The sequence below is a fragment of the Vigna unguiculata genome, chromosome 3 (genome assembly GCF_004118075.2).
Source record: "Vigna unguiculata cultivar IT97K-499-35 chromosome 3, ASM411807v1, whole genome shotgun sequence".
Lineage (NCBI taxonomy): Eukaryota > Viridiplantae > Streptophyta > Magnoliopsida > Fabales > Fabaceae > Vigna > Vigna unguiculata.
In genome coordinates, this window is record NC_040281.1 from 11,102,016 (window position 1) to 11,170,160 (window position 68,145).

The 68,145-nt window shown below is 27.5% G+C and overlaps 3 protein-coding genes and 2 long non-coding RNA genes across 5 annotated transcripts; 2 read left to right on the top strand and 3 right to left on the bottom strand.

Annotated features, from left to right (window-relative positions):
- The first annotated feature begins 27,346 nt into the window (after positions 1-27,346).
- LOC114175609 lies at positions 27,347-28,361 on the top strand. Its single transcript, XR_003602865.1, has 2 exons — positions 27,347-27,524; positions 28,123-28,361. It is a non-coding gene; the product is annotated as an uncharacterized LOC114175609 (long non-coding RNA).
- A 15,013-nt stretch (positions 28,362-43,374) lies between these two features.
- LOC114177241 lies at positions 43,375-45,172 on the bottom strand. The gene is made up of 3 exons (XM_028062513.1): positions 44,997-45,172; positions 44,785-44,903; positions 43,375-43,752 (listed from the first exon to the last, which is right to left on the bottom strand). The coding sequence occupies exons 1-3, from the start codon at positions 45,088-45,090 to the stop codon at positions 43,630-43,632; spliced, it is 336 nt and encodes a 111-aa protein (XP_027918314.1). The 5' UTR covers positions 45,091-45,172; the 3' UTR covers positions 43,375-43,629.
- Positions 45,173-46,688: 1,516 nt separating this feature from the next.
- LOC114177197 lies at positions 46,689-49,457 on the bottom strand. The gene is made up of 4 exons (XR_003603106.1): positions 49,274-49,457; positions 49,056-49,150; positions 48,070-48,215; positions 46,689-47,313 (listed from the first exon to the last, which is right to left on the bottom strand). It is a non-coding gene; the product is annotated as an uncharacterized LOC114177197 (long non-coding RNA).
- A 1,710-nt stretch (positions 49,458-51,167) lies between these two features.
- LOC114177231 (protein HEAT-STRESS-ASSOCIATED 32) lies at positions 51,168-53,721 on the bottom strand. The gene is made up of 5 exons (XM_028062500.1): positions 53,437-53,721; positions 53,071-53,262; positions 52,739-52,949; positions 51,574-51,797; positions 51,168-51,475 (listed from the first exon to the last, which is right to left on the bottom strand). The coding sequence occupies exons 1-5, from the start codon at positions 53,560-53,562 to the stop codon at positions 51,359-51,361; spliced, it is 870 nt and encodes a 289-aa protein (XP_027918301.1). The 5' UTR covers positions 53,563-53,721; the 3' UTR covers positions 51,168-51,358.
- A 5,941-nt stretch (positions 53,722-59,662) lies between these two features.
- On the top strand, positions 59,663-60,737 carry LOC114179463. Its single transcript, XM_028065812.1, has 3 exons — positions 59,663-59,851; positions 59,957-60,162; positions 60,332-60,737. Exons 1-3 carry the CDS (start codon positions 59,753-59,755, stop codon positions 60,546-60,548), a joined length of 522 nt encoding a protein of 173 aa, XP_027921613.1. The 5' UTR covers positions 59,663-59,752; the 3' UTR covers positions 60,549-60,737.
- Positions 60,738-68,145: the final 7,408 nt, after the last annotated feature.

Consider the following 68,145-nt stretch of genomic DNA (forward strand, 5'->3'; position numbering starts at 1 on the left):
CTTTCCTTAATGGAATACATTTTTACTAAAATTACTGGTTATTAAAATAGTCATTATCATGAATATAAAATTATAATACCAAGATTTTGGCTACTAAAGAAATTAATTTATAAATTGATCACCATTGGAATGGCAACAGGGTAGGTGGGGATGAGTTTCGCTATCCTATACTCATCACCAAAGAAAAAATTCATCCTCATCCCTATACTCAAACCAAAAGGGTATCAAAATTTTGACCCATCTTCATCTTCCACCGAATAATAAGTATATACTCGTACCCGTACCCGTACTCACTTTCTTACTATTTCAATATCAATTAATTTCTATGAAATGGTAAAAGATTATGTTAAAGAAAACATAATATTATCCAATATTCAATATTAAAAGGAGAGTATTCTTGTTTCTTCAATATCAAATATTTAGAAAGAAATTATAATTGTATACATTTGTAATTGGAATATCAAATTAATTTCATAATAATAAAAAAAACATTATTAAATTTGCAAACACAAATAAAATCTCGTAGATAAAATTTTCAAAATATTAAAAAAAATGGAAAACAAATATTCAAATTAAGAAATGTTTTAAATGTTTGTTTACTTCAATGTTTTAAATGTTAATGAATAATACATCATTTGATTAAAATCACACAAAGAACAAAGATTAAATTAATAATAATTGAAATTTAACATAGATCTTTTATTTTTTGAATTTTCAATATATATCAAATGGTGATTAAAATGATTCATGGCAATTACATTAAATTATTACATTATAATAAATAAAATTTGTTTATACAAGTATATATATAAAATTACACGTATGATAATGAGTTAGAAATATAAATAATTATATAAAAATATAAAAACAGTATTCTACTTGATAAAAATAAACAATAAATAAAAATATTAAAAAATGATCAAATGAAAAATATTTGATAAATTATTGAATGAAATCGCACAAGGAAAAATAAATGTATAATTAAGGGTATGATAAGACGAAAAATATGTTAGAGCTTTAAGAAAACTTTTCAACTATGAACCTAGTCGAATGATTGAGATGTAACGAAAATCATTTTTAACAAGACAAAAAAGTTGTTCAAATGAAACAAAAATTAATAATAATAGAATAAAGAAGATAAATTTTTTATATTAAAGATTTATGCTATTGAACACTTCACTTGATAGTGTTAAATATTCTCATGTAAAAAGAAAATATACAATAAATAAAAATATTAAAAAAAGTATAAATATTTAAATGTAAGACATAAAAATATTTAATTGACATACATTAATTAAACATAACTGCATAAATGTTGTGGTGAGAAGAAAAAATATATGGGAGGTGTGAATAAATTTTATAACAAGACAAACAATTAAAAAAGAAAAGAAAAAAGATAGGAAGTGTGTAGTATAAAAATAGAAAGTGTGTAGTATAGTATATAGATGAGTATTAATATAAGGTTACTTAATACACTATAAATATTTTAATGGGGATGGGTTTAGTGCGGAAATGAGTATTATGGCAGGTACAGGGATGGAGACGGAAGAAATATGTACATCCCCATCTGCATCCCATACCCTATTAAAAAAGTTGGGTATTCTCCATTCCCATATTTATACTCAGTCAATGCGAGAATTCACCATCAAAACAGGGATGAGTTCGGACTATTCTTACATGGACGAGTTTAACAATCAATTACATACCAAGGTTTTGGCTTCAAAGGAATCAATTTAATTACTAAAAAACGTTTAATTTAAAATTTATTAAAAAACGTAAATTACATTTAATTATCAATAGTCTTTAATTTTTTAAAAATCATCATAAATCATAAATGACATTTAATCAATAAATAAACTTAATTAAGCACCATGATAATTCTTTGGTGACAATGAATAATACTTGACTTAAAAATATTACATTTAAATAGAAACCGAAGGAGTAAAGTTATTTGAATTTATACCAAATAATGTCAACCATCAATCACAAACATAACTTATTATTTTTTTTATAGTATCAATTAAGAACATTAAGAACATATTATACGTTAATGTGGAACAGACTCATATTACAGTTACATGTTTGATCACTTAACCTTCCTAACATACGTGGGACCATTGCATTAAGGGTAATGAGTTTTATTTGACGAACTTTAACAAACAATTATTTTAGATAAAAAAATGTTAAAACTTTATTATTTTATTTTTGTAACTTCCATGCAAAAGTAAAAAATTATTCTATTTAGTAAATTTGTCAACTTTGTCAACAAAATTTGTCAAAAAGATATGTTTGTTGCATTAAACAATCTTTGCATGAGTCAAACTCTCGTATTATATAAAGAAGTAGCGTGAAAGAAATAGCCACAAAACAAAGAGAAATAGAAAGAGAAAGATAAGCATTTCATCACTCTGAACTCTGAATTAGCGAGAGCATCAACAATTTGCGTGCAATGGAGACCAAAACCCTAGCGATTATGTTTTTTTTCGTCCTTGTCTTAAGTGCTGGTAAGATGCATATACATATGTATTATGATATGATTAATAGTGTAAGTAATTATAATAATAATATTGTGTTAACGAAATGATGTGAAATGAGAAATGAATCAGATGTGGGTGTGAAGATAGCAGAGGCAGATTGTTATAAACCAAGTGCTCATTTCAAAGGTCCATGCTTTCAGAGTGACAACTGCAATGGTCAGTGCACCAGCGAAGGTCATCCCGGTGGCGAATGTCAAGGCTTCATCCCTCGTCGCTGCATGTGCATCTGTTAATTTAATTCGATCATTAATAATGTTTCATTAATAAATGTATCGGATCAATTAGTATAACCTATCACACATACTTTTCCTTAATGGAATACATTTTTGCTATTAATAATTTGTCTCTCTTTCTAATTTTCTGATCTTAATTTTTGATAGTAGAAGTTGTGCCAAGAGTTGGAAGGAAGTAAGAGAGATTATAGGTTCTTTCTCTGCTAATGTTTAGAAGATATATAAAATTGGTTGAAAGAGATAAAAGAGGCTGTGAATTCAATTTGTTTTATTAACAAAAAAAACTAACGATTAATATTTGACGACAAAAAATAATAACGTAGAATATGTTTACTATTTATGGGATTTCTATCACTGATTATGATAAAGTGAGACATGGATAAGTATCCGTATTGGAATAAATCATTTCACTATTTTACATTTAAAGCAAATGTAAAAAGTTTTGTAGCTAATTTAAATCTAATTGCACTACTAAAAAATTGTATATTTCCTACCAATTTTACCGAAAAAGTTGCCTAAGAAACACCTTCAAATTTTGTTATAAATATTAATTTGCAGAAAATTATTACAAATAATTTTGCAAAAGTATTTTGTAGAAAATTCTTGACAGTTTTACTGTAATTTTACTAATTATTTATTTATTTTATTTTATTTATCAAATTAAAAAAATGCAAGAAAAGTTGCAGGTTTTTCATGTATATTTTTTTTTGGAAAATATTTTTGCAAAATAAACATTATAATTTAAATTGGCAGGAAATATATATAGTATTTTTATATGCAGTTTTCTTATGGATATTTTTCCCCAGAAAATATATTACTAGAAGTATATTTTAAAGGAAATGTTTATAATTTTTTTTTTTGCATGAAATACTTTTAGAAGTTTTTTATATAAGATTATTTGTTATGCAGTTGTTAACACTCGATTGAACAAATAAAATACTTTTTTAAAAATAAAAAATAATAATAAATATAAAAATAATATTAAAAAGGTAAAAAATAAGTGAAATAAAGTTTATAAAAATAATAAAAAATTTAAAAGAAATTTAATTGAAAATTTTAATTAAGAATTAAAAAGAGAAAACGATCATTTTGTTTATTAAATATTTGAGCTTGTTCGATTAATGCATGTTTACGAAGTTTCCTCCAACATAATGTGCAAGATATGTCTTATAGTCATTTGACTAGAACTAACTTAGGAGGAGTTGGTGTTTGAGTTAGGAGGAGAAGATGTGAAAAGATTTCATTGGTCTAGTTATCTGACTAGAATGAGTGAATTTCTCAACAAAGTTGGGAAAAAAGCAATTCAAAAAAAAATATCTTAGTTTGAGAAGTATCTTAGAATTGATAGGCATGAATCACACGAGAAATTTCCAGTCAAGAAAAGACATGGTTCTAAGGCTTTTGAGGAAGGATGATTATGAGTTAGTAAATCAGAAATGAAGGTGAGATGCCGAAATGAATTCGGTGGTTGTGACAAGGAAAAGTTTAATTTGGAAATTGAATGACTTGGTTGTGGACTTGTTACCATTGAGTGAAGTCAGTAAAGAAGGCTAGATGTATGAGTGTCGTTATGCATAAAAGTGGTCAAGAGTGTTGATGGTGAGACACTAGGCCAAAACTCAATCGTTATCAAGTCAGTGGAGTGATGCATAAAGGAGTGGACAAAGTGACGGGAAGTGGTAACGAACGTGCTTTAGTTTGAGACTTAAAGTGATATGAGACCTTGATAAACACCTACAAGAGGTAGTGGAGAGCATATAGTGGATGGATTAGTATATCAGATACAAGTTAGTTGGACAAGCATGAAGGAGCATTCCAATGTTAAGGTCCCAAGTGTTGGCAAAAGCAATACAAGTCTAAATGCTGAAGCAAGATTTTGATGATGATAAAAGAAGCCTGAAAGCCATCTGGAAGTCAATATGAAGAACATGCGTTGTAAAGTGTAATTAGAATAGTTAGAATCAATATTGTACAAGGAAATTCTGGTATTTCTCAAAAAATCAAAGTGATAATCGATTATCACTTAGGATAATCGATTATCCTGAGCTGAACCATTTTTTTTTCAAGAAAGCACTGGAATAATCGATTATCACCTCTGATAATCGATTATCTGTTCAAAAGTTTGTTTTTCATAAAACACACTGGAATAATCGATTATCACTAGTGATAATCGATTATCCTGGTCAGTTGGGCGTGACTATTCAGCTTTTTGACCTAATTTCTGGAACCCATATTTAAGGAACCTCAGAGTTACTTCTCACTTACCTTTTTGAGAAACTAGAGTGCTAGTGCTGTGACTGCAAAAGAGTTCTCTGAGTGTTCTCAAAAGAAGCTTTGAAAAACCTAGTGTGGGTAGAGCGATAACTTTTCCTGAGAGGTGTTCTAGGAGATTGAGTGTTGCTGTTGTTGCTAGGAAAGCTAAGGTCAAGGTTCTCTGTGTGATTCAGAGAAAGGTGTTCATCTCTTGTGTGTTCAAGAGAGGTGTTTTCTTTCCTTACTCTTTTACTATCTAATTGTAAATCTGTTATTTGTTAGTGATTTAGTTAATCTCGTTTTTGAGAGATTAACAACTGGACGTAGGGTCTTTTTTGATCCGAACCAGCATAAATACTTGTGTTCAATCTTCTTCTCTATCTCTTTATTTCATCTATTATTGTGTTTGATAAAATTAATATTTGATTTAATCGATAAATTTTGGAAAAATTTTAAAGTACTAATTTTATTACTTAAAACCAATTCACCCTCCCCTCTTGGTTTTTGTCCAAACGCATAAACATTTCGTTGCGCGATACCAACACCAAGTTGAAAGTTAGTTCGAGCGTAGTGAATAACCCAATCTACATTATTGAACATATATCGCATAACATAAAGGCAAAGTTTTCAATGGCTATAGTTGTTGGAGTCATCAAAATTGTCATGTCTAGGTGGTGGTTGTCGTAGGGTGTGAGGAAAACGTAGTTTTTCTTCCTATCCCATTGGTGAATTTTCGAGGACGAAAAATTTTGTTGTTGGGGAGAATGTAAAACCCTCTTTTATTCTGTCCTAATTTTTAGAGGGTTGTCCCTAATCTAATGGGTCTAAGGGCTAGCCCATAGGTGTCCAAGGCCCATAAGGCAGCCAAACCCCTCTCACTTCTGTCATTCTTGCAGAAACAATGCTCTCACACTCTCCTTTTCCCCCACAGAGGCTCTGCTAGGGTTTAGCCCCAATCTTGGTCAAGCTAGCTCTAAGCTCAGCTCGTCTTCACGTAAGATAAACCCCAACCCCTACTGGTTCCTTTCAAAGTTCTTTTTGGTATTTCTCCACTAGAGGTCCATTTTAGTAACCTCGTTCCTGTTCTGTGCTACTGGTTTCAGTTCTTAGATCTGCTCTTGGAGCTATCGGTCCCGTTGGTTTAAGAGTCGAAGCCCGATATTAGCCCTTTTCTAGGTAAAGGAAGCTAGGGATCTTTGTTAAAGTCTGTTTCTTGCACATTTTGCCTCTGTTTTTATGCTTTGTATGTTTGTGGTGCCATTGTGAAATATTAAATGGATGTATGCTGCTGTTTGGAGTGTGTTTGGATGGCTGTGCAGGATGAACAGTGGCGAGACTCGACGTTCTCGCCCAAGCGACCAGGCCTCGCCCAGGCGAGACTTGCAGAAACAGGCGCAAACTCGCGCTTGAGCTCTCTCTCAGGCGGAGAGCTTTCGTTTGAGCGAGACACTATCTCGCCCTAGCGAGAGAGGCTCGCCTAAGCGAGGACGCGTGGAGGTTTGAGGTATGTGTTGTAGGCGTAGCTCAGGCGAGGAAGCTCTTTTTGGGCGAGGGATATGCTCACCCAGGTGAGTAGCGGCTCGGGAAGCGAGAATCTGCGAGTCTCACAGGGTTTCCCTGATGACAGTCTCGCCTAAGCGAGACCCTGTGGCTTGAGCGAGACTGGCACGAGACTTCTTTATATAACTGTACCTTTCATGTTTTTGGGCCCTTAATTGTATGTTTGGCTTGGCATACTTTACCTTGAGTATGAACTATATAAATTGAGTGACCTTGTATGAATAAGATGGGATTATGATTCATGAGTTTTAACATGAGGTGAGCATTATATTTGTATGGGGTGATTCATGGAATTAAAATGATGGGTTTAGTATAGATTTGGCATGAGACATGAGTGGAGGTGGATTAATGATTGTGGCATGGTGTCGGTAGGAATACACTTCTACATTGTGATTTGTGAAGGATGAGTGGAATGGATTCGATATGAAATATAAGTGAGGACGGATTGTAAAGGTTGACATGATATATATACACTTGTGCATGTTAAATATTACTGGTTTGATTATAATTGGTCCATGGTCAGTGCATAATTCCTTGAAATCTCTAGGTGGGATTTCAGGGTCGTGCTTCAGTGGTCGGGACGTAATTCCATGGCCCCTGTTAGTGGGTGTCCATGGTGGTGCCCCATCTATATAACTTGGTAAGGATTCAATGTAAGGATTGCATCCTAACACTCTAAGGAGTCAGTTAGTCTCACTTAGAGCGGACTGACTCTTGTGGTGAGAGTAGCAGGAGGCCTGAAACTCATTAAGGATTAACCTTGTGTGTAAGGGAATTGATTTATTGTAACACTTGTAACACATAGCTCGGGGTGAGCAGAGATATCCACCACAAGTGCAAGCATCCGCTGAATCCGACCAGGTTATATGTATCCGGATGAGTCGAGTCGAGTCTCAGTGTATTGATTGAAAGGTCATAACATGCTTGGATGATATATGTATATTGGACTATGAAGGCATATTTAATTGCATGAGAAAAATTTTTTTGGCTCTAACTTACCCTTTGTTTGTTTGATTGCTTTGTATGTTGTTCTTTTACCTTTGCGACGATCATCAATTTATTGATGGGAGCAGATGCGAGAGGTCCTCGTGGTCAACAGAAGAGGAGGGATGATTCCGCTGCATAGTCTATCCAGATTGGAGTTCTTTTATTTGGGCTTTCCTTTAGGGCCACGACCCATGTTCTGTTTTAGCTTTTGGGTGTATCATCAACTATTGTCGTTTACCTTTGTACCTGTTTGGCATCGTGGTGTGCTTTTTATGTTTGAACTTCCTTGGATACTTGTAAGGGGTAGGGTTTAAACTCCGGAGCTACTTTTCTTTTATTAATCAATGTAATGCTTTCTTTAATTATATTTATTAATTAAATGGGATATTATAATTAGAACTTGTAATTTTGTAGCTTAGTGGTTGTTGTAACCTGAGTTTACAAACTGTTACGAAGAGCAAATTTGCGGGTATAAATTTACCAATATATGTCATTAAGACCGCAATTGATTTTGCAATGAACGTTCTCTTTGCTTCTATATAACAACATTTACGGCATGCGTGATGTGGAGTCTTCAATGCAAAGATCAATGGAAAATCGAGTTTATTAGGAGTTTTCTACACAATTGTCATGTTAAAAATTTATCTTTTTATTATCTATATGACTTCGAGTATTTGAATATAATAAAATTTCACATATTTTTTAAAAATATAAGTTATATTTTTTATTCATCATTATATTTATTTAAATGCATTTTATAAGATACAAAATAATTATGGATAAAAATAGTTAGATCAACTAGGGATTAGTAAAGGAAAAAAATGTTAGGGATCGGTTAGTGATTAGTTATGGGAAAAATTTGTTAGAGATAAGTTAGAAACTAGCAAGAGAAAAAATTTGTTACAGATCAACTAGAGATATAATTTTTTAAGGATCAACTAAGGATTAGTTATGGAAACAAATGGCTAAGGATAAGTTAGGAAAAAAATTTGCTAATGATCAATTAAGAATTAACTAGAGATGAATTAGGGATAGTAAGGGAAAAACATTGCTACAGATCAGTTATGGATAAAATTTGATATAAATCAACTAAAGATTAATTAAGGATAAAATTAGGTAGCGATCAACTAGGAATTAATTAGGAAAAAATTTGTTAGGAATTAACTAAGTATTAGCTAGAGAAAAAGTTTTCTAAAGATGAATTAGGAATTAGCTAAGGATAAAATTTGATATAGTTAAAGATTAACTAGGGATAAAATTTGAAACAGTTAAGGATTAGATAGAAATAAAATTTGTTACGAATAAGCTAGGGATATGAGTGACACAAAATAGTTTCCTCGCCATTTAACTTCCTATAAATCTCTCTAATCCCTCGTAGAATGATTATTGCATGGGATTATGGATGAATTAATTAGGAATGTTTCCATCACAAAGATCAAAGAATGCAAGTTGAATCTAACAATACTCCTTTCTTTTATATAACATCTATTTCCTTTATATAACATCATGTATATAAATAGATTTTTCTATAATTTTTTTTTAATTTTATTCTTTAAATACCTTTTTTAAATTAAAATAATTATTTTATCAAGTTTAATCTTTAAGTGGTACTTTTTAAAATTTAACCATTTTTTATTTGACATTTTTTTAAACTTAACTATTTGTTAATTATAGAATTATCTACAAATTAAAAATATTTATAATAAAGTATTAAAACTATTTATATTTAATTTTACAATAATAATAATAATAATAATAATAATAATAATAATATTTGACAAAATACAATGAGATTGAATAAAATTTTTATATGATAATAAATTATTAATAAATTTTGGAGTGTCAACATATTTGAGATGTCAAACTTTATATTAATGTCTGATATAATCTTATTTGGAAATCAAGTTGGATTGGGTAAGCAGTTTTTATTTAATATAATTTATGAAATGTGTTATTTTACCTAACAAATCAAAAAGAGAAAGGGAAAGTGAGTTAATTTTGCACAAAAAATTTACTACTTGGGTAATTTATGTATCCTTTTTTGAAATCTAATAAAATTAATACTTTCAAGTCAAATGTGTAATTATTTTTACCAAGTAATTTTGAAATTCAACTTAACTTATTTGGTTTGTTGGGTCAGATTAAATTGTCTTGGCTTTATTTATTCTATAATTTTCAAGGTCCAACCTTTTAAGTTATGAAGTCAGTATCTCAACTACATATATTTTTTACAATTTTGGTTCGACAATAAAATTCAATAACTTATTGCTTTGCATATGGTGACAGTGTATTCAAGAATTAAAGTCGTTTAGTCGAGGTATCAAAACAAAAATTGTGTGTCAACCAATTAAAAATTATACTTTTAGCCTTTTGTATATTTAATGAAACATAATATATAAAAAAATCGTAACTAAAGATTAAAGATTTAATGTAAAACAGTAATAAAATATCAATATTTATAGTTAATGATGAAAAAAAATCTTACATTACAATTAAGAAAGAAAATTTAGAATGAATATTTTTCTATAATTAAAATTATTGTCATCAATAAATTTAAATAAATTAAATGATTAATTAACACAAAAATTAAAAGAGTAATAAAATATTATTAATTAATGATAAAAAAATTTACACTATTAAAAAGAAAGGAAATTTAGAATAAATAATTTTCTATAATTAAAATTAGTTTTATAAAAAAACTATAAATAAATTAGTTAATTAATTAAAATAAAATAAAATAACGATGAAATATCAATAATTAATGATATAACAATCTTATAATAAAAAAAGGAAATTTAGATTAAAAGAATAATTAATTAACGGTAAAAAAAATCCTACCCTATAAAAAAAAGAAGATTTGAGATAACTGTTTTCTATAATTAATTTTTTTTTATGAATAAAATTTAACTGAATTAATTAATTAATTAACACAAAATTATTTTAAAAAATATCAATAGTTAACAGTAAAAAAATAACAGATAAATTAATTAAAATAAATATGTCTCTAGAATTAAAACTATTTATATAAATTCAATTCAAATGGATGAATTAATTAATTAACACAATAAGTTAAAAGAATAAAAAAATATCATTAATTAATGGTGACAAAAATCCTACACTATAAAGAAAGAAAATTTGAGATAACTGTTTTCTATAATTAAATTTTTATAGAAGAACAAAAAAAATTGAGATAACTGTTTTCCATAATTAAAGTTTTTTAGGAATAAAATTTAACTGAAATAATTAATTAATTAACACAAAATTTAAAAAATATATGTATAGTTAATGGTGAAAAAAATAAAAGAAAACAAATTAAAATAAATATTTCTCTATAATTAAAATTATTTTAATCAATAAAATTTAAATGGATAAATTAATTAATTAACACAACAGTTAAAAGAATAATAAAGATCAACTAATAATGGCAAAAAAATCCTATACCATAAAAGAAAGAAATTTTAGATAAATGTTTTCTGTAATTAATTTTTTTATGAATACAATTTAAATAATTAATTAATGAAGATAAATATTTAAAAAACAATATCAATAATAAATGGTGAAAAAAGTTAAAATAAATATTTCTCTATAATTAACAGTATTTTAATAAAAAAAATAGATGGATGAATTAATTAATTAATATAAAAGTTAAAAAAATCAAAAAAGTATCATTAATTAATGGTAAAAAAAATCATATACTATAAAAAAATAGATAAATGTTTTCTATAATTAAATTTTTTTATGAATAAAATTTAAATAAATTAATTAATTCTTTAACACAAATTTTTTTAAAAAATATCAATGGTTAATGGTTAATGACGAAATTTTTTTAAAATACATATTTTTTTATAATTATAACTATTTTTATCAATAAAATTTAAATTGATGAATTAATTAATTAATACAAAAGTTAAAATAATAAAACAATATTGTTAATTAATTATGATAAAATTCAATAATATAAAAGAAACTTTGAGATAAATGTTTTTTATAATTAATTTTTTTTATGAATCAAATTTAATAATTAAATTAATTAATTAAAACAAAATTTAAAAGAGTGATTCATTTACGGATTATCAACGAAAACTTTTGTCAGTATTTTAAATTTGTATTACCAATGAATTTATTGTCTAATTTTACTAACGAAAAGAAATATTTTTATGAATAATGGCTATATACTTGTATGGTACCTGTATCTACTCGTATTCTGCTTTCTTTTTTTTCAGTTTCAATATCAATTAATTAATTTTTATGAAATACTAAATAATTATGTTAAAAAAAAACATAATATTATCAAATATTCAATATTAAAAGCAGAGTACTCTTGTTTCTTTAGTATCAAATATTTAGAAAAAAATTATAATTGTATACATTTTAAATTAGAATATCAAATAAAATTTCATAAAAATAAAAAATATTTATTACATTTACAAACATAAATAAAACCTAGTTGATAAAATTTTCAAAATATTAAAAAAATAAAAGGAAAATAAATATTTAAATTAAAAAATGTTTTAAATGTTTGTTTACTTCCAATTTTTTAATTGCGAATGAAATATCTTTTTTTTATACTTATGAAAGTTATAATATATCATTTGATCAAAATCACACAAAAAATAAAGATTAAATTAATAATAATTGAAATTTAACATAGATCTTTCATCCTTTGAACTTCAATATATATCTAATGATGATTAAAAAGATTCATGGCAATTACATTAAATTTTTATATTATAATAAATAAATTTTATTTACAATTATAGAGATAAACTTACATGTATGATAATGAATTAGAAAATTAAAATAATTATATAAAAAATATCAAAACAATGTTCTACATGATACAAATAAACAATAAATAGAAAATGGTCAAATGAAAAACATTTGATAAACCATTGAATAAAATCGCACAAAGAAAAATAAATGTATAAATAAGGATATGATAAGATATCTTAAAGGTCTAAGAAAACTTTTCAACTATAAACCTAATCAAATGATTGAAAGATAATAAAAATTATTTTAGCGAGACAAAAGAAGAATTAATAGAATAAGAAATATACATTTTTTATATTAAAGGTTTATGCTATTAAACACTTAAATTGACAATAGTAAATATTTTCATGTAAAAAGAAAATATACAATAAACAAAAATATTAAAAAAAGATGACATATATTCAAATTTGAGACATAAGAAATATTTAATTGACATGCATCATTTGAACATACTTTTAATGACCGGCCAAACAATTAGAAAAAATAGAAAATAGAAAGTACGTAGTATAAAAAAATAGAAGTGTGTAGTATATAAATGAATATTAATATTAGTATATTTTAATAATTTAAACGACGACGAAGGATAATGCGATGATAGATAGGTATTACAACGGGTATAAGGATAAGGACGGAGGCAGATATGTATATCCTCATCTCCATCATCATCTCATACCCAATTAAAAAAGTTAGATATTCCTCATTAGTCAAGAGTTTCCTTATAGTGTAATTTTAAAATCATCATAAATATTAAGTGCATTTAGTAAATAAATAATTTTAAATTAAAAAATTATCACAAATATTGAGTGACATTTAATTATCAATAGTCTTTAATTTAAAAAAAATTATCATAAATCATAAATGACATTTAATCAATAAATAATACTTAATTAAGCACAATGATAATTCTTAGGTGACCAAATAAATTGGTCAACTTTGTCAATAAATATTTGTCAAAAGATATTTTTGTTGCATTAAACAACTTCTGCATGAGTCAAATTCTCGTATTATATAAAGAAGTAACTTGAAAGAAATAACTACAAAACAAAGAGAAATAGAAAGAGAAAGATAAGCATTTCATCACTCTGAACTTTGAATTAGCGAGAGCATCAACAATTTGCGTGCAATGGAGACCAAAACCCTAGCGATTATGTTTTTTTTCGTCCTTGTCTTAAGTGCTGGTAAGATGCATATTCATATGTATTATGATATGATTAATAGTGTAAGTAATTATAATAATAAGATTGTGTTAATGAAATGATATGAAATGAATCAGATGTGGGTGTGAAGATGGCAGAGGCAGATTGTTTCATACCAAGTGCACATTTCAAAGGTCCATGCTTTCTGAGTGACAACTGCAATGCTCAGTGTGCTAGAGAAGGTCATCCCGGTGGTGAATGTCATGGCTTCATTCCTGCTCACTGCATGTGCTATTGTTAACTTCATTCCACCATTAATCATCTTTCATTAATAAATGTATCAGATCAATTACTATAATCTATCACACATACTTTTCTTCAATATTTTTACTCTTAAAAAGTTTCAAATACCCGAAGCACTAATATATCATGATATTACTGGTTGAATTGAAAATTAAATCATGATTTTAGTTCGAATATCAATTGAATTGTTGGATCGGATCTTTAGTTTAAGATTAAAACTTATATGTTGACAAATATTACAATGATATTTTATTTAAAATAAGTAATTTATTTCATCACGTTAAATTTTTTAATTTAACAATTAAATATTAATTTCTATCTCTTTAACAAAGATTAAAGAATGCAAGTTGAATGTAACAATACTCTTTTCCTTTAATTAACATATATTTTCTTGATATAACATCATGTATATAAATAGATTTCCTTTCTTTTTCTATATTTTTTTTTTCAATTTTATTCTTTAAAGCCATTTTTTATTTGACTTTATATTTTAAACTTAACTATTTTTTAAATTATAAAATTACCTACAAAATAAATAAAAAATATTTATAATAAATTTATAAAAATATTTATATTTAATTTTATAAGAATAATAATAATAATAATAATAATAATAATAAATTGAAATAATGAAATGTGATTGAAAAAAATATTATATGATCATGAATGATTGATAAACTTTAAAATATCAAACATATCAAATTCATTGTGATGCCTAATATAACCTTACTTGGAAATGAAGTTGAATTGGATAAGAAGTTTTTATTTAATATAAATTTGACATAATTTATTAAATGTGTTACTTTGACCTAACAAATCAAAAAGAGAAAGTGAGTTAATTTTTCACAAAAAATTTACTACTTTGGTAATTTATGATTTTTTTAAATCCTAAACAAATAAATACTTTGAAGTCAAATGTGTAATTATTTTTACCAAAGTAATTTTCAAATTCCACTTAGCTTATTTGGTTGGGTCAGATTAAATTGTGTTAAAAACAGTTCTGTCTAATACTCTTAACCACAAAGGGATCTGAATTGATTAATGAGTTTTTCACTTACTTAATGTGAATCTTGAAGGAGTCTTTAAGGTTTAAAACTCAATTAATCAATTTCGCAGTTCTGGGTTAATGGACTGTTTAAATCAATCAAGAAAGATTATGAGAGGGAAGAAGGAAGCAAGACACACAATTTATACTGGTTCGATTCAAAAAGAATCTACATCCAGTCTTCTCCTAAGTAACACACTTAGGAGGATTCCACTAAACAGAAAGGTTCCAAGAATTACAAGCACACCTATGTAATTCTAACCCCCAAAACCCAAGAACTTGATTCAACAATCAAGAACTCCCCCTAGGAGCAATGCATCCACACAATTGCACCTAGGTCCACACTTCAAACACTGAAGCTACTGTAATCAAAAGTACAGAAAACAAAACAAGAAACGAATACACCTATACTGTGCAGATTTGACTAGATGCTCCTTGATTCAAGCAAGACCCTTCATAGTAGTATCAACTCTCAATCTTCTTGGATCTACACTTGAGTGATCTTCCAGAATATTCAGAAACTCTGTGACTCTCAGACGGCTCTGTCTCAGATGAAAACTGCGTGATCTTTCTAATTTCTCCCCCGCCAAAACAGATTCCAAAAACAGCTTTTATACAAAGGTTTTGCTGTCACTAATTTGATTAGCAAATTACCTAATCGATTATCGTGAGTACATTTTCACTCACTTTGTGCCAGACTTCACAGCTAATCCATTAGTTCAGAAACTAATCATGTGCAGGATTACACAGCAGGCCTGAAATACAATTGATAAAGAGAAGCTAATTGCCTAATGCATATCCTAACTGGACCAAGCTATATTTTATCCTAGATCAGTAGACATCATCAAAACTGTTCTTCATTTATGGATGAAAGGCTCCCCCTTCCAACAATCTCCCCCTTTTTGATGATGTCCAAAACATGGACTGTGATAAGCCTACCTGCAGCACATTAAGCAAACAACAACAGCAGTACCAACATAGGCATAAACCAGACAACAGAAAACAGCATAGGCATTTAACAAATATCATTTTAATTCCATACTCCCCCTACCAATATAAACTATCAATATACCAAATCTCCCCCTTTTTGGACATTAGCAAAAAAAAATCAAACAGATTTAGGATGCAATACAGAACAGCAGGAAAATTGTATCTAAACAGCGCAGCAATGTAAGAGATGCAGCAGGAGATAATGCATAACAACCAGGATAACAACCAAAATGCATAACAATTTCGCATAATGGATTAGCGGGCTCCTTTTGAGAAATTAAGTAGCCACTATGTGATGCAGAACTTAACACAGACTAGGCTTCAGATAGAACACGATAATGGATTAAGGCCAAGGTTAGGCAAGCAGCTACACAGTTTGAACACAATAGGCATACAATGTATGACAATACTAACAACGCAGCAGGTGAAATCAGTAGCGCAGGTTAACATCAGAGTGCAGACAACCATAAATCAAATCAGCAATTAAGTATTGCAATATCAGTTTAAATCAGTAGCAATATCACAATAGAAGAGGAACTTTTCACCTTGGCAATGCCTAAAATTTGACCTTTGTTATTAACACCTCTTGTAACATGACCAATAATTGGCTTTGTAAGATATCTTGCAGAACTTCTTCACATCTCCTTTCATGTGTCTTGAGCATCCATTATATAAAAGCTACATTGTTTTCCTTGCATCAAGACACACCTGAAACAAAGATTAAAGAGAAGATGCAGGTACCCAATTGAACTTGGGTCCTTTCATGTTAGTGGTTTGAGGTGTTCCTTTAGGTACCCATTTGTACTCTCCTTTAGGAACCCCACAATTTTTAAAGTAGCAGGAATTAGAAAAATGGCCAGGTTCAGAACAGTAAGTGCAGATAATAGAGGATGGTTTACTGATGTTGAGGAAATTTCTACACGATAATCGATTAGAGTTGCCACTGTAACCAATTCCCTCTTTATTCAGCACAATCCTTTGAGATCCTAGTACAGCATCTAGGTTGGATCTTCCTAGGATAAATTTTGAGAGAGTTTTCATCAAATACTCTATCTTTTCTAGCTGTCCTGGGCAGTGCTCACATCTGGACCTAGGATGCTTTTCAGATTTTTCTAATTTCTCCAAGCAAGTTATTAGATTCTCATTTTCCTCTTCTAACTGTTTTATCCTACCCTCAAGCCATTTAATCTCTCCTTTACGCTTGCTATTTGACTTTTGCAGTTTTGTAGCTTCCTTATGCAGTTCATTAAATGCATCAAGCAATTCATAGTAATTATTTTCCTCATGTTCAGATGTGAAACTACTCACACTGCTTTTGGATGATTCTGCTTTAGCCATCAGACACAGATTATTTTCCTCTTCAGTGCTGTCATTAGATTCACTGGATGTGCTGGAATCATTTTCTTCCCAAGCAATGTAGGCTTTCTTTTTCTTCAGGTGCTTCTCTGCCTCATTTTTCTCTTCCAGTTTCTGCTTCATCTTCAGCACTGGACAATCAGCTTTGATGTGTCCTGTCTTACCACATTCATAGCAGGTTTGAGTTCCAGATCTGGACTGCTTCTTGTTTCCTGCATGACTGTTATTAGTTTTATTCTTATACTTCAGAAATTTTGAGAACTTTTTCACCATTAGTCTCAAGGCTTCACTGTCAGAGTTGTGGTCATTGGAGTCATCTACAGAATCTGCCTTTTTCTGTTTTACTGCAGATTTCACTGCACTCTTCAAGGCTATAGTGTGCCTCTTTTCTCCATCCTCTTCTTCCTTGAGTCTTCCAAGCTCTAATTCATGTTCCCTCAATTTTCCAAAGAGAGTGGCTATGCTCATGCTAGTGAGGTCTCTAGATTCAGAAATTGTTGTCACTTTGGGCTGCCATGTCCTATTTAAGCTCTTCAAGATTTTGATATTGAGTTCCTCTTTGTCAAAGGTCTTGCCAAGAGCTAGGAGGTGATTTACTATATGTGTAAATCTTTTCTGCACATCACAAATGCTTTCTCCAGTCTTCATTCTGAACATCTCATACTCTTGAATGAGAGTATTCTTTCTTGCCCTTTTTACTTCATTTGTGCCCTTATGGGTTACTTCCAAGACATCCCACATTTCTTTGGCTGATTCACACACGGATACCCTATAAAATTCATCCAAGGTTAGTGCAGAAGATATAATATTTTTGGCTCTAACATCATAATGTGCCCTCTTATTCTCATCAGGGGTCCATTGTGAGAATTCTTTAGGAAAAGTCTCTCCATCCACTATTTTAATTGGTTTAAAAGGTCCATTCACCACTGCATCCCATACCCCTTTGTCTACTGATTCAAGAAAGATTTTCATTCGAATTTTCCAGAAGGGATAGTTTTCCCCAGCAAACAGAGGAGGCCTGTTAATGGATGCCCCTTCAGCAAAGGTTTGAGATGTATTAGACATAACAGGATCTTTCTAATCGATTATCGTGCGATTAGCCAGCTCTGGTGCCAATTGTTAAAAATAGTTCTGTCTAATACTCTTAACCACAAAGGGATCTGAATTGATTAATGAGTTTTTCACTTACTTAATGTGAATCTTGAAGGAGTCTTTAAGGTTTAAAACTCAATTAATCAATTTCGCAGTTCTGGGTTAATGGACTGTTTAAATCAATCAAGAAAGATTATGAGAGGGAAGAAGGAAGCAAGACACACAATTTATACTGGTTCGATTCAAAAAGAATCTACATCCAGTCTTCTCCTAAGTAACACACTTAGGAGGATTCCACTAAACAGAAAGGTTCCAAGAATTACAAGCACACCTATGTAATTCTAACCCCCAAAACCCAAGAACTTGATTCAACAATCAAGAACTCCCCCTAGGAGCAATGCATCCACACAATTGCACCTAGGTCCACACTTCAAACACTGAAGCTACTGTAATCAAAAGTACAGAAAACAAAACAAGAAACGAATACACCTATACTGTGCAGATTTGACTAGATGCTCCTTGATTCAAGCAAGACCCTTCATAGTAGTATCAACTCTCAATCTTCTTGGATCTACACTTGAGTGATCTTCCAGAATATTCAGAAACTCTGTGACTCTCAGACGGCTCTGTCTCAGATGAAAACTGCGTGATCTTTCTAATTTCTCCCCCGCCAAAACAGATTCCAAAAACAGCTTTTATACAAAGGTTTTTGCTGTCACTAATTTGATTAGCAAATTACCTAATTGATTATCGTGAGTACATTTTCACTCACTTTGTGCCAGACTTCACAGCTAATCCATTAGTTCAGAAACTAATCATGTGCAGGATTACACAGCAGGCCTGAAATACAATTGATAAAGAGAAGTTAATTGTCTAATGCATATCCTAACTGGACCAAGCTATATTTTATCCTAGATCAGTAGACATCATCAAAACTGTTCTTCATTTATGGATGAAAGACTCCCTCTTCCAACAAATTATCTTGGCTTTATTTATTCTATAATTTCAAGGTTTGACCTTTTAAGTTATTAAGTCAGTATCTCAAATAAATAAATAAATATATATATATATATATATATATATATATATTATTAAACTAAAATGTAGACATAATATTGATTTAAATAATAATAACAAAAATAATAGTAATTATAATAGTATTACCTATTACCAATAAAAACTCCATTCATAATTAAAGGAATTTAAAATAATTAATGAAATTAACTAATTGATAAAAAATATTTAAAATTTAATCATTGCAGATATATAAAATTAAAAGATTTCAAAATCTATGAAAGAGAAACAATTCTTTCATAATTAAAAAATTAAAACAATTATTGAAAGGAATTAGTAAATTAATAAAATAATTTTAGAAATAATATTCTAAAAATAAATATTTTAATTCCTTAAATATATGACAAATAAACCTACTTTGTTTTGAATGGTAATAATAATAATAATATAATTAAATAGCACTAATGCTAATACTAATATTAAGACTAATTTTATTATTACTACTAATATCAATACTACTAATACTATTAATAATAATAATAATAATAATAATTTAATTAGTTTCAACATCTTTTCAAAGTTTAATTAAGTAATGTAATATTTTAATTAGATATATGGTTCAAACAAACAAATGCTAAGATCTTTTTAAAGATCACATTAGTGTCAACTTAAAATAAATATATGCTAATGATAAACTAACCTTCTCGATGAAAATAATATAGTGTAATAAATCTTTCTAATTATCAATGAATAAAAATTCAACCACCATTGAATATTAAAATAGTAGCATTAATAAATTAATAAATAAAAAAATAAATTAGAATCAAATATAACCGTTGATTATAATTATAGTAAAAATAACACTAATAATTGAAGAAAAATATTAAAATGAAAGATAATTATTGAATAAATTATAATATTAATAATAGTAATGATAAATATATAGCAGATTAAAGAAGAAAATGTGAATTGTTTTCTGAAATGTTTTTCTCAAAATCAAATATAATCACATGATTAGAACAGTTGATCTCCAACTTAATTATAAAAATAAATTAATATTGAAATTGGCTTTGTAACGAAAGATGATAAAATGTAATAAATATTAATTCAAAATTTGTTGAGTATTAAAGGAAAGAATAATTTTAAAAAATGTCTTTATTTATTCAAATAATAATAAAAAAAGATAATGGTAATTATTATCAATTATCAATCAAAAACTCCAATCATAAAGAAATTAAAATAATTAATAAAATCAACTAATTCATAAAAAATCTTTAAAAATTAATCATATAATTATTAATTATAAATATATAAATTTAGAAGATTTCAAAAATACAAATATTTTATAAAATTCAAAACAATTAATGAAATTAATACAAAATTATTTAGAAATAAATATCATTATTCATCATATAAATCAATTCCGTTTTGTACAGGTATAAGTATAAAATAAGTACAAGTCATTGAATTATTTATTTATTTATTTGAATTTATAAGACTATTATTTAAAGTAATATTATTTTGTATATTTATCTATATTATTTTAAAAATAATCATGATATTTTGTTATTTAAATTCGATTATTGTTTAAATAAATAATTGTGATACCATTAAGAAAATTAATTTTAATCATATTTAAATGAATAATTTATTTATATAATTATATTTAAATATTTTTATTACTATTATTTTATGTATAGTTATAAATATTATATTTAAATAAAGAATTTGAATAATACTTACTTAAAAATACATTTAATAGAAACGGAAGGAGTAAATTTATTTGAATTTATATCAAATAATGTCAACCATCAATCACAAACATAACTTTTTTTTTATTGTATCAATTAAGAAACATATTACACATTATTGTGGAACAGAAGAATTTTCTCTCTCATATTATAGTTACATGTTTGATTAATTAACTTCCCAACATAGGGCCTCCGTTGAATGTTAAGCAATCTCTGCACAAGCCAAACTCTCACTATATAAAGAAGTAGCTTGAAAGGAATAGAGAAATACAAAGAGAAAGATAACCATTTCATCACTCTAAACTCTGAATTAGCGAGAACATCAACAATTTGCGTGCAATGAAAAGCAAATCCCTAGCGATTATGTTATTTTTCCTCCTTGTCTTAACTGTGGGTAAGAAGTGCAATAAGAACTTTTGACTTTGATTATTTTTAATATTCTGTCTCGATTTCAGAATCGAACATATTGAGACGAGACAAAAAATTTTGGTTTCGGAAGTCAACCGAAATTAAAATAAAATATTAACTTAAGTTAGTACATAGAAAGACAATATTGCAAAGTATTAGTTTTAATTCAAATATATATTATCATTTTTCAATTAGTTGTAATATGAGCATGTACAATGGTTGTAATCCATTGTATTATATAGTAACCACACTCATATGAGTCGGTTTGTCTATTACACTACATTATATCAACAACATTACAACATTACAATTGATTAAGGAAGAAAATCAAATCAAACAATTATAAATATATGGATAGAAATATCAAACCTGGAGAGAACATCATACAAGACATTTTACCTTAGTTGTTGAAACAGTTGGAAAGTCTATTAATTCGCCGTACCATGTCCATATTGTATAATTTCTAAGGAAACCATCACAAATAAGATGTTCCCTAACTAGTTGTATTCAACTTTCTTCCATTCAAACAGTTGACACAAGGACATCTGAACTTCACCTCATCATCACTTATACCCTCATAACGTTGCACGCAAATTTTATTTGAATCATCGTAATCAAAGTGTGACCCTATCCCATTCAAGAAGATTCACTTTCTTTATTTTATTGGTACATATCCTCTTTTAAAATACATATCTTAAATTTCACGAAATTTTGCCGACATTTCGCATTGGCCTTCATGATACACGAAATGAAAGTGATTATCAACTACAATCAAATATAATATGCACCTGAAGATAATACAAAACACAGTTGACAAGAATTCATAAATTTTAAAATATGTATTTTAAAATATATATGCACAAATAAACTACTACAAAGTGATTAATCTTCTTAAATTGTCCAATCAGACAATTCAAGATTCAATACATTTAAATTATTAGTATTGTATCCCCTTGTATTAATTTTATATTAATTTTTAAAAAAAAAACGTAGCTTCTTCAAAATGAAAACTCGGGGACAATATATAATTTTTCGTATTGAATCTCAAACGGGAAACTAAGACTAACTCACACTAAAAGACAAACAAACAACATATTTAAATAAATAATTAATCACATATATAAAATATAAAACTACTACATAAAAAACTATAAAATCATAGGAAAATATTAGAATTAAGAACTTGGGAGCGTAAAGAGCGAATGACAATGGAAAATGATGCAATGCAACACGTTCGAGAGCGACAGGAGACAATAAAAAATACAAGAGAAGGTCATAAGTAACCAAAAAAAAAAAGAAGAAAAAACAACAAAAAACCTTAACAAAATATATTAACTAGTTAATTATAGTGTTGTTACAATTCTCTTAAATTTAGATTCAATGCTCTAAATTTCAGACGCAATGCTCTTAGATTCATACCCAATTCTCTTACAAAATTACTCAAAACACTCCACACAATTTCAATCCCAATGCAAATCAATTCTCGCAATAACTAAAATTGAAAATTAATATATACAAAACGGAAAACAAAATGAAAACGCATTGGAAACTTACCTTGGAGGAACGACGGCGCGATGGTAGCTGGAAAATGGAGAAGGAGGTGCACGAAATGGCCATACACGCAATGAAGGTGCAGCAAACCAACGGAGGCGATGCAACGGTGGTTGGAGCAGCATGGTGACAGCAACAATGGAGGTGCAGGTTGCAGAGAGCGAGAAATGGAGGCACAACCAATGGAATGCAATAGTCTTTAATTTTAAAAAAATCATCATAAATCATAAATGACATTTAATCAATAAATAAACTTAATTAAGCACCATGTTAATTCTTTGGTGACAATGAATAATACTTTACTTAAAAATATTACATTTAAATAGAAACCGAAGAAGTAAAGTTATTTGAATTTATACCCAATAATGTCCACCATCAATCACAAACATAACTTATTATTTTTTTATAGTATCAATTAAGAACATTAAGAACATATTATACGTTAATGTGGAACAGACTCATACTACAGTTACATGTTTGATCACTTAACCTTCCTAACATACGTGGGACCATTGCATTACGGGTAATGAGTTTTATTTGACAAACTTCAATAAACAATTATTTTAGATAAAAAAAAATGTTAAAACTTTATTAGTTTATTTTTGTAACTTTCATACAAAAGTAAAAAATTATTGACTTAAATACCGTTTTGGTCCTATTTTCGTAATGTTTATTGCAAATGGTCCTCATTTTGACAGAAGGTTTAAAATGGTCCTCATTTTTACCGAATGTTTAAAATGGTCCTCATTTTCGCAATTTGTGTTTTATTTGGTCTTTTTCTGTAATGTCGTTTAAATCATTAACGAAGCATTGTACATGTGACATGGTTTGTATTAGGGTGCGTTATGTGTACTGTACATACAAACCGTGCCACATGTACAATGTTCCGTTAATGATTTAAACGGCGTTACAGAAAAGGACCAAATAAAACACAAATTACGAAAATGATGACCATTTTAAACATTCGGTAAAAATGAGGATCATCTTAAACATTATGTCAAAAATGAGGATCATCTGCAACAAACACTATGAAAATGAGTTTGTGAACTTTGTCAACAAAATTTGTCAAAAAGATATGTTTGTTGCATTAAACAATCTTTGCATGAGCCAAATTCTCGTATTATATAAAGAAGTAGCTTGAAAGAAATAGATACAAAACAAAGAGAAATAGAAAGAGAAAGATAAGCATTTCATCACTCTGAACTCTGAATTAGCGAGAGCATCAACAATTTGCGTGCAATGGAGACCAAAACCCTAGCGATTATGTTTTTTTTCGTCCTTGTCTTAAGTGCTGGTAAGATGCATATACATATGTATTATGATATGATTAATAGTGTAAGTAATTATAATAATAATATTGTGTTAACGAAATGATGTGAAATGAGAAATGAATCAGATGTGGGTGTGAAGATAGCAGAGGCAGATTGTTATAAACCAAGTGCTCATTTCAAAGGTCCATGCTTTCAGAGTGACAACTGCAATGGTCAGTGCACCAGCGAAGGTCATCCCGGTGGCGAATGTCAAGGCTTCATCCCTCGTCGCTGCATGTGCATCTGTTAATTTAATTCGATCATTAATAATGTTTCATTAATAAATGTATCAGATTAATTAGTATAATCTATCACACATACTATTCCTTAATGGAATACAGTTTTACTATTAATGATTTGTCTCTCTTTCTCATTTTCTGATCTTAACTTTTGATAGTAGAAGTTGTGCTAAGAGTTGGAAGGAAGCAAGAGCTTATATATATATATATATATATATATATATATATATATATATATATATATATATATATATATATATATATATATATATATATATATATATATGAAAATTTGGTATTTTATCGTAAATCTTAGTATTTTATTAATAATTAACATTTTATGTTAAAATTATCATAAATATTAAGAGATATTTAATAAATAAATAATTTTTAAATTAAAAATATTCACAAATATTAAGTGACATTTAATTAATAAATAAGGTTTATTTCAAAATTTATTAAAAAAGTTAAATTACATTTAATTATCAATGGCATTAATCAATAAATAATACTTAATTACGAATGATAACTCCACGGTTGCATTTAATTTGTGAATAATACTTTATTTAAAACTTGATTACATTTAAACTATGATGCACATATACGATACGTGTATTAGATATTATATGTATCTCGTCTCATGGTTGATATGTTTGATTTGAAAATAATAGTATACGACACGTGATATATGTATATTGAAAAAATGTAGAATAATTTTTAAAAGGGTTAAATATGTTTTTGGTCCCTCAAGTTTCGGTAAATTTTGGAATTAGTCTCTCTTCGAAATTTTATACCAATTTAGTCCTTCATCTTTAGAAATGTGTGAATTTAATCCTACTTCCCAATTTTTGTTAAGTTTATTTGACATTTTAAATGCATTTTATGATAATATTTAAGTTAACATTGAAGTGAAAGTGTGTCAAACGGTGTAAACAATTCAAATATTATCATGAAATGCGCTTGAAACGTCAGATAAACTTAACAAAATTTGGTAAGAATGACTAAATTCATACATTTCTAAAGATAAAGGACTAAATTGGTATCAAGTTTCGAAGAGGGACTATTCCAAAATTCACTAAAACTTGAGGGACCAAAAACATATTTAACCCTTTTTTAAAAACTTCATAAATATATGATTGTTATTTGTGTAAATTCAAATTAAAACCATATGTACTAAAGTTGTCAACATAAAAAATGTATAAACTGAAGGAGTAAAGTTATTTGAATATCAAAAGTCAACCATCAATCACAAAATTATTGTATTATTATTATTATTAATTTATCTTCTTTTATAAGGGATAATATTTAATGTTAATAAATAATAAAACATAACATTAAATATAATAAAGAATAAAAAAAATTATTGAAATATTTTTTATCTTCTCTCGTTGTCTTTTAAGTTTTTCACATATTGTATTCATCTTTCACTCTTGTATGTCTTCTTTTGTTTCTGAAAAACTTAGAAAGTTAGATACTAATTCATTTTTTCCACTCTCATTTAAGATAAAAAAGAGAAAAGAGAAAGATAACTCTCTCTTATCTCTTGATAGTAAAATATTAGTGTAGTAGTAGTTAGTATTTTTTTCATCTCATGAGTTTTTTGTATATTTGTTTTTACTAATATAGAAGAAGAAATTACGTACTATATATTTTTTCATAATATTTTTTAATTGTGACTTGATTATCTTTTCTTCTAGTAATTATATCTCTCAATTTTCGATTAGATTTTAAGAAATTATTTTTTAGTATTATTTTTTTAAATGGGTATATTAATGAAGAATAAAATAATATATTTATTTTATATTCTTTTTTAAGTGATAAAAGGGAATACTCGTGAAGATGAAAACAAGACAAATTTATTTTTCACATATTTTCAAGCATGATACTAAGGATTCAATTTTCGAATTAGATGAACCCTTTGTTAAGATTTAAAAAATTACAGGTGGAGGTTTCATATTAATTATTTGAACGTTATACCAAGAAAACTTTCACAAATATGAAAGGAAAATTATTTTTTAACTCCCATCATTTACTCTCCGATGTGGCTTAGTGTGGACCATGATTCTTTCAAAGGAAAAGATAGTAGTACATTAATCAATGATCCATATTAAGCCACACCAGGAAGTAAAAGATGAGAGTCAAAAGATGGAAGTTATAGTATCATTGTCCAATATAAAAATATCCCATTAGCAAAATAGATTAAATTAGAAAAACTTATTTAAAATGGGTTCCATAGCAAATACAACTCTAAAACTATCATTTCTTTAAGGAACAAACAAGAAGATTTCAATACTAAATCATATACTTGTGTTATGTTAGTGATAATGATTAAATATAACTATATTATTTTGGCATCTTCAAAATTTTTTGTCAAGACCTGCGACTACGGGTACGAGTATATACCTATTAATCAGTGAGAATGAAGATGAAACAAAAATTTGATATATTTTAAGTTTTGGTATGAGGATGGATATGAATTTTTTTTTTCTCAAGATAGATATGGATTACGAAACTCGTCCCCACCCCATTATCATCCCTAACCATAATAAATCTTCGGTGACATTTAATTAATGAATAATACTTCATTTAAAAGGTGATTACATTTAAATAGAAACCGAATGAGTAAAGTTATTTGAATATCAAATAATGTCAACCATCAATCACAAACATAACTTATTTTTTATTGTAGAAAATTAAGAAACGTATGATACATTAATGTGGGAGTGAATATTTCTCTCTTTCATATTAGAGTTACATGTTTAACCAATTAACCTTCTCAACATACGTGGCACCATTGCATGTTAAAACAACCTCTGCAAAGCCAAACTCTCGTAGTATATAAAGAAGTAGCTTCAAAGAAATATCTACAAAGAGAAAGATAACCATTTCATTACTCTGAACTCTGATCAACAGAGCTTCAACAATATGCGTGAAATGGAGAGAAAACCCCTAGGGATTATGTTCTTTCTGCTCTTTGTCTTAATTGCTGGTAAGATGCGTGTGTTTATATATATATATATATATATATATATATATATATATATATATATATATATATATATATATATATATATATATATATATATATATATATATATATATATATATATATATATATATATGAGATTCTTTTTTATCTACATTTCGTAATTCTAATTTGTTAATATTTTAAAAATTAATCATTACTTCAACCTATTTTCTGTCTATTTTTTTTTATCAACAATTATTTTCTCATATTTTCTTCATTCATTTCATTTTACTTTTAATAAATGTAAATTTATTTTGCATATTAACTTAATAACATTATAATATTATCACCTACTAGTATCGTAGATAGTTACAAAATCGTAGATACTTACAAAATCATATATAAAGATAATATTTTTATATATAAAGAGAATAACTCTTTCTGTGAACATCAATTTCTTTTTCTATGGTTAATATTAGGGTACATTTTATTATTCTCGATATATTTGTCCTATTAATATATAATGCAAATTCTTAAAAAAATTGGAGATAGAAGCATTATGGCAGTGCTTTTTTAGTAATAATAATATTAATATTGTGGTGTGAAACAAATGAATCAGATGTGGGTGTGAAGAGAGCAGAGGCAGATTGTTTTAAACCAAGTGCCCATTTCAAAGGAGCATGCTTTCTGAGTGATGACTGCGCTTCTCAGTGTATGAAAGAAGGTCATCCTGGTGGTGAATGTCAAGGCTTTATCCCTCGTCGTTGCATGTGCATGTGTTAATTCGATCATTAATCATGTTTCATTAATAAATGTGTCAGATCAATTAGTATAATCTGTCACATATTTTCCCTTTTATATTACTGGAATACATTTTTACTTCTCATTCTCTTTCTCTGATCTTAACTTTTAATTGTAGAAGTTGTGCTGAGGGTTGGAAGAGTGGGAGAGATTGTAGACCCGACTCTCTCCACTAATATTTAATTTAAAAGATATAAAACTGAATTGTTTGAGGGATTTGGAATAAGGGTTTGAAGGAGAGGGTGACATGTTATGGGTTTAACTCCTTCCGCTATGAAAAAAACTAACAATTAATATTTATCTTCAATATTATGATAAAGTGAGATATGGATGAGTAACTAAAATAACTCATTTCACTATTTTACATTTAAAAAGGATGTAAAAAGTTTCAAATACCCAATTAAATCCACATGTTACATTAAGCATTAATATATCATTAGATTACTAATTAATTTATATGATATTGGTTCCAATATCGATTGAATTGTTGAATTGGATATTTAGTATAAGGTAAAAAGTTATGGATATTAAATAATTAAATAATTAGTAAATATTAAATTTTCTTAAAATCCATAACTAATTGTGATATTAAATTAAATTCGACCTAATAACTATTAATTAATGCAGTTTTATTTTATTTAAATTATAAATATTTTATAATTGTATTTAATATTTTATTTAATGCTCATTAATAAAAGTTAAAAAATAATTAAATAATTATATTTTAATGTTGTTAGAAATAAAAATATAATTAAACATAAAAAAGTTTAAATTAAAATAAAAACCAACAAGAAAATAGTGTCAAACATTTAAAAAATAAAAAAATTAAAATATTAATTTGAAACTTCTGTCAAACATTTAAAAAATAAAAAAAATAAATTAAAGTATTAATTTGAAACTTCATTGAGTTTCTTTTTTCTCTTTTGACTTATCGATGACCTCTTACAACATTCTTTTTAACTTAACAAAATTTCTTTTTGGTATTAAAGAAACAAAAAATATTTCAATATTTGAAATTATTAATTATAAATACATAAAGCAAACAATATGTTAAAGAGATATTTTTTTTTTGCATTTGAGTAAAGACGTTAAAAATTCCAAAATAATCATAAAGTTATTGTTTAGAAATTTTAAAGAATATTTTTGTCTTTATATAATATATTAATGCATTTATATTATTTTAATTAATAAATTATTTATTTTAGTTTTTAATGTAAAAATGATATAATCAATATACATTAATTATTCTTTAACTAGTCTAATTAGTATTTTCCAAAAGTTATATGTTAACAAGTAACTTAATTATATATCATCTAAAATGAATCATTTAGTTCATCACATTAAATTCTTTAATTTAACAATTAAATATTATTTTTTATCTCTTTAACAAAGATTAAACAATGCAAGTTGAATCTAATAATACTCTTTTCCTTTATATAATCATGTATATAAATGGATTTCCTTTCTTTTTCTATATTTATATTTCAATTTTATTTTTTAAATTAAAATAATTATTTTATCAAGTTTAATATTTATGTGATATTTATAAAATTTAACCATTTTTTATTTTACTATTTTTTAGTTATAAATTACCTACAAAATAAATAAAATTTATTTATAATAAAACTATAAAAAATATTTATGTTTAATTTTATAATAATAATAATAATAACAATATTAAATTTTGACATAATGAAATGAGGTTGAATCGGTACTAAATACTTTTGCTAAATAGATGTTTAATCTTTTAAAAATTTTATAATTATTTTGTAAAATCAATTAATTGCACCATATTGTAATATTAATTTTATTTATTATATTTAAAATTGAATTTACAACTTCATTTCATGATATTTATTATTTTATTTTTATATCATTGTTATTATTATCAATTATAACTTTAATTATTGTTATTATTATTATTATTATCAGCTCTAATAATAATAATAATAATTATTATTATTATTAACTATAGTTGTTGTTATAAACTATAATTATGATGATCAGTATTACTACCAACTATAAGTATTATTATTATCATTATTAACTACAATTATTTCTATTATTATATTACTATTATTATTATTATTACTACTACTATTATTATTAATTAGAACTATAATTATTATAATAGTTATTATTATTATTATTATTATTATTATTATTGTTATATACACACTTTACTTTTACTTACTATTTATAAATTATGTTTCAAATTACTTTACCCTCTTATTTGTTTTGTTGTTTATTTATCTTTACATTTGAATAATTATTTCAATTCAAAAAAAATAGTTACTAAAATTAGTAAAATAATAAAACTGAAAACTATTTTTTTTATTTTAAATAATTATTTAAGTTTAAAATATAACAATTAAGAGGATAAAATTGAAAAAACAAAAAAGGACACCAAAGATGTTTATCTCTTTATATATATATATATATATATATATATATATATATATATATATATATATATATATATATATAGTTGTATTATTATTATTATTATTATTATTATTATTATAGTTAAACGCACATTTTACATTTATTTACTACAAGATCGTATCTCAATTACTTGTACTTTTTATTTGTTTTGTTGTTCATTTTATTTTTGTATCTGTGTAATTATTTGAATTAAAAAAATAGTTACTCAAATTATTAAAATGATAAAATGGACAAATAATTTTTATTACGAATAATTATTTTAATTTAACAAATAATAATTAAGAGGATAAAATTGTATAAACAAAAGAGGACACAACAAATGTATATCTCTTTATTTATGTAGTTATTGTATTATTATTATTTTTATCACTATGAGATATTATTATAATGGTATTACTATTATTATAGTTAGACACACGTCTTAAATTAATTTACTACGGGATCGTATTTCGATTACTTGTCATTTTTATTTATTTTGTTGTTAATGTATATCTTTATATATAATTATAGATTATTATAGTTGACATTAACCTTAGTGTTAGTATAAATATTATTATTATTGGTATCATTATTATTTTTATTATTATTATTACTGTTCATAATTGTATTATTATTATAAATTTGCTTTTTTTAATTATAAAAAACGTTATTATACTAAATACTTTTGCTAAATAGAGTTTTAATCTTTTAAAATTTTTATAATTTATAATTTATATTAATATTATTGTTAGTATTTTTAATGGTTAAATAAAAATAATAAAAATTATATTATTATTCTAAAATAATTAAAATAAAAAAAAATGTTCTCATGAATCATAGGCTGCTATTATAATTATTTTGTAAAATCAATTAACTGTATTATATTATGATATCAATTCTATTTATTATATTTAAAACTGAAATTATTATTGCATCACTTAGATTTATTATTTCATTACTTTAATAACAACATTTATAATAATATAACTTAATTTTTATAATATTTCATTACATAATACTTTTACTATTTTATTATTTTAATATACAAAATAGAACATACGTCCCGTGCACGCACAATCAGTATACTAGTTTTATTTATGAAAATAAACTCATTTCTTCTTCACCAAAGAAAACTGAAATGCAACAAGATAGGTTGAGTCGTTATCTCAATTCAATTATAAATCTTGTTATTATATTTAGATTTTTATTCCTTTTAGTCTTTATATTTAGATTTTTTATTAATTTGATCTTTATATTTATTTTTTACGGTATTAAAAGGTCGTCCTTCTTATTAAATTGAGGTTAAAGTATTTGAAATGTAACCAAATGTTAGTCTAGAAAAATGTCCTTATTTTGTTTTTAAATAAACAATGTGGTTATTTTTGTGAAATCAATGTTAACATTATTAGAAGATGATTACATGCGAGTTACTATTAAAAATACACAAATTTTTTGTTAATTTTCTTTTAACTTTTTTTATAAAATACTTATAAAATTTGTTATGAACAATAATTTACAAGAAATACCAATTTTTTGTGTAAAATATTCTGCACAAAACATTTTTCACAAAAACATTTGTCAAAAATACTTGCAAATTTTATAACATTAGAAAATAATTATCTACAAAGAAATTATCTGTCAATTAAAATTTTTAGAAAAAATAGAAAAAGAATAATTTTTTCTTACCAAATTTTATAACAAATTTACAAGAAAAAAATGAGGAAATTTGAAAATTTCTAGTAATGAGTCAAAATTCTTTTCTCCCTCTCTAACTCTTCTTTGTCGACAATACAATTTTCGCCTCCTGCAAAACCAATATTATAGATCCAATATATTTGGTTTTGTCTACTCATTGTCGAAGAAAAACATATGAATCCAATTATGACTTTTGGGTTTGTTCCAAAATTTGTGAAAGACAACGCGGAAAAAAAATCATATTGTCTCATTAAAAAAAGATATAAGGACCCAATTGAAGTGACACATGATTACTTTCAAATGACTAATTAAGTCCTTTATGGAGCTGATATACGATTATTTCCAAATGACGTTAATGTCAATTTATCAGAATGAATCACGTTAATTTAATAAAGGCGGTTTAATTATGTTTTTAGACTCTCATAAAGTTGAAAACTTCCAATTGAGCTCCTTTTAAGTTAAATTTTTGTGGTATATTAAGTTCTTAAAATTTTAAAACTTTTTAACTGAGTCTTTTTAAGTGTTAAAATTTAAATGTATGATTCTTTGAGAAGGGGAGGTTACCTTACACTATCATCCTACATAAATATTACAATATATTAAATTTTTTATTTAGATTTACTATATTTGATGAAACCTATTCTTAAAATAAATTAAAATTATAAAATTAGATGATTAGATAATTAAATAAGAATAAAATTATTAAATAAAAAATAAAAAATAAAATTTTATAATTTTAATTTCATAATTTTTAAAATTATCTAATTTGACAATATATATTAAATACAATAATATTTATTATCTTAAAATTTAAACTAAAAAATAACCATTACACTGTTCAATGGCATCGTAACCATTACAGTGTTAATTCCATAGTTCCAGCTCTTTACGTGTTTTTCAATTAAATTCATGTGGCGCTTCACATGCTTTGAACGAGACCACAGTTAGAGATGAACCAATATAGTCTGCTGGCATAGGTTCTTGTAACACACTTTTTTAGTTTAAATTTCAAAATAATAAATATTATTGTATTTAATTTATGTATAAGTAGTGTAGTAATAAAATGTAATAATAAAATTTTATTTAAAATATTTTTAATGAAATTATTAAAAAAGTATGCGTATAAAATTTTAGAAAGGTTAAAATACCTTTTTGGTCATAATTTTCGTCAAGTTTTTTCAAATAAGTCCTAATTTTGGTTTTGTCTTCAAATAGGTCCCAATTTTCGTCAAGTATGTTCAATTGGGTCCTTTTTTGCTAACACCGTTTAAATCATTAACGGCCATGAACAGTGACTGCCACCTGTCATTTCGTGGTTTTTTGAATTTTTTTTATTTTTTATTTTTATTTTTTTTCAATTTTTTTAAATGTACATGTGTCAACCCAGGAGTGTGCCACGTGTCACTTTGTGGTTTTTTTGAATTTTTTATTTTATTTTTTTGAATTATTTTTTAAATATCTACGTGTCAATCTAGTAGTGTGTCACGTGTCAAAGTCAATATTCTATATTCAATTTGGTCCCTATATTTGTTATTTTTGTTCAATTAGGTCCTAATTTTTGTTAAGATTAACCAATTTGGTCCCTATAGAAGATGTGACCAAATTTAATTTTTATATCAAAGTTATAATGATGTGAATTTTAATATATTATATAAAGATATTTAATAAAAAAATATGAATTTTAATATAAAAATTAAATTTGATTTTAATTTGGAGAGGGACCAAATTGGTTAATGTTAACAAAAATTGGGACCTAATTGAACACAAATAACAAATATAAGGACCAAATTGAATTTAGAACATTGACTTTAACACGTGGCACGCTACTGGTTTGACACGTGGACATTTAAAAAAAATTCAAAAAATTCAAAAAAATCACGAAGTGACACGTGACACACTCCAGGTTGACACGTGTACATTTAAAAAAAATAACAAAATTTTAAAAAAAATTAAAAAAAATAAAAATAAAAATAAAAAAATTCAAAAAAACCACGAAGTGACACGTGGCAGTCACTGTTCATGGTCGTTAATGATTTAAACGGTGTTAGTAAAAAAGGACCCAATTGAACAAAATTGACGAAAATTGTGACAAAAAGGTATTTTAACCTTTTAGAAATTATAGAAAAGATGAAAAGAATTGAATGTCGGGATCCTTGTGAACGACTTCTGTATAAAATCTACAAAAATAAAATTGAATGTCGTTATTAATCATAATAACTTCAATTTTTTTATTTTATTTTAAGGAGTCGTCTTTATGCCACACGGTTTTAATATAAAGGTTGTATTGAATCTGCATGATTCGTCTCCACCACGTAATTTATTAGTCAATTGACATATTTATATAATAAATGAGTCATAAATGACCTATTTCTGTAAGAGAAACAAAAATATTAAGTGACATTTAATTAATAACCCTCTGTGTCGAATTTCCCTCTACTCCTCTCTAGACTCCTCCTGGGTCTTCTTACCGAATGTACTCTGAAGGTGGGGGTACCTATAGGTACTACGACCCTCACGTCAAATAGTGATTTGATTGATATGAGGTGTAATTGGTAAAGTGAGAAAAGTCTACCTTTACGTGTTCACTAAGTCTTAATTTATACTAGTTTCTTGACGGCACCTGCTATTGTTATTTGCAGATAGTTTGTATTCGAGGATCCACTCTTTCCTTTTTGACTAAGTTTATACGCGTCGGTTCTTTCCTTTCTGACTGAGATTGCATGTTGCTGTCTTACCAAAGATCAACTCTTTCCTTTTGGGGGATTTGCCCGTCTGTACTTTTCTAAATATTAATTCCTTCCTTTTTTTGGGGTTTGTTCGTCTGTATTTCTTCAAATATCAACTCCTTCTTTTATTAGCCTGTCTGTACTTCTCCAAATATCAACTTCTTCCTTTTTTGGGGTTTGCCAGTCTGTCCTTCTCCAAATATTAACTCCTTCCTTTATGGTATTGTCCGTCTGTACTTCTCCAAATATCACCTCCTTCCTTTCTTAACTAAGATTACGTGTTGCTCCTCCGCACCCCTGCGCCATAATCTCATTTTCCACCTGCCATTTCCTTGAGTCGGAATGTATACAGCCAAAAGGACCAGGATGTACCTGACCATTACACTTATTAGGCTGTCTGCGTCGTGCTGAATTAAAACTCCAACAATTGGATCAGAGCGTGAGGGCTCCCACACTCGGGTCGGGATGTTCCCGACCATTTTTCCCTTACTGAACCGGGACGTACCCGGCCATACGCCATCAGAAAATGTATTAAAAAACTTAAATTACATTTAATTATCAATAATATTTAATTTTAAAAAATTATTACAAATCACAAATGACATTTAATCAATAAATAATATTTAATTAAGCACCATGACGGTGACATTTAATTAATGAATAATAATTTACTAAAAAGGTGATTACATTCAAATAAAAATTGTTTGAATATCAAATAATGTCAGCCATAAATCACAAATATAACTTATTTTTTTTATCGTATCAATTAAGAAACATATTATACATTAATGCGGAAATGAAGATTTTTCTCTCTCATATTACAGTTATATGTTTAATCAATTAACCTTCCTAACGTAGGCTCCGTTGAATGTTAAACAACCTCTGTACGAACCAAACTCTCATATTATATAAAGAAGTAGCTTCAAAGAAATATTTACAAAACAAAGAGAAATACAAAGAGAAAGATAACAATTTCATCACTTTGAACTTTGAATTAGCGAGAGCATCAACAATTTGCGTGCAATGGAGACCAAAACCCTAGCGATTATGTTTTTTTTCGTCCTTGTCTTAAGTGCTGGTAAGATGCATATACATATGTATTATGATATGATTAATAGTGTAAGTAATTATAATAATAAGATTGTGTTAATGAAATGATGTGAAATGAATCAGATGTGGGTGTGAAGATAGCAGAGGCAGATTGTTATACACCAAGTGCCCATTTCAAAGGTGCATGTTTTCTGAGTGACCACTGCAATTTTGTGTGTGCCGACGAAGGTCATCCCGGTGGCGAATGTCAAGGCTTCATCCCTCGCCGCTGCATGTGCATATGTGATTAACTTAATTCGATCATTAATCATGTTTTTTAAATAAATGTGTCAGATCAATTAGTATAATCGATCACACATACTTATCTTTTTATATTAATGAAATCATTTTTGTTACTAATTATTGGTCTATCTTTCTCTTTCTCTGATTTTAAATTAAAGGTTAATGATAAAAAGTTGCGGTAAAAGTTGAAAATGAGTGTGGAAAAAATTGTAGATTAAACTTTTCCACGATGATATAAATTTGGTCCGAAGAATTTAGAAGAGAGACGATAAAAATTCTGAGATCAACTCTTTTCACTAACAAAATATATAATGTAGGATTTAGAAGAGATATGTCTGACACTTGTCATGATAAAGTGAGACATACATGATAAACTTATGGTGAAATAAATTATTTTATTATTTTACATTTAAAATGGATGTAAGAAGTTTCAAATACCCTATTAAATCCATGTTACATGAAAGAGTAATATATCATTATATTATTTGTGGAATATGAAAATTAAATCATGATAATAATTCGAATATCAATTGAATTGTTTGATTGGATTTAGTCCAAGGTTAAAAGTTATATGGTAGCAAATAATATAAATGATATTTCATTTAAATAGTAATTTCTCTCTATTTAACAAAGTGAGTCGAATCTAACAATACTCCTTTATTTATTTTTTTATATAATACTAGTGTAAATACAGACACGATAATATATGTTTGTATGTACTTTTTAAATATGAATGATATTATATTAATAATGTTATTAAATTAATATATAAAATAAATTTATATTTACTAAAAATAAAATAAATGAATAGAGAGAATAATTGTTGATGAATAAAAATAATAATAAATAATTATATTATAAAGGATATAATTGATATTATGAAATGTAAACACAAAATAGAGAATCACTTTATATATTGTTATAGATTATGTATATAAATGAATTTTCCTTTTTTTCTACATCAATTTTATTTTTTAAATAAAAGTTTTTTAAATTAAAAAAATTATTTTATTAAATAGACTCTTTAAATGATAGTTTTTAAATTTAATCATTTTTTTATTTGACCGTATTTTAAACTTAATTATTTTTTTAATTATAAAACTATCCACAAAATAAATAAAAACTATTTATAATAAAATTATACAAAATATTTATATTTAATTTCATAATAATAATAAAATTTGATATAATGAAATGAGGTTGAATTGGGTAAGAAGTTTTTATTTAAAATAAATTTGACATAATTTATGAAATGTGATAATTTGACCAAACAAATCAAAAAGAAAAAGTGAGTTAATTTTGCTCAAAGTTTGACCACTTGTGTAATTTATGTATATATGATTAATTAATTAATTAAAGAATTGAAAATTTGATTTAAGATTATCTTTATGACAGGGTGAATTTCTCTTAATTTTCGGTGAATTGGGGATTAAGCTAACCTACTAGAGGTTCAACCCAAATATAGAGAGTTGGATCGAGTCTAATTTTGTGATTCATTTTATGATAATTATTCTCAGTTTTTTTTTTATGTGTTGGAGTTTTTCTAAACTTATTTAAGATAGAGTTGAGATGCTTATTGGGTGAATGTAAAATAAGAATGATGAGAAAATCTTGTTTACCTACCTACCTCTGTTTTCGTCATTTTCTTCTTGATCATGGATTTTGCTGTTACGCAATCAAACCCTGCAAGTTCTACTATGGATCAATCTCTCAACCCCTTAAGCCCCTATTACCTACATCTTGAGAAAATCCTGAGAAAATCCAGGACTCATTCTTGTTTCTCCATTCCTAAATCAAACTAACTAATTCTTCCTGGAGGAGTACAAAACATGTCTTCCTTTCCAAGAACAAGTTAAAGTTCAATTTTTTACTGAGTTAAAGATTCTTTTGGTAAGAACTAGAATTTCTAAGACACATCTAGTGTTGTTCGTGTACATGTGATATTGCGAAATTCTTTGTCAAAAACAGAGAAATAGAATATATTATATGTTTACTCAAGGGGTTAAATGATGTGTACAACACGGTTAGAACTCAAATTCATCTCATCGAGCCTCTTCCAAGTATCAACAAAGTGTTTTCCCTGGTTTTACAACAAGAACGTCAGCTTACGGCTGTTGGAAATGTGTCTACTGAAAGTAAGTTGTTAACAAATACTTCATAAAGACTCGGTGGATGGAAACAAAATGAACAAATAACCTGGAAATTATAAGGCAAAATCAAAGCAAGTTGGCGAGGACAGGGGGAAGGGTGAGGAAGAAACCCCAACTACAGAAAGCGATGCTTTTTTTACAACAAAATGAACCACATGGTGGACGAATACTACCCTAAACACGCCTATATCTTAATGTTCCAATACAATCAATTTTGCCGACAAGTATACTGATAGTTTGTAGTATAATCAGTGTCATATCCACATGAATTTAGTAGAAAATACAGAGTCTAACTAGTTTGAGTTGAATAAAACAGTGTTTGAGTTGCATAACAAATATAAAAACAAATTTGATGTAAAAAATAGTATTAATCAAACTTAAAAGTCATGTTAAAGCTAGATTTTACCACTTTATCCTCTCTTGTATTGATGCAGATAATATTTTTAAAGATACAATCAATCATATCTTGGGAGTCCTCTTTGAATGTAACTCTAGGTCCATTCCTAGCACCTAGAGTATATGATCGTCAAACTTCAGTATGATTCCTTAGAGGCTGCTTGAATGAATCACCTGCATTAAGATCAAGACTCTATAACCAGCTAGAGTCTTAGATTTATTCCTAGCATCTAAAAGCAAGAGAAGAATTAGTTAGATCACAACTTGAAACTAATTCACACTTAATCTCAAGCCAGTGAGATAAGACAAGTGATCAGTTTGTCCAATAATAAGCATGAACTAATTCACAAACGTGTAATGAAAGCATACTTTTTAATAAATGAAACAATACCAATACAAGAGAATTCCAAGGGGTTACACCTTTGCTTCAACATTTAAAGAGATTTAGCTCCTCATACTATATGAGAATAACATAACATATCGAAGAGTCATCCTCTCTTTTACCCTTAAATGATGTTTACTAAGTACAGGGAAAAATGTCTAGAAAAGCTCTTTAAGAGTCTCTCAAAAGAGCCCTCACCAGAAGTCTATCTAAATAGGGTTACAACTTTATTTTTATAAATTGTCCAAGACAGTGCTTAGTAGTGCACTTGTGGCTCAAACTGTAGGGGTTTCCTCCCTAGGTGGGTTTCATTTAAGGCTTAGTGTAAAACTCGAAAAAATTAAATAAATAAATATTTATTTATTTAATAAATGCGAGGGAGGAAATCCCTAAGTTAATTAATGCGGAGAGATAAGACAAGAAATAGTACTAGCTCAAGTGGTTGAGAGTACTTGAATGTGTGGAGAGGAGTTTAGTTTGAGTCGTGTGTATGTCATTATGGTGTTATTTAATTATTTGATTTTGTTTTGGTGTGGAGATATGAACACGTGACTTGATGTATAAGCACATGTGTGCATAAAATATCAATAAGCATGTGATGGCTTGTTGGTTGTGTATTGCATGGTAAACAGGTGGTAGTGTGTTTGAACCTTGGTTAGTGCAAAGTAGTCTTTTTTCTTTAAGCTAAGGAAAACCCTAGCCGTCTACAGAGAAGGCATAAAGGTTGACAAACCACCAAGTAATGGATAATTGAATAAACATTAACATTCTCCTTAATTGATTTTCGTTTTGGTCAATTAAAGGGGAAATAATGAGGCTAATAATGGATGAGAGGGAAGAGAGTGATGCTCTTGTAAATGCATTTTCGTGTGGCTGCCAAAAGAGAGTTTTAGAACCCTAAAAACTGAACTTAGGAGAGTGTTAGAAGACTGAAAAGAGTGCTTTAGGGTGGAGATCAAAGGATAGATCAATTGTGGTGCAAGGAAGGATTCAAATAGCACTTTTGGAATGGAAATTCCAGGTTAGGGGAGCTACATTTTGTTCCTTAATCTTTAATATCATATAATTGTATGATGTATATAAAGGCAAAAGGCGATGCGTGGTGTTTGAACTAAGTTTTTGGGTTCTGCCTAGAAACCACCTAGCAGCAATGAGGGTTCGCTAGGCGACACGAACTGGATTGGTTCGTTTTCTGCAATTATGTGGTTTCGGTTTGAAGTGCACCTTTGATTTTGTGTAGTTTTATGCATGATGGATGAACCTTTGTTGAATTCTACATGTTATTAAAATAACAACTAATTGGCATACACAAGACTCGAAAGAATCAAGTACTCTCAATCATTTAAGCTAGTATTATTCCACATAATAATTTTCCGCATTAAATGCTATAAAGGTTTCCACTACCCGCATTTATTAAATAATTATTTATTTAATTATTTAAATTTCCCGGGTCTTACACCATCACCAAGTTGATCATTTCTTTACTATTGAAGAAAGTTCTATTCAAAATAAAAACATTTACCAAATTGCCTATCCTATATCATATGTTTTGTCATATGATTCTTTGTCCAACAAGCATTTGAAATATACTCTTGCTATAACTAGTAATAATGAACCCAAAAATTATGTTGAAGCTAGTAGAAAACAAGAGTGGGGAGATGTTATGAACAAGGAGATAAAAGCTCTGCAAGATAATAAAACATGGTATCTCACTAATCTCCCTCCGGGGAAAACCCCTATTGGGAGCAAGTGGGTTTATAGGATTAAATATAAATCAGATTGTACTATTGAAAGATACAACGCTAGGTTGGTTGCTAAGGAATATAACCAACTTGAAGGAATAAATTTTTTGGGTACTTTTCCTCCTATGGCTAAACTTACTTAAAGGCTTCTTTTAGCTATGGTAGTTGTAAAAGGATGACATTTAAATCGGTTTGATATGGACAATGCTTTTCTGTGTGGGATCTAAATGAAGAAGTTTATATGGTACCACCTCCTGGGCTTAGTAACACAAAAAACCATGTCTATAGACGTAGTAAATCCATGAATGGATTAGCCAGAAGACAATGGTTTGCCAAATTATCATCTTTTCTCATCTCTATTGGATTCAATCAATCAAATCTGATTACTCTCTTTTCATAAAAAAAATTCTACCACTTTTATGATTCATCTTGTCTGTGTAGATTATGTTATCTTAGTAGGAGATTCTCTAGGAGAGATAAAGAAGATTAAATATCTTCCTCACAACACTTTCAAAATAAAGGATCAATAGAACTCAAATACTTCTCAGGATTTGAAGTGGCTCGATCTTAGTGCATAGAACTCTTTTGCATTCACCTTCTGGTTGCCATTGTTTATGTGTGTTCTATTTCTCATCCTAACTTTATGGGTTCTATTTCTCTTCTTTTCGATTCTTTTATATTTAAGTAAATTTTTATATTTTTTATAGAAATTAAGATGAATAAGTTATGGAACAAAATGAAGGAACAAAATGATGAAATACAACTTTTTGTGGAGATATATTTTTAGGGGTGGCAATGCTGGCCGGTCTGGCCCGTTTAGGCCCGACACGCACTTGACCCGCAAAATGCGGGTCGGGCTGGCTCGCCTACATTTTCAACATGGGCTGAAAAGTTTGGCCAGCCCCACAGGTCAGTCCACCTTTTTTTTTGTAAAAAAAAAAACTTATGATAAAGCTTTCAATGTTCAACAAATTGGAAAACTTTAATAAGTTCACAAAATTAAGCAAAAACTTTGGGGAGTTAGATGATAAATTGATAATTCAACATTTTCATTATATTCATACTTTGACATACACGATGTATTCTTCAAATTTTAACACTTTCAAAAATATATAATACTTGTATTTTTTAGTCATACAAGAATTTGGAACATTCATGCAAAAGTTCATAAAAAAAAGTATATACACAATTGCAAATTTTTTATTTATGCAGGTCAACGAACTACGAACTTTCATAGGTCAGACTTTTACGAGCCAGCGGATTCAATATTCTGACCCACCTCACCTTTTTTGGTAGACCTGCAGGTCAGCCCATCGAGCCAAACCCACGTTGGAACTCCTATATATTTTAAAGTTAAGACTCAGAGTAAAAAATATGACTAAGTGCATGTATGTATATACGTCTTGTCCTATATTTTTCCATTTAGCTTTATGATGTACATAGCGTATTCAATGTTTCTCCACTATCAAAAGCTTGACGCACGAAAGGAGAAATAAGCATTCAAGATAAGTTCAAAGTTATTCAACAACCAGAAAAACGATTGCAACAACTACTTCTTCATTAACCTATGACACTCCTTGAAGAAGACGATAACAAGAATAATTATTGTTTACAAATACTGAAACTGTCAAATTTTCTATTTATATCCTAAAAGTTTTGTACAAATATTGTTTGTGATGAAACTTTGTCAAATGTCTCTAATTTTTTATTCCAAAATTTTACCATTTATGGTGAAGCATATTGGGAAAATGTTATAGGAATATGAATAATGATTAGTTTCGAGAATAATTAACTTGGTCATTAATTTATATTCTTTCATGGTCCATATTTGTGCCTTTGCAACACAGAAATCTCTGATAATCTCTCTTCTATCATATCAAAATGCGAACAATATGATATGATTCAACCAGCCGAGAGCTCCTTAAAAGAACAACCCTTAGCAAAATCCATTTCTTAATCCAATAAGGAGCTTGGGTGTCCGTGTAGTAGCACCACAAGAATACTGAGAAGCATTTACCGTGAAGTGAGCAAATATATCCAATTTTTTATATATATTTTTCACATGCCGAGAGACAAAACTTTTGAAAAATCCTTTAAGTTCTCATCTTGTGCTGTGACTTTGTTCTTTTGATTCAATTGAGGGCAAATAGGTGTTAGATCCAAAAATCTGGTGAGTGAAGGAATGGATCTTGTACCCCTCTACTTCAAAAGCTTTGCCTCGCCTTAAAACTAATGCAGTATTTCAAAAGAGCCACTACAATTTTTAATCATTATTAGAAACTCAATGTGCAAAGTAATCCAAAATTCAAAATGCAGTACTCAGTGATGACTGCACAATAAGGAAAATAAAACTCACTGTCAGGGTTCTTCACCTAGGTATGGATTTCTTTGATCTCTAATAGTGTCATCCTCACAATCATGACATTTGGCAAAATCAGGACGTACTAAATGACATTTATTTGCACAATTTTATTTTCATCATTCAGGCTCGTCGTCTAAATGACCATAAAGTTCTTTCCAGTAGTAAGAAGCTTCTTCTGGTGTCCGAAAAGTCCAGATGTGTGACTTTGACTTTGATTTCTCTTCAGTTTCCAGAATTTCCTGCACCCAGGAGTTATAATGTGTTACCCAAAGGAAAAAGCCAGATAAACTGTCATGGCAGAACAATTAAACCATGCATTATTAACAAAATTACAATTAAAGTTCTTGTTTATTTCACGGTGCTTTGTTGTTCACCATTCATTCAACTGCAAAACACCATTTTTATTTTTATTTTTTTATCGGCAAATGTTAATTGTTTGGGTTGTTACTCTATAAATAGAAAGAGTTCCGTCACTAATAAGTATAACTTTGGCCTGATAAGGGTTCGATCCAATAAATCTCACTGCAACAAAAAAACATCAGCTGTTGTACTGAGGCAGAATCCAGGAACAGAAGTACTTTCAGGCCTATTCAAGATTATGCTTAGCCCTGATATTTGCACATCATTGTTCTACATCATTTTTCCAGCATAAAAATAAGGTGGCTGTGCCTAACAAGTTGGAGAAGTTCAGTTAAAAAGCAATGCAACATTAAAAATGAAAAAAAGAACGACAACCCATCATATTGGTAAATGAGATTGTAAGCAAAAATCACGTTAAGTCCTTTCTAACTACATTTTTATACTGTCATTAAGAACTAAAGTGGTATTTACAAAAGTTAGGGAGCATTGTGCTTAGTTGCTTACAATCTCATGAACACATACTATGGTGGTTTAGTCATAACATTATAGGACAGGAATACTACAGAATGATATGATACATGAGCCGTATTTGTTTCAAATTAAAATTGAAATGCATTATATCTTAACTCCCTGAATTCAAGGGTAGGTATAACGTTACATGCTCATTTTAAAAGGAGTTTTTTCTTCCTTTCTTTTTCACTTCCATTAAATTAAACTTGGAGGTTAAATTCTCAAAACCACCCACCCTTCAAAAACCCATAACATAACCAAAGAGACCGTGAACATCAGATTCACAGGTGGATGAAGCACGACAGAAAAAAAAAAGGACATTAATCCAACACCTAAAAAATTTCTCAGAATATAAACACAACTGGTGAAAATCAAATAATGAGGAAGAAGTAGGGGACAACCTGAACTTCAGATGCGGGTTTGGTCTTGAGCATTAAGCAATCAACCATGGCTTTCCATTGGCGGGAACAATTGTCAAGAACGCCAAGCCTGTAATACTGCTGCATTTGATGAACCGGCGCTGCAAACATGAAAGACACAAACTTTACGGCATCTTGGATGAACCAATTGAAAAAGACACAATTTATTTAGGTTTTGGGGAGATAGGTTTTACAGTAGCAGAACCAGAGCGCGTCGAAGCTAGCAGTGCACGATACTTTCCGATTAGGGGTGGAGCTTGAAGCTTCCTTCTCCTCCGAGGACGCCATTGCCCCAACACAACTATTCCTTCGAAAGAAGGTCCTCTCTTGCAGCTGAGTTTCCCCAATTATTAAAAAAAAACCTTATATTCTAAAATTACTCTGAAAAACAAGACAACAATGTAACGGCATCCGCATTCTTTTTATTGAGATAAAATTAAATTATTTTAATAATTTTTTCTAAGATATATGACAATAAATGAAATTTCTATTTTTTTCCATATTTTATAATATCCGTATTACCTTTTATTATTTTAAAAATTAATTATTTTATAAATAATTTATTTTTAATTATTTGTTTACAAATCTCTTTTGAAATCTCTTTTATCTTAAATCATTATTTAAATTTTCTTTTTACATATTTTATTTTTCTTATTTTGGAATTCTTCTTTTTGTGTCCACATTTTATAATATTCGTTTTATTCTTAATTATTTTAAAATTAATTATTTTATAAATAATTTACTTTTAATCACTTTTTTACAAATTTTTTTTGAAATCTCTTTTGTCTTAAATCATTATTTAAATTTTTTTTACATATCTTATCTTTTTATTTTATGTTTAACAACTATTTTAAAAATTATATATTTTTTATTAATCTTAAATTTCTTGAAAATTAAAAAATACTGACACAGAAGCGCGACGTTAGTGTATATCAAGGTTAAATGTAATATACTTTTTTAATAATATGTATTGTATAATTTATTTATTTCTTTTTATCTTGTTTTAATTTTATCTAAGATATTTAAAATTAGCATTGAACGAATTTAAAATATTCCGTCGGAGAGAAAACCGAACAGAGAAAAATTGAAAGTTTAAAAAAAAAAAAAAAAGTGAGGAGTGGAAGCAAACTAATTCTAACGATAGAAAATAAAACAAATACATATTTTAAGAGATATTTCATAAAGTAAAATGTGTACAAAATTAAGAATTTTTTCTTTATGTAGTTAGATAATTTATATAATGACACAGTATTATTTTAAAGGGTTAAATATGTTTTTGGTCCCTCAAGTTTTAGTGAATTTTAGAATTAGTTCCTCATCAAAACTTTATACCAATTTAGTCATTCATCTTTCAAAATGCGTGAATTTAGTCCTTTTAACCAAATTTTGTTAAGTTTATCTGGCATTTCAAGCACATTTCATGATAGTATTTAAATTAACATTAAAGCAAAAATGTGTCAAACAGTATAAATAATTTAAATACGATCATGAAATGCGCTTGAAACGTCATATAAACTTAACAAAATTTGGCTAAAAGGACTAAATTCATGCATTTTAAAAGATGAAGGACTAAATTGATCAAAAGTTTTGATGAGGGACTAATTCCAAATTTCGCTGAAACTTGAGGGACCAAAAACATATTTAACCCTATTTTAAATTATTATAAAAATTATAAAAGATAAGCTGTTTATTTATAAATAAAGATAAAAGGAAAACAAGTTTAAGAAGTCACATCTTATTAAATTAAAATTAAGAAAGCATTTTAAAAGAAAAAAAAAGTAAAAAGTCTAAATTAAATAATTTATTTATAAATTTGGGATGATTCTCAAATTCATTGGAAAAGTTATACAAATTTTCTGTTCTTGTTTGAAAATGAATAAACAGCATCACACAAAAAGAGAAATATGAAGTTTCAAAGTAGTCAATACAAATAAACTTTGTTAAAACTCAAGCTTCACTTGGTCTGGTAGGACGCTCAATGATCTTGTATTGGGTACAATAAAGCAACCCCTGGAATTAGCAATCAAGAAATTGCTTTCTACATGCATTGTGTACACCTTGGCTCACAAAATGCTAACATAAATAATACATATAATACTAACATTGAGTCGAAAAATTATATTTCGATTTCATGTCACCTAAAGGGAATGATAGAAACAGTTTCCATGAGTTGTATTGAAATCAGAATTGCTTCAGCCTTTTCAGTTTACCACTGGCTGCAGAGATCTCCTTAACAAGATCCATCTGACAGGAAACTTTCTCAGATCCACTCAATCCGAAGCAGGAGTCGGTGGCCCCTAAAGTAATCGCAAAATATAGATATATGCTGCAGAGGACAGTTAGTAGAGCAAGAGCAGATAAGAGGAAGAGGTGCCTCTTCATCAATGCTGACCAACTACCCAGTTCATTCTTTTGAAACTGCCTCCTGAAAGATGGTGACCTCAGAACAGGGGTAGACAAAATGGAGTCTAGAACCATGGCTTCTACAATGACTTACTTAGGACTCACTTCCTGAATGTGTACAACATGTCAGAATTAGCAGGAGTGAGAGGAAATTCAATGCACACACAATATGAACAACAATAGTAGTTTTATCCCGTTAGATGCAGTTAGTTAGCTATATGGATTATACAACTTTATTGGATTCAATCAAAAACTGTATTATTTGGAATATTATTAACCTTGACATACCTTTTTCAGAAAGTTTAATGACACACGTGATTATTTTACATGTCAAACATGTTTCATGCTACTATTTAAGTTGTTTTTATCGTTTAACATGTTCTCGTTTCAGTATCAACGTGAAAATATGTTTGATATGTCAAAATAATTTAAAAATAATTGAGTTAAAAGGACTATATCCATTCACTTGAATTTTTTTTATGTTTTTTTTTCTTTCTTTTGGGTGGTGGATAACATATACTTGGTAATCAATATAAAAGAGGTATAAAGTGAAAACATAAAAGGAACTACTACCAGATAACCATTCATGTGAATATGTGATTTACATTTCCATTTATATGCTCCCTATATGCCTACATGAAATTTAGATTCACATTTCGTGCAGAAGCGTGGAGGAAATTCAAACTGAGTGAAGAACGTCTTCCCTAACAAAAGGAAACTTTTATCATCTCTGCTTAAATTCAATAAAGAATAACTAAATGTTAATGCATAATCAAGAAGAGTGTCACCGCTGTAAATAAATAAAGCCACGAGTTCAGACTCATTTCATCAGAAACAGAAAGCAAGAAGGCGAATTTTGCATACCCTGAGAGTTACGGTTTCTGTGATGAAGTTATATTCAAACCTCAAATACAAGCGAACTAATAAATATCAACGTCTGTCACCTCAAATGCAAGAGTGTATGCTGAAAATAATTTCTACGGGTTACACACCTGCTGCTTTGGCAAATCCTATATGGAAATACAAAATCCCACACATTTAATAAATGTAAAACACCAACTAAATTGCAGCACTATCCCACAACAAAACAAGATGGTGAAAGCAGTCCAATCAATCACAATAAAGACAGAAAAACTCTTATTTTGGAAGGCATAAACTATCAATATCATAGAATGACCATTCACTTTGCAAAATATTAATTAGCAAACAAACTCTGTATGAAAGACCATTCAGAATTACACTCGACAACAAAGGTTTGTAAATAGAAAAAAACACAATCAAAAGAGATAAGTCAACGTTAAGCAATGTAATGCCAAAAGAGGAGATATGAGACTAATGTTCCAATTATTGCTAGAATAGCATGTTTAGAAAACATGGACTTTTGGTCCTCCCGAATGCATTAAATAAGGCTAGCAGACATGCAATGTAGAAGAGAACACTATCAGGTTGCTTGCACTCACATTAAACAATCCACAATAAATCCCACCATTATTTTCCTTCTATTTCATCAATTATTTTTAATCCCAAACCTAGTCTAACAACCACAACTGCAATATGGGAAAAGTAAATTAACATTCAACAGATAACAGTAGCACACCACAAAAAAAAAAATCAAAACAATGCCTCAACACGGTTGCATTCCTCAGCAATCAGCATAGCAGATTCAACACAAACATCATCCACTCTCAGAACAACCCTGGTGGCAATTCCTAATTACTTTAACCCCATTGATCCAATCTTATGCAACCCACATCCCAATCAAAACAAGACAATTACCAATCATGCAAAACGCAAAAGTTAAACAACTAGCTCAGAAAAATAAATGGTGAAGTACTGAAAATTAAACGAACCTTGTACAAAAGAGCACCTGAACCAAAACAGTTAGTTGGTTTGGGAAAATTAATTGCTCCAATGTAGGGGAAAAAAATTCCCCCTTTGTCAATGCCTACGTAACAAGATAGGGGGGTTTAAAAATAAGACACGGGATCGGAAATCCGCGGAAAAAGGCTAAAAATGATGGATGAGGAGGTTAGAGGAGTGAATAAGAGAGAAGAAAAAAAAGCGTTACCGTTGATTTCGAAGGTCGTGAAAAAACGCTTCTTTCGTGAAGAGCTTTAAGGTTGTAATGTAACAACCATAGATCGAAAAAACAGAGTAATGTGCTCTTGGTGTTGATTGTGATTCCATGTGAGAGGAACCATCTTCAACCAATAACGTTAAACGGCCTTCTACGCTAAGTAGACTCAATGGAAAAATTAAGAGAATTCTATTTTTAAATCAATCCACAGCTGCCAAATTTGTCTAACTAGTTATATATTTTCTTTTAAAAAATTAGTAGCTTTATATTTCCATTACTCATTGTGTAGTTTAATTTAAATTGCTTATAAATGCCATTAAATAAATTACGTTGAAGGAATTTTTAGCGTGAAAGAAAAATTTAATACAAAAGTTTTGAAAGAATTTTGTGGTCCCTTATCCAACCAAACTAGATCTAGAAAAAAAAAAGATAAAATTAATTAATACACAGATAGAAAAATTATAAATATTATTGAAAAAAAAACTAATGGACTATTTGTGAATAAACTCATTCTATTTTTTTCATTTATAAATAATTTTTTCTTAAAGAGTTTTATAGAACAAATAGACGCAAGCTACGGTATAAACCTGTTATTAAAGCATTTATGTCAGCGCATCGAGACAATAAATTGAAGAATGTTATCAGTTAATAATATTTAATTACCGTTATTAATTTTTAAAAGTTACTTATAGTCTTCTTTTTCAGGGTTTCACTAACAAATAGTATGGTATTGTTATTCTAAGAGTAATTTACTGAATTATTACAACAAGTTAAACAGAAAATATCTTATGGTACCGGACTTTGGAATTTTATAAAAGAAATACAGAACGTTTATTCTACTGGAAAAATTAAAACTATCAGCATTACATTCTTGATTCTTCAACACATTTTTTTGATAAATAATTTTTAAATTAACTTTATTACATAAAAAATCACTACATAAATTTCATTTTATAAATTTAGTGTACATTTGCGTGTTCTGCTGTTTTTTTCTTTTTACAATTACAAAAGAAAAAAAGGAAACAACAGCTAGACAACAATTTTTAAATTGTTTTAAGTTAACAAAAAATTCCAATGGACGAAACCAAAGTTTACCCATTATATTTGGGATCCTAGGTTATAATCATTACCATGTTAAATTATTTGTTTGACTGCAATTCTGAGCCATGATTAATGGTGACATCAATAGACTATAATAATTGTTTCATTGCCCAACACAAACTAAATTCTTATATTGATTAAGGGTGGACATAATAGACCATAATAATTGTATCAATCTAGTAGAAACAATAATCATGCTTAAGTAGTGTGGTTCAATTCCAGCAAAATGTCTAAAATCATCTTTGTCATTCTTAAAATTTATTATGATAAAACACAAATAACACCAAAATCATTTTATTTGGAATAACGCATTAAACTAATTCCCAAAAGCAAGCACAAGTTAACTTGATTTTAAATTTAAAAAGAAAAATACCACTCTGAAATACAAAAAATAACCAATAAAATAATTAACATCTATTAACTTCAATAATAAAGTAACATTTTTTATAGTTTTAGGTTAATTTTTAAAATTTAGAAACTACTAAACCAATAGGCGAGTGCCAACTAAAAATTATCCCCTATGAGCACAGGAAAATACTCTGTATTGGCCCAAAAATGCAGCTAAAGCCTTGAACCTCCAGATTGACAAGAAAAATAAAAGTCAATCCAAAATTTGAATTATCACGGATAATTTAGATTGCTATATTATATGGTAAATAATTACGAGTTTATAAAAAAAAATTAATCATGACATTAATACCGAATTATTTTTATCTGTTCTCTTGCATTCTATCTCCATCGACATTTATTATTTCTTAGGATTAGGTGTTTTTTCAATGAATAATAATCCAAGACAAAGTTAAGGGAAATAAATTCCATGGAAGACAATGTTACATTTACTTCAGTCTCCATCATCACTTCCCCAATCTTCACTCGTTAAAGGAAATATTAACACACCAACTCAAGACTTGTATTGTAATAGTAACACAAACAAAACAATCCCAGCGGATACTAGTATGATATACGAATTCCCATTCACCTTAGAACAGAAAATGATGAAGGGCCAAAGACAAAAGCATGATTGCTACCCGAGTTGCGTCCTCTGATGCATTCCACGTCGAGCACATGCGAATGATCAATGAAGAGGTTCACCTGAACAAAGCGGAAAAATAATGCCAAAATCTGTAACATAGGTGTTTATTCTTGTCTAGTAACTGTAACTAAATAAAATTATTTAGTTGAGCATTTACCTTTGGACTATATTGTCTGATGAACCACTCAGAGATTCTCTGATTTGATGCTTCAAACATAGTCTTCTCAAGACCAAGGCGCCCTATGATCTTGGCAACAATATCTCCCCGCATCTTATCAGCATGTTGGCTAACACCATCAGCATCAATCATTATCACGTCCGCATCTTCTTTCAGACATCTCTCGGCCTTTCTGATTAAGAGATCCACATCTTCTACAAATTCTGAGGAAAAAAATTCAACCAAGGTTTAACCAATATATTGCGTTGATTCTACATTTTTCATGCTAATCAACCTTCGGCAGTGACTGAGAATTTCATAACACCGTTCAAAACAAAAAATAGTAGCGCTTAAAACTATTAATATGTCCAGCATCAACGTATTCAAATAAAGATATATAATACGGTACTGGACCACCACCTCCCCCTCCACCCTTTGATGCTACATATACATTCACAAAGTGAAGGAATCCGTAATAGGTATAATCATCTACATTCATCCTTCTGATTAAGCAATTTTTCCAAATTGGAATCAAAACCCCTTTCAACTGCTGATTAAGCAACCTTCTTACGACAAAGTTCATAATATATTTGTTAATAAATTGATGGAATTTAGGAACAAGTTCAGAATATATTTGTTATCATAATCTTGATTTCAGTTGACATTGCATGTCATTTGATTGGGAACCAAGCATCAATTCATCATTCGTCACTTGATGCAAGTTATATGCATTGAAAGGAACAGACAATCCATGTATGATACATTATGTAACAATAACATATATCATCTTTGTCAACATCGAATTAGTGAATCCCTTGCGGCACTCACCAAAATTATATCAGCAAGCAGTATCACAAATAGGTTTTGCAATAATGATGTAAAGCAGTCTAACAATCTCATCCAATCACTAATCATTTTATCTAGACTTGTTAATTACTGCATTAACTATCTTTAAAGCCATACCATTAAACTCTTAAGATTATATCACCTCACTTGTTATATATAGAATTTTACTTTCTTAGTATATACCTTATTGGTACAATTCAGATTCCAGAATACAGTATAAGAAGGCATAAATATGTTTAATTCCACCTTGAGAGAGAGAGAGAGAGAGAGAGAGAGAGAGAGAGGCACGTGCACAAAATGCAGAGTTAAATGGCCTTACCAGATGATCTAGGTTTGAGGGGAATATAAGCTCCATAGGCCCTATGACCACCTTTGGGAATATCAGACTCATTAAACCTCACTTGAAAATGAGGTCTAGCTTTCAGACCAGCACTTTTGACCAAGCGAACAAATCTCAGAAAGGTTTCTTCAGGAATCCCGAGTGTACCAGCATTAAGCTCAATTGTGTCAAACCCCAACTGCTTGCATTCCTATAATAACACAAAAAATTCATGCAACCAAACCACTACTCCAGCAATCACAAAACAAAGCTCATCACAAAAATAACAAAAGCAATAACAAAATTGATTACTGAACAAGCCGGGCAGAGACCTCCACGTATTCTTTGAAATCTGACGGAGTTATGGAAATCGGGTGCTCGTTCCAAACACTAGTACTAACATAAACGCCGTGCTGATGGGCTAGATCAATCACTTGCTTGATAGTAGCCTTTGGCATCTTGCTGTAAGAACCTCTAGATAAGTTCAATCCATCAACATAATCCCCCCTAGACTCAAAAATATCCTGCAATAAACATTCCAAAATAGCACAACTAATTACAGCTAGGTCAATTAAAAAGCGAAAATTGTAGCGACATAGGGAACATGGTAACGGATAGTACGTAGTAATTAAAAACAAACCTTGTGAGTGGAATTGGAGAAAAAAGAGTGTGATGAAGTGAAAGGAAAAATGTGTTACCTGAAGAGGGTTGTGGGAGAAAGGACTGAATTTGGGGAATGGAATCTCGGTGACGCCGAAACGACGAGGCTTGTCGAGACGATCCTCGTTAAACGCGTACATCTTCTTCCATGGGAATGCAGACATCGTTAGGTAGTTAAGAGAGAGATTTCAGTTCCGTTGTTTCTTAGCTTTGGATTTTCCCTCCCTTTCTCCCAAACGCGATTTTTCTTACCTGAGAAAGAAGATAGGAGTAGTTATGGAGAGAACAGAGGAGAACGATGCAGCTGGTTCTAGAAAACGCTCGAAATATAAAGACTGTATGTAACAGGTATTGCTATTAGTCCAACACAAGAAGGACACGCTGCTACACGTGTTTATGATGTAATAACTTAATTAGACGAAAAATAAAATCTAATATAATTTAACTTTTTTTTCTTTAATTATGAGATGTTTTTTCTATTCAAATTAGTTCCCGATCCACACATATGGATGCGTGTTGTTCGTGTTGTTTTTAAGGTAATAATATATATATATATATATATATATATATATTATAAGAGGTTTAAAAATTGAGGAAACAAATAATAAATATTTTTAAGAATAGACATGTTAGATAATGTATAAAAATTTAAGTTTTAAGAATAGACATGTTAGATAATGTATAAAAATTTAAGGATTCGATGATCTAAAAATAAAAAATTTAAACAATAAAAAAATGTAAAATGTAATATTAGTTAAGGCAAAGAAATGAAAATATATTTAGTTATCTAAAAATATAAAGGTTAGATGATTCATAATAGTACAAAGTGTAAATTATATAAGATCTTTTATTAATGTTATACAAATATAAATATAAAACAAAATATTTTGGGTAAAATATGTTAGGTGACAGTCTTGCTATGTGGAAAGTAGACAACCTTGACAATTAGAGAGTAGATAATATAGCATGGACACCGGTATTTTGAAATTATAATTTTTTTTATTATTATTTAATATTATTTTATATAATTATTTCTTTTTCTTTTTCTTTTAAAAATATAAAATTTAATTTATTAAAATTATTTTATTTTTGTAAAAGTTGTCAAAAAATTTTAAAAAACTTTATTTTCTATAAGTATTAAACGATGATAATAATAGAAAAATTATATGACTTAAATACAAATGACTACAGGAATTTAGCCAAACATAAAATATTTTGATGAATAGGCCATGAATTTGTTATATTTTGATACATAAATATAAAACATGTTATTAAAAGATTATCTAAAAAAATTAAGAAGGATATTGAGAATATATTTATTATGAAATTTTTATTATAGAAAATATTTGATGGTTAAAGAAAGATTTGGACACTTTTATACTTCGTAGGAGATAAAATATTTGATGATAAGAATAATTTTATTAGAATTATAGGGTGCATTTGAATTATCTTTAAAATAATTCTCTTATTTTATTTATAAAGTTATTACGAGATTATCTTTAAGGTTGAGATTTTATCAAAATTTTCATATGAAAGAGAAAAAGAAAATGTTGAAAAAGATATATTTAAAACATCAATGTCAATTATATACAATATTGGTACCAAAAAACAGTAGAAAAAAATACTAAATTTTTTTATTACATTTGTTTGAACTTTTATTTATATTTTAAAAGTTGTAGATGCATTTTTATCTACATAAATGTATCTAATACGTTTTAATGAAGTTTAATTTTTATTTCTTGAAAATTTAAAGTTTTAATTTCTTAAATTAAATAACTATTTTTCTAAGTTTTTTTAATAAATTTTTAGAAATGTAGTTTTCTCGTAATGAAATATTTATTAATTATTGAAATTAATTCTTTTATAAATAAAAATTTTATACAATTAAATATAATTGAATAAATATTAAAAAAAATGTGGTGATTAATTGTGTTTTTAATATTAAAATAAACAATAATAGATAAAATAAAATAACAGATAATAAAAAACATATTAAAATATAATATAAAAATAAAATTTAAACATAATCAAATATTTATTAAAATACAAAACAGTAATAAAAGTTAAATATAAAAATAATAAATAATAAAATATTTATTAATTATTCAAATTAAACTTTGTAAAAATTAAACATAATTCACTAAATATTAAAAGTATTATAGTAATTAATCGTATTTTTAATATTAAAATAAATAAAATAAAATTACAAATAATAAAAACATATGTTAAAGTTGTAAGTAAAGGTTAAATATAATCTAATATTTGTTAAAATATGTTACAAGTTAGACATAAAAGTTAAACAATACTGAAATATTTGTTAAGGAAATAATTTAAAATTTTAATGAAAGTTAAATATTATTCGATAAATATTAAAATTATTATAGTTATTAAATAATAACAGATAAAATAAAAATCCAAATAATAAAACATATTAAAATATATAACAGTAATAAGAAAAAGAAGAAGCATATAACGTACCGTATACAAAAATGACAAAACAAACTATTAAAGTTAACAAAAGACCAGAACAAAAATTGGAAATGACCAGAACACCGTTAAAAGACACAACTGTCACCATTAGGCCATGAATCTTGGAAAACACAATTTGGAAATAACAAAAGAACAAAAAGAAAAAACCAATGTCACCATAATAAGAATGAGCATTTTGGTAATCTTCTTGGTGGTTTTTTTCTCTTAGATAGTTAATAGATACTAGGAGGAAATATTTGTCTTATTTTAATAATTTGTTTTCACAATTTTTTAGTCAAATTTAAAATTTGTTACTGCTTATTTACGTACTTTTTAAGCCTTGTCTTGATCTTCTGCTAACGGACAACGTATGCTCTCTTATTCACTAGTTTTCTCCTCATTATTTTTTTCAGTTCTTAAAATGATTTTAGTAACGACATTAATGATGTTATGCACTCCATTCCTTGCATCAAAGTTATATAATTTAATTTCTTACATCTAATTTATATTATTTAAATAATAATGTTAGAATTTTTCTTTTTCTTCACTTGTTAATGTGTTCATATCAACTTTGCTTAAGTCCGAATTTTGATAAAAAATTTTAAAAAAATTAAAATAATATACTCAAATCTTATATATTTAATTATAGTTACTAATTAACAAAAATATATATAATCTAATATTAATATCTCTTAATTAAAAAAATTATAGTTTTGAAGTTACACTTGATATGAAATCCATTTTAAATAAATTTTTCTAATTTCATCTATTTTCCTAAATATTTCTATATTTGAGAACGTTTTCTTATAATAAGTTTCCTAAATATTTTCATATTTGAATATTGAGAAATGGTTCTCTAATCCAACAATTGAATTTTAATATCATGTTTGAAGATAGATGAAGAAGTAAATTTGTATTATTTTCATCTTTAACTATCTTCCCTTGATCACTTTAAAAAAAATGAATCTATTATTTTATTTTTCATCAATTTACCTATTTTAAAAAAATTAAGACTAAAAAATAATTTATCAAAATCAAATCAAAAATTGAGAAATGTAAGTACTAAAAAAATTATGATAATCAAATCACATATAAAAAATGGTTATGAAAAAACATATATATAAATTTTTTTATAAAAAATAAATATAAAAAAAGATGAAAAAAAACTAAATAACAAATTAATATTTTTCTATTAAGAGAAAAAAAAATTACCTTTTTTAATTTAAAAAAGGAGAGATGATAATTGAAAGTGAAAAGAATAAATTTATCTAACTTTCTATTTCTTTTTTAAATTAAAAAAAATAAAAGAAGAGATGATTAAATATATATAATACTCGAGAAACTTAAGACGAGGAAAAGAAATATTTCAATAAATTTTATTATTTTTTATTATATTTAATTTTTTATTTTATTATTTATTAATGTTAAATATTATATTTTATAAAATTAATTAAAATTTAAAATTTTAAAAATCTTTGTGTGTAGAAAAAAAACCTTGTATTAATGATATTTTTATATTTAAACAACTACGGAAAAAATTGTTTCGATTTACCTGAAACAACTTCGAAAGTAGTCTCAGGTGACAGTCCAAATTTAATTAAAAAAATCAGTTGAAACAGTTTACAATAATTAAATTGAAATTAAAAATATAAAATTGTTAAATGTTTGAATTTCCTTAAAATTTCTTTATTAACACAAATTTGATATGATATAAAACAATAAAAATTACAAATTATATTTTTTAACATATAAGAACAACTATATGCTTCTCCGTAGTAATAATGTTCTATAAAATAAAAAAGACACACCCTCGTATAATACTATTGTTCTTATGATTTTAGATTAGAATTATGCCGGTGTTCCTCAATTCTAATTGTTATAATAGACAATAGTATTATTGGGGTATAATTACTCGTGTAATACCAAATTTGGGGCTAGTGTGTCAAATAGTTACTCGATTTTAAAAAAGTATCAATTACATCCCAATTTTTTAAAAGGTGCTTTAATTAGTCCTTTTCAAACGGAGTTGACTAACGCCGTTAGTCAACGTGCCACGTGTCAGTCTGTGATTTTTTTTTTAATTTTTTGAAAAATAAAATAAAAATGTCACGTGTCAAGTCCTTGTGTGTGACACGTGACACGTGTTAGTGTCACTATCAGATGTCAATGTGTTGATTTTGATTTAATCTTCATATATGTCTTTTTGTTTCAATTTAGTACTTAAGTATGTATATCTGATTTAATTTAGTACCTAAGTATTTTTGTAATCCATTTTTTATAGGATTAAAAATAATTAAGTATAAATAATTTTACAAAATTAAGTACTAATATTTATATTATTCCTCTCAATTTCAGGCCAAATTTATTATTTGTATAAATGTTATACTAATATTTTTTATTAAAAACGACCTTTTAACATATTACTTTATTAATTACTTTTTTATTAAGTACTCATGTTTTGTTATTTTTTTTTTCCAAAATAGAACAATATTGTCTCTTACTAATTTTAAACCAAAATTTCTATTGGTATGAATGTTATACTAATTTTTTTTTATTAAAAATGACTTAATAAAATGACTTTTACCACTAAATTTTAATATAAATATCAAATACTTAATATTTGTAAAACTTTTATACTTAATTACTTTTAATTTTATAAAAATGGATTTTAATTATTAAAAAATATTACGTCAAAATTAAATCAGATACGTAGGTACTAAATTGAAACAAAAAAAAACATATATAGGAACTAAATCGAAATCAGCACAATGACATCTGATAGTGATACTGACACGTGGCATTGCAATGCCATGTGGTACTGCCAATGCCACGTGTCACACACAGGAACTTGACACGTGGCATTTTTATTTATTTTTTCAAAAAATTTAAAAAAAATCAAAAAATATCAAAAAAATCACAGACTGACACGTGGCACGTTGACTAACGGCGTTAGTCAATTATGTCTGAATGAGACCTAATTAAAACACTTTTTCAAAAATTGGAATGTAATTGACATTTTTTTTAAATCAGATACCTATTTAATACACTAACCCCAAATTAAGTACTATAAGAGTAATTATACCAATTATACTTATTATTTGTTGCTAAGGAACACGGAATCTACTCATCGAAGATGAAGAATACACAACTTTGGTCTTTGGTCCTTATACAAGTCAGAAGAATAAAAGCTATATATTTTACAAAATTACATGGATTAAAGACTAAATATTAATTAAGAAAACACCTTAAAGTAAAAAGGTAGTGCAGAATACGTACAGGTTTTGACTAGCATTGCTTTTACAATCTAGGACTATTATAATTGGATAAATTATTTTTTAACAAACTTTGATAATTTTTTTTCAAAAAATTTTCTGTTTTTTTTTTTAAATTATATTAAATCTTTCTTTCATTCAATAAAGTACTACTGCCATGTTGACATTGTAAATAATGTTTCTAAACAAATTTCGTCAAAAAATAATTTTCCTACAAATTATGGGTAAGTGCTGCACTCAATTTCAAAACTATGATATAAATAGAGTTGAAGATAGAGAACTCTCAGAGCATAATATTGCAGCAACATAACCAGAATCAAAAGACATGGATGTCACCTTCCTCTGGTGACTCTGTTTTCCGTGTCCCTCATGGAAGGAATATTGGAAAGGGAAAGAGAAAGAGAAACGAAGAATAAAGTAAACTTGAAGAGGAAAAGCAACTTTCACCCATAGATCACAGCTAATTTCATGCATATATCATAATATGCAACAAACCTTTATTCGTATTCCTCTATTAAATATGACACTGCTCCACTATTAAAGTAAGGAGTTATGAACAAGTTATCTGCAATTAACATCTTAGCCACACTGCATTGCCTTGAATTTTGTGAAAATGGCCCAAAACTATGGCTTCCTTGTCTGCATTCTTGTCTTGGTGTTGGATGTTGTTGCTGGCATACTTGGAATTCAAGCAGAAATAGCTCAAAACAAGGTAAACATGTAGCATATATCATATATCCCAATTCTCAATGTTGGTGAGAGAAGAGAAGTCTTAATTAGCAATGAGCCTTGTTTTCATGTTTTGGGATGGAAACAGGTTAAGGACTTGAAGATGTGGGCACTGGAGTGTAGAGACCCTAGCTATGGAGCCTTCAAGCTAGGAGTTGCTGCTTCCATTCTCTTGGCCTTTGCTCATGCATTTCCTCACTTGCTTGGTGGGTGCATTTGCATGCGCTCAAAAGAAGAATGTCAAAGATCAACAGCCAATAGACAATTAGCAGTTTCTTTTCTCTTGTTATCATGGTACGTCTTTTTCATCTGGTTAGTGCAGCACCAGAAAATCCAGTAGAAAATTTAGACTTATCTTTTTCAACATGACATGTAATATTTTACCACGAGTTCCTTCTTTGATTCATGTTCATACTGGTTCATTGTATCAACTGTTAAGTGACTGAAGTGGTGTTCATTGCAGGATAGTTTTGGCAATTGCTTTCTCCCTGCTGATATTAGGGACCTTAGCCAACTCAAGATCAAGAGAATCGTGTGGAATATCAAATCGTCGTTTTCTATCGATTGGAGGGATTTTGTGTTTCGTACATGGGTTGTTCACCATTATCTATTATGTCTCTGTAACTGCCACGAGGAGGGAAGAAAAGAAACAAGGAAACCCCATTGTTAGCCACCCTTAAACATCATTCTCTTTGTTATACCATCACACCACCCTTATTTCTAAGACCAATTCCTTAGATAAGAATTGTACAACTTAACTTATGATTGTTTAAAATGATTGCATTTACACACTTTTTGTGTTGATTTAGATATGTAAATTTTGATTATAGTATTACATGAATGAGTGGACTTGCATATTTTAAGGAATGAATGCTTAATGACTGCAGCTTGTACTAAACTCCAAAATTGAATCAAGTACGCAATTCAAAGAGAATCAACCCAATTCAATACATGAAAAGTTGCTCTAACTAAAGCTAAATTCATTTGCATCTAAGATAAAATTATACATTGATTATTCAGGTTTCGTCACAAAATGGCTGTGATGATTGGTCTGTTGAAGATTATTCGCAAGCAACAAGCATTTGAGGGTTTATTATCAATTTCTTTGTTTTGAGTTGAGACATTCCAGGTTCCAAGCGTATTTTGATCCAATTAGCATATGAAATAATTAATATTTTATTATTGTATTGCTGGTAATATAATTAGGTTTATTAAATTGAAATAATCGTATAATTGTTTTCATTTATGTAACAATTACATTGAATTATGTTTTGATGGTGATTAATGTTTAGTTCACTTATACTCTGATATATTTTTTGGCATTATTTTTTTATTGGGTTGGACTTCCTATTTTGGGCATCTCAACATTTAAATCCAATTAGCATATTGAATTTTTTTTTTTATTTAGTTGATGAAAATACAATTTTATTTATTAAATTGAAATAATTGATGAAATTTGTTAATTCAAATAAACTTTTATTGTATATTAAATGGTGAGTTGTTATTTCTATTTTGGATCAAATTCTACAAGTTCGAAATCTATATGTAGGTGTCTCCTATTTGTAATACATTTCAAAGATTTGAAATTACCAAAATAACGTTTGTCCATCTGATAAATAAACAAAATTGACATGCAAAGTACAAATAAAAATCCACTTTTTGTCCTTTAATTTGTTTGGAAAATTCAATTGGACCTGTAATTCTTATTTGGTACAATTAAATTCATTAATTTTTAACAACGATCCAATTAAGTTATTTTCGTTAAATTGTTGTTAACACTGGGTTCGTATATGTCATGTCTCACTTCATAGTATTTTCAATTTTTTTCAATTTTTTTAATTTTTTTGTCATGTGTTAGGCCATTATCATGTCAGGTGACAATGATATGTTACGTGTCCGTACAATTTCACGTGTCACTATCAGTGTCACATAACAGTGTCTTGTATTCAATCTAGTCCCTATATTTAAAATTTTGACTTTAGTCCCAATTTTTTGTTTTATATGGAGCAACATTATCACTATCCAAAATGGGAGCAAATTAATACACTTAAGCTTAAGTACAACTTATATATACATATTAAAATAATTTATTAGAATTTATACATCAAATTACTTCACCTAAATATTCAAAATAATTTTATTTATACATTGTTTATTTCAATAAAAACTCCTCATCTTAAACTTATTATATATTAAGTTAAAACATGTAAATGTATTTTTCACATTAAATTTATAAATAAGCTAACAAAGAAATATACATTTTTAAAATTATTTCAAATATTAAAATTTAGAATTAGAACTGTCATTTATATTTACATTTTTAATATTTAAAAAAAATATAAGTTTAAAATAGAGATTTTTTATTGAAATTAAAATGTGTAAAATAAAATTATTTTCAAAATTTAGGTCGAGTGATTTGACGTATATATTTTTAAAAAATTAATATATATATATATATATATATATATATTATAATTAAAATTAGTCACTAATTTGGTCCATTTTGGAAAGGGATAACATTATTTCATTAAAAAAAATAGAACTAAATTGAGTTAAAATTTCAAATACAAATACTAAATTGAATACGAAACATTGTCATGTGACATATGACATGTACGAACATGTCATTAACATCAATCTAACTCAATGAACCTAATTGGATATTTTTTAAATCTAAAGGACTTTATTACACCAAATAAGAATTCCAGATCAAATTCAATTTTCTAAATAAATTAGATAATCAAAAGTGGAAGTAAGCCGAATGAAAACTATTAAATATATAACAATAATTATTTATGTTTCTACTCATTGCTCAAAGTAGGACTTTAAAAAAATACAAAAAAAAAACAATAACAAAATATTATAATGGTTCTATTAATTAACAATAACTTATGTATTTATGAATCTAAGTGAGTCTAAGTCCCAAAATGTTTAGTATCATATAAAGATAAAGACCCATAAACACATGTCTTAAGGTTTTGGTTAAGAGTGGTGTCAATCCCTTATGTGTGGGTTAAGCTCATGTCTCATTGATATTGTATCTCTCAATAATCCTCCCTCGACAAATCTAAAAGTGGTACATGTAACTCCTTTTGTCCTCTCCAAATTTTCGTTGATTTATTTGATGAATTTTTTTATAAAAACTTTGCATTTTACTTCCTTGATTACTCCATGAAGAATCACATTTCGGAATCTATGTTTACATACATAATTTGTAAACTCTAACAACAAATCCTCCAAAAATGTTACATTCCTTCTGAGCAAAACAATGCATTGAACATAATAATTGCCAATATAATAAACAAAAATATATGATAAAGAAGAAAAATAGTGGAAAATTCTCACAAGATGACTTGCTTTTGATTGATTCATAACATGTCAATGTTATATTGAAAGTAATGATTGTTGCAAGGCTAGAAAAATGACTATAGAACTTGTCCAGAGTTAGTTGTCTTCATCTTTTGTTGAAGACAATTATGTGAAAAAAACAAAATCCCTGCGTACAGTGGCGTATCTTCAGTCAATATTTTTTGAAGGTGCCAAAATTTTGGTTGAATTATTCTTTTGGTCCATTTTTTCGTCCAAAAATGTCATATTGGTTCTCTAGTTCTTTTAGTCTCGATTTGGTCCCAATCTTCTAAAATTTGATGTAATTTTATCCTTTTTGTTAAATTTCTTGAAGCGAAGCAAGGATTTTTCATCAAAATTGACATTAGAATTTTGTCAATTACATTAAAAAAGAAAATCATTATTCACAACTACAATTTTTATGGAAAAACATTGATCCAATCCAAGAAATTTAACAAAAAAAGACCAAATTGCTTCATTCTTTACAAAATCGGAACCAAACTGGAACTAAAAAAAATTAGAGGACTAACTTGATATTTTTAAATTAAAATAAAAACCAAAAGAATAATCCCAAATTTTTTATATAAACTAGTAAAAATATTGTATTTATTTTTGTATGATAATCAAAAGTAATAAAATTATAATTATTGTTATTATTATAATTATAATTATAAAATTAAATGTAAATAATTTTTATAATTTTATTATAATTAACTTTCATTTATAGTGATTAAATTTAAAAAAAATAATTAAATAAAAAGATGGTTAAATTAAATAAATGATCACTTAAAAAATAATATTAAAAAAATAATTATTTTTATTTAAAACATATTCAGAAGGTCAAATTGAAAAATAAATATGGACAATAAAAAAAACTTTTTTTATGTATTGATATATACATTTTTTTTAGAATATTAAATATATTAAAAATATTAATTTTTTTAAAAATATATTTAAAATTATATAATAAATAATATAAATATAAAACAATGGAGGGGGCCATGGCCCCCTATGTCACAACGTAGATCCGCCATTGATTGTACCTATGGTTTGACAATTTGGTTTGGAAGGAAGATGGCTATAGAGAAAGGTTACACTGGAGGACAATTCATTAGTGTATAGGTGATGTAGTAATGAAGATGATGTAGTAGATCGATGGTAGTCAACATGAACATTAGTTAGGTTTAATTGTATGATGACTTTAAAACTTGAATATGTATTTAAAATTCATTTCATTTTGGTTTTATGATCATGGATGACAATACTTTTTACTACATTATATATTAGAGTTTAATTTTATTTAGTATAATTAAATATGAAGCATTTATAAGCAAGTAGAGAATTGTATATAAGCAAGTTGATTAAGCCACTGATTTAGTCTCCAAATTAGTCATTGATTTAGCTATTGATTTACCCTCTAATTTTGCAACCAATTTAGCCACCCATACTATTTTAATTAAATTAAAAAACGTATCTATTGGTTACTGAATTAGCGACCGAGAACCCTTTCATTACATTAAAATTTGTTCCTATTAGCCACCAAATTAACAATTGATATTTCGGTTGCTAAATTGGTCTCCAATACTTTAAGATGACCAAATTTATAATGACCAATTAGTGACTGTAATATAAGTGGTTATTTAGCCACTAATTTTAAAATTGGTGGCTAACTGTTTTGCGAATATGATTTTTGCCACTATTTATTTTCAGTGGCTAAGGGTGTTAGCCATTGATTTCGCCGGTGGCTAAAATGTTTTTTTCTATAGTGCTTGTAATAATCAATTGAAATACTTGTCAAATTTGTCTATCACATATAAAATATGATAAAATCAATAATATTATTGTCATCATTTTCTTAAATAATTTAAAATAAAATAAATAATTCACTTTTTAGTTATAAAATTATCGAAAAAAATAATAATTGAAATTTTAAAGATTTAAAAACATATTTTAAATAATTTGTGACGGTTTACAACTTTTAATAGATGTTAAGTGATAATAAAATATGATATATTTAATATTTTTTTGGAACAATAATAAAAACATTTAATTTTTTTTTTGTTGCAAACATTTTTTAACAATTGTACTTTTGGTGGTTATTTAATTATAAAAAAAATTATTTGTGACAATTTTTAATAATTCAAATATGCAATTTTAACCTTTAGAAAAACAATATTTTTAGTTCCAATTACAACTTAATTTATCAACGGATACATTTAACAAGATTACAAATTTATCTAAGATTCTCTGAGTAAATATCCATTATTTTTCTTGTAACAATGATTGTAAGCCTCGATTAATATAAATAGAATATTTATTAAATTATGTAGTAATGAATATAATTATATATGTAAAATGAATTGAATTATTTAGAAAAATATATTTTTTTGGTAAAATATGTCTTATTATTTTAATCTTTTCTTAATAAATATGTTTTAAGGAGAATATGCTAGCTTTAAACTCGTGATACTTTTTAATCATTCCTTCCTTATTTTTTTATATTTAATTATGGTTAGTTTAACGTTATAAATGTAAAATATTAATCCATTTTTATATTGCATACAATTTTAATATATATTAGACAAAATGCATTTTAGAATTTTGTGTGTTGAGATTACAAATAAGTGGTTGCATGATAATTAAGTTGGAGAATGTTAAAGTTAGCAGATAAAGACAACGCAGTGCAGCAAATAAAATTGTATATATATATATATATATATATATATATATATATATATATATATATATATATATATTGTGTGTTCAAGCGCTACTAATAGGTGGTTGCATGGTAATTAAGTTGAGAAATATTAAAATAACATACGAAAATAATGCAAAGCATAGGTATAATGCAACTAAAGAAAAGAAAGAAAGAAAGAAAGCATGCGCAAAAGGAAAAGAGATAACATATAAGTAAGATATAGGTGAAATATATATTATTTATTAGATTGTCGTAATCATTTATTTAATATGAAAGGAAGGAGATGATGGGAGGGAGAGATGAATGGAAGATTAGGGCACAAGTATCCCTTAAGTTAGGGGACACTGTTGGCTGAACCTAGTAGTGGATCAGGACACGAGATGAGAAGGCAAACGATTGAAGGAATTTCTTGCATGAGATGGCGTGCTGTGAGTGCTCCCTCCATGGCGAGTGAGAAAGAAATAGCAATCACAAAACCAAAAATCATCCATTTCTTACACTCACTCCCTAATTCTTCAATTCCAACTTTAACTTTCAATACACTTCACAATCTCTACTCTACGCAACTTCTATCTTCCCTTTTATACACATCAAATAATCAAATCAACCACTTCCACATCTTACTATTTATTAATTATTAATATGGTTTGTTACTTGTTTGGCAATCCAACATTAATATTTAATTATGGTTAATTTAACATTATAAATGTAAAATATTAATAACCCATTTTTATATTGATACAATTTTAATATATATTGGACGATTTTATTTTTGGTACGGTGGAATAAATGGATGAAAGAAAATGCATTTTACAATTTTGTGTGTTCAAGCAACTAATAGGTGGTTGCATGATAATGAAATTGGAGAAAGCCTCAAAAAATAATTTTTGAATAAAATCATGATAAAAAAATATCTCTTACAAATTTGCTTTAGATCTCTTAAATATTTATGAGTCATACCTACCTGTGAAAGTGCGATGATCAAACATTTTATGACTTGAATGCGAAAAGTTTTCTTAGCATTCAAAGATGAAAATATAGTGGAGAATATGTTTATTTTTATTTTTTTTTTTTTTTTTGTGCTAGAATAGTTTTGGTCCATAGAAGATATTTGAGTTGCTTCTCTCTTTTACATTTTTATGTTATATATATATATATATATATATATATATATATATATATATATATATATATATATATATATATATATATATATAGGAATGATATGCTTAAATTTCGTTTCTCTTTATTTTTTATTTTTTGTTTATGAACAATTTTAGCTTAATCTATTCGTTGTTTATAACTTTTTATTGGTTCTTGATGTGCTTAACTTACAACAAAAGCATACGAGTACTTTTTTTTGTAATTAATATTAATTAAATTATGTAATGTGTATGTTATATATGCATATAAATAGATGAAATTTTAATTTTGAAAATTATCACTTTTGAAAAATAAGTACTTTATTCTTATCTTAATATCTTATAATATTATTGTTAAATAAATAAATAATATTCTAACAAAAAAATAAATAGTTAAAATGAAGGAGTTAACTACTCCTATACATGCTGAATACAAGAGTGATGATGAAATTGAATGTCTTCAGCCTTCAAAATGCCCTTATATCGTTAAATGTATAGATATCAAGTTTCTTTCTCTTCAAGTGTGTATTTTGACTTATGTCATGCCCTCAATTTATAGACTTTCAAAAACACATAGCTCGTTGGACGAATTAAGCTTGATCGTTAGGCGAGTGATGATTCGTTGGGCGGATATAGCGAAATCTGATTTGGGCCTACAGCTTTGTACTATAATTTTTGTTTTTGTTGTATTTATCTTTTTGATCTTCTTGAACTCCATTTTCACGAATTATCTTTCCATTATTCTGACTTGAACTTGAGTAACCAACTTTGTGAAGGATTGATATTGTTGATAATCCTTGACTAATCAATATTTCACTAATTTTGTGGCTAATCTTTCCAAATTTATAAGATTTCCACTTATTTGCAGAATATAACCAAAACATTTATCTTTCCTACTTTTATTGAGTAAAACCTAAAATATTAAATAAAATCCAATAATAAAACATAAAAATAAATAAAATAAAAACATGATAATATCAATTATTAGACTTCATCTTTTTAATTTTTACCTATTCTTAGGATGGAGTTGAAGATCATTTGGACAAGAAGACCCACAAAAATATTGAAATAAATTCAATTCTTTTG

What these genes read in the sequence shown, in the direction of transcription:
- LOC114177241 (XM_028062513.1), bottom strand. Translation starts at nt 45,090, where the DNA reads ATGGCGTCCTCGGAGGAGAAGGAAGCTTCAAGCTCCACCCCTAATCGG. An exon ending in CGCGCTCTGGTTCTGCTACT is followed by an intron (nt 44,904 to 44,996) that starts GTAAAACCTATC and finishes TCATGTTTGCAG; the next exon opens with CGCCGGTTCATCAAATGCAG. An exon ending in AACCCGCATCTGAAGTTCAG is followed by an intron (nt 43,753 to 44,784) that starts GTTGTCCCCTAC and finishes TCCTGGGTGCAG; the next exon opens with GAAATTCTGGAAACTGAAGA.
- LOC114177231 (XM_028062500.1), bottom strand. Translation starts at nt 53,562, where the DNA reads ATGTCTGCATTCCCATGGAAGAAGATGTACGCGTTTAACGAGGATCGT. An exon ending in ATTTCAAAGAATACGTGGAG is followed by an intron (nt 52,950 to 53,070) that starts GTCTCTGCCCGG and finishes GTGTTATTATAG; the next exon opens with GAATGCAAGCAGTTGGGGTT. An exon ending in TCAGACAATATAGTCCAAAG is followed by an intron (nt 51,476 to 51,573) that starts GTAAATGCTCAA and finishes CGCTTTGTTCAG; the next exon opens with GTGAACCTCTTCATTGATCA.
- LOC114179463 (XM_028065812.1), top strand. Translation starts at nt 59,753, where the DNA reads ATGGCCCAAAACTATGGCTTCCTTGTCTGCATTCTTGTCTTGGTGTTG. An exon ending in CAGAAATAGCTCAAAACAAG is followed by an intron (nt 59,852 to 59,956) that starts GTAAACATGTAG and finishes GGATGGAAACAG; the next exon opens with GTTAAGGACTTGAAGATGTG. An exon ending in TCTTTTCTCTTGTTATCATG is followed by an intron (nt 60,163 to 60,331) that starts GTACGTCTTTTT and finishes TGTTCATTGCAG; the next exon opens with GATAGTTTTGGCAATTGCTT.